This window comes from Desmodus rotundus, chromosome 2 (genome assembly GCF_022682495.2).
Source record: "Desmodus rotundus isolate HL8 chromosome 2, HLdesRot8A.1, whole genome shotgun sequence".
NCBI classification, from domain to species: Eukaryota; Metazoa; Chordata; class Mammalia; order Chiroptera; family Phyllostomidae; genus Desmodus; species Desmodus rotundus.
Genome location: NC_071388.1, coordinates 26097507 through 26169595, shown reverse-complemented (window position 1 = coordinate 26169595; position 72089 = coordinate 26097507). Strand labels below are relative to the sequence as shown.

At 39.3% G+C, this 72089-nt stretch overlaps 1 protein-coding gene across 1 annotated transcript; it reads left to right on the top strand.

Annotated features, from left to right (window-relative positions):
* Positions 1–33695: 33695 nt before the first annotated feature.
* On the top strand, positions 33696–67792 carry SPTSSB (serine palmitoyltransferase small subunit B). The gene is made up of 3 exons (XM_045197594.3): positions 33696–34234; positions 44973–45064; positions 66263–67792. The coding sequence occupies exon 3, from the start codon at positions 66295–66297 to the stop codon at positions 66523–66525; it is 231 nt and encodes a 76-aa protein (XP_045053529.1). The 5' UTR covers positions 33696–34234; positions 44973–45064; positions 66263–66294; the 3' UTR covers positions 66526–67792.
* Positions 67793–72089: the final 4297 nt, after the last annotated feature.

Sequence of the window (72089 nt, the reverse complement as noted above, 5' to 3'; positions counted from 1 at the left end):
TAGGGGCAGACCATTGGCACCCTGCTGCGGGAGTGTAGTATCTGAAGTAGCCCCCATTGCCTCCAGCTCCCCAGTGCTCAGAAACTGCGCCTCATACCAAGAGCCCCTATCAGCTGAGGAAAGAGTGAAGTGAAACGGAGTCACTGTCGGCATGCTGTTAGAATACTAAAATCAAGTATTCGCTGAGGCATGAGGAAGCAATTCTACTCTTGCTTTACCTTGTCTGGGAACTTAAACTTTTAAACTATCCAGTTGTGACTGCATCTGTATCTATACCTATATTTATATCTACATATCTCACGTATCTAGACCACCAGACAAAACACATCTGGAAGGTTATTATCTCACACCAACCACAAAGCTAAGAATGCAGGACTGATTCTTCTCAAGAGTGTACGTTTTGCTGTAAGAGCTCTTCGCTTTTCTTTCTTCTTCAGAACGCTCTGGATATTGCCTAGTTTTATGTCCAGTGTGCAAACCCTAAGGCCCCTGAGTAAACCTTGGTCATTCACTTGGTTGACATGACAAGTGAACTGAAACCCCTGCTCCGCTCAGGTGTGGTGGGGAGGGGAAAGCCCTCCAAGGTGGGAGAAGATGAAAACATTGCTCTCGGTGCTCCCTCCTTCCCTTTTCATCCTGCATCCACAGGACCGGAGAGGTCAGAACTTGAGGTGACCTTGAGCTCCTTTAGTACATCTCCTCAAGTCATAACTCAGGAGAGTAAGACCAGGGGTCACTACGCCCGCTACCATCACCACCTGCTACTTTTACCTCCACACACAGACTCTGCACCAGGAATTCTTTCAAATGCTTCACAAATGACACTATTCTCCCCCCATTTTTTTCCCCTCAGGAAGAAGACAGTTAGGCTCAAGAAAATTAACAGTCATGCCTGAGGTTACGCAGTTAGCTAGCAAGGGGCAGAGCCAGAATTCAAACCACTTAAAAAAAAATTAACCAAATTTCCAAACACTTCACAAATATGAAATTTAAAGGAAGCCATTGTGTTATCCCTCAAGTTCAGAAAAAATGAGACCACCATGCCATTTTGCTAGATATATTATGTAAAAATGTGTACAAAATGATCAGTTCCAAAGATGTAGGTGGAAAGGGCTGTGGCATATAGTGAGAAATTGTACAAAGTATTCTGTAGACTTACCCATAATCACCATTTCCCTTAAATTTGGCAAAATTTCAGTAACAGCTGATTTCTTATACAAAAAAATGGTAAGGTAACATGTTAATTGGTAAAGAATTGTGCAAATATTAAAAGCTCCATAAGGGGGCGACATGGGGCTGTCACATAGGGGAGTCATTTCCAAAAAAGCTTGATTCCTCTCTTTAACCTCTAACATTTCTAGAGCCCCAGCTTACTCCAAAAATAATATTCTATGAATTGATTTTAAGAATAATTGCCAGGAATGCCAAGGTCTGTGAAACCTTCACAGTGACAATGAGCTAAATATCAAGATCGAGGAGTGTAAGAAAGTTAGAACTTGGGCCAGTTTCTTGCCCTCTGTGGATCTCCATTGTACACAGGGCTAATGTTTTTGTACACAGGGCTAACGTCACATGCACTGCTTCCTACAGAAGGCAGTTGTGAGTTTCCAATGTAATGCTCTGCCTGCACATGTAAGATTTGATTTAAAATCATGGATTCAAATAGATTGTGTCACTACATGTTCGAATCCAAGATCCTCAAAACAACATGTGCCCAGAAGCAGAAAAGTGGAGATAACATCCTGCAACGTGAGGCCCCAGAACCCTGATGTGCCAGGAAATTGTGGCCTCGGGTAGCACCCTGCTTCAACTACAACTTCCCCTGGCAGGGATTAGGGGCCGCGGTGGAGACATCGCTCAGCACCACTGGAGCCTGGGTGGCCAAGCTCCATCAGGGACGGGGTAATTTCCAGGGGGTCTCAAGAAACTTGGTGGCCTATATCCACACTCAGGGCCAGCAATGACAGATACATCGTAGATTAAAACTACACACTTTAAAATGCCTCTGATGGAATGAATTTTTTGAAGATGACTTTACAGGCTTTTATGAAAATGATATGTCAAGGAGGTAGTCCAGTGATTTATTTGCCTGCTCTTCAGTGTAAAGATAGAAACTTGAGGTGCTATTAAGTCATTGCACTCCCTGGCACTACCACTTGACATAAATGGTTCAGCTATGAGTACCTTGCTCTGTTCTGTTTATTCTAAGAACAACTAACTTTGTATTCTGTCTTAGAGTTCATGATTTTATGACAGTATACTGCTTCACGGTTTAGGATTTTGTGTACATGTTTATGTCCAGAATTAATTCTGAGAGTGATTTGAAATTCCATCACTCAAGGTTCTTTACTTGTAAGAGGGCAGATTTTTTCACCAGTCTCAAAATGCAAATACTAAAAATCAACTCAGAGAGTCTCACCAAATCCCCTAGTGACCTGATGAGAGTCATCAACAGGGGTCACTAAAGAAGTGACGGGATGAGACCAGGTATTTAGCCTCAACCGTAAAATGAATTTTCAAAGGGGGACCCGGTGCAATAAAATCTTGTTAGCATTTTTCACAGATGTTAAATAATCTGGAGACAGGGGCAGGAAATGATCTCATTCTAGAAAATTCATCAGTTGAGGAGGAAAAATATATAACCCTTAGTCAGAGTCACCTTAGAATCGTAATAGGCCCAACCCTTGCGGAAAACAGAAGAAAACAGAGCTAGTTCAACCGGGGTTCATCCATCTACTGAGTCAATATTTGTACCTTCAAAACTTGCAGGTACCAAACGTACATATTTGCTTTGAAAAGAATGTGTGGCACTGGAACAGATCCTATCGTTAGCGACAACCATTTGACGTCTCCTGACTTGTACTCTACCACACACACGAAAATTTCTCAAGAGCATTTTAATTGTTATCACTTTAAGTGTTCTCACTATTGCAGTGAAAACCCCATAGCTAAAAACAAAAGAATCGGTATGCCTCTGGGTTCCACGCTCCTTCCCAAAGCTTTACTTTGAATTCGATTCTGAGGGCCGACCTGGCAAAGTGCAAGAGGAAGTTCTCGGGAAGCAATAGAGAAGGCAAAGTGGAAAAGGGAAAGTGAGAGAAGGTGAGGGGAAATGTTCTATTTGTATTTAAAGAAAATTCCATAACAGTGGTGTTTTGATAGGAAAGAGCTATGTTTGGGGCACCAGAAATAAAAGCATCAAGTATAATAAATATAAATGCTATTTGGGGAAGAGTTGAAAGAACATCATCAGAGCTGTCTCAGACCCAAGTTTTGGCTTTGGAGTTAACGGACCCTCACAAGGCTCCTTGGTGTGCGGCTACAGGAAGTCTTAACATCATCTATAGCCTTCTTTTCTTCCAATCCACATACACACACACAACACATACACACAAACAATGGCCAAATTTCCTCAAACACAGGAGTGTCTTAACTTAATGCCTATTAAAATTTTCAGACCAGGTTTTGCATGTAGATGAGGATTTAGCCGCCAGCAATCCCTGCTAAGCCAGTCTTTGCCCTAAAAGGGCATCAGTCTCCAAACTGAGAAAGCTGGTCATTGGCCTGGTTTATACCTCTCAGCTCTCAACCTACGGACCTGTGTGCTAGTTTTCATTAGGGTTTCCACCCACCTGCACCCTCTCCCTGACATTGGTCTGAACCCCTCTCAGTGTTTCTTCCTCGTCACATGCCAGTCTGTAAGCCTGCTGTACCACACCAGAGAACACCGGGATAGCCCACAGTGATCCAACACTTCCAGGAAGTGTGTCTTCACATAAAATGTGTCTTCGGCACCAGCTCTCCCCACCCGCCCATCACTTTCCATCCTTCCCCCCTCTCTCACATCCTCTGTCCCCATGTCTCAGCATCAGGGACAGCCCTCCACATCCACATCGCGCAGGCCGCACTCTCCTGCCTTAGGACCCCATGGGGAAGCTGACACTGGATTCACTGGTGGGCATCTCCACAGGGGTATTTGCTGTGTTGGAGAATAAATTCAAAGATGTGCAAGACACATCCCTTATCCTTGAGCTGATTACCATCAAGTGTCAAAGGTAATCTCACAACTTAACACACTGTTCTCATACCATTTCCTCAGGCATGAAGAAATGTTGTAAAACAACTAGATTCTCAAGAACAGGTTTTATGTCTGTGGCTTTGTAGATAAGCCCAAAGGTAGGTTAGAGGAGAGGAGGAAGTTATTCAATACCAAGGAAAGAAGTTCGACTGGATTCGATGGGTCACAACCATCAGTGAAGGTTGGGGGGCAGGGGTAACGCACGTGATGTGCGAGTTAGTAATACTACCCTGTAGACAGCCTACGGGAATACTGGAGTGAAAGTGCCTGAAAGCAGGAAGACCAAGTGGAAGTCAAGTATGTTCTCCAACAGGGAGACCACCAGAGTCTGAGCCAGAGAAGGGAGAAGAAATTAAGAAATATGAAAGACCGTGAAAAGAAATAAGCCCCAGGAACAGGACACAGAAAGGATAAATGTAGTAAAGGCAAGACTCCAACCCCTACTTCTAGGGACAGAGGCGGTACCTTGACCAGAAATCCTCTGTGAGTTCATGTAAATCTATCCCCAAGACACGGAAAACCTCGGATTCCCCCAAACAGAAATCACAGTGACCTGAGATGTAAACCCTCCTTTCCCCAGTTGTTCATTCGACAAGCATTTATTTAGTACTTCCTATGTGCTAGGACATTAAGCCAGAAATAAATAAGGTACAGATGCCCTAGGAGTTCATCAACCAGTCCCATGGCTTACAGGTAATTATTTGGGTTTCCTTATCTCTAAAATATAGAACTACCACTCAATTTTTGTTTATGATTTTCCCCATAGCCAATTATTGTGCAACTATCATTATTGAAATGCACGCTCTCCTCGAGCTATCACTAGACACCGCTAAAGTGTGAATAATTTATTATGCTCCCTTTTCTAGCCTGCACTGTCAAGGAGAACACACAGCTTTAAAGAACACCATTTCAAATGGCATTTCAGACCTCACAGAGGACCAGAGGCCAAGGTCCTTCCCAGGACTCAGCAAAAAAGCGTCCTTCTGTGATGTTCCTCATGTGGAACCGTGCCTGTGGGCGTAGTCTCTGCTGTACTTGGAGTCACGGGTCGCAGGGTGCAGTATTCGGGGACACCTATTTTACTTGAAGATTTGAGGTAATCTGGTGATTTGAATTAGCTTATATTAAAACACACTAAAACAGTGTGCAGTAGAATATAAGCTTTGAACGCATTTTTAAATTTAAACAGGGAACTAAAAATAAATTTAGTGCTGGGCTGATTGGGGGAGCATGTAAAAGAGACCAAGGGAGAAGGGAGAGGAAGGTAAGTACGTTGACTTTTAGACGCACTCCAGGAGCTTCAGCGAGTTAGTCCCCACACAGGGGCAGGTGAATCCAGTCTCGGCCAGGAGTCCCAGGCCCAGTGCCTGACTCCACCCTGCCGTTTCCCAGTAGACCCAGGCAGCCACACGGGCACTTAGTGGTCAAGGCTGGCCCCAGGGAGCATGAGACTCCTTCAGCTCCAAGAAGGGAGAATAGCCAGCTGACTGTGGGCATAGCTTAGTTAGTAACTTTAAAATAATGAGCTATGTGGTGTATGGCCTGCTTTCATGTTGGTGAATCAGATCAAGCGTTAATAATCAATTTCAGAGAAACATCAAGTCAGGAAAACATGTAAAAGCAAAGCCTAGTGATGCAACCTGCAAAAATCCAGAATGTAGAAACTCTACAAGCCAAATAACAAATTGGAAGGTGGGTGGAGGTGAGGAAGGGAGGCTATGGAAACTATAGATTACGAGAGGCCTTAGATATGATGCAAACATCTACTCCTTGCTTGGACGGAAGTAAGGGGACTGACTAGATATTTGAAAATCTAAGGAATTATTGTTAAGTTTTTAAACATGTGATAGTGGTATTGAAGTTACATTTTTAAAATAACCTTTACCTTTTGGCAGTATACAATGAAATACTAACGAATAACATGGTATGAAGTCTGGGATCTGCTTCAAAATAATCTTTGGCAAGGAAAGAAAAAGATTAGATAGAGATGAAACAAATTGGCCAGGAACTGACCCTCATTGAGGCGGAGCATGGGATATGAGGGCACATGATACTATTATCTCTAATTTTCCAAAGATTTTTCTCCCTTCCTCTTTCCTTCCGTCTTCCTTTCCTTCTTCCTTTCCTCCCTTACTTCCTCCCTTCCTTTCTTTCTTCCCTTTAGCTGTATCTATACACTAGACTATAAGAAAAATAGGAGTAATTTGTGGAAATAAATGCAATGCATTTAGATATTTGAGGAACTTAATTCTTTTAAGCCAAATGTTTTCCCCATGTTAAATAGGGGCATTATTTATATCAAAACATTTACTATATCAAGAGAGTATATTAGCAAAAGCAATTCTGAGTCCAGAATGAGCTTTAATTTCAATCTCACCTTGCCAGCTAGCAACCTTGAACAAATCATTCAACCTTACGGAACCTCACTGGAAGTTTTCTCACTTGTCAAACCATCCTGAAACCATTTTGTTTTGCTTTGTGGTGAAGATCAGTAAGAATGGTTGAAAAGTTCCAGAAATATGACAGGTTCTCAGTACATAGAAGTCACAACAATTCATTATAGACACTGGTATTCCTATTCTTTCTACAAAGATTTAAATTTTTTGAGAAAAAAACAGAAGACTAATTCTTGTCTTTAAAACTTTCACATTTTACCATTTTATTAAGATTTTATAGCATTTACTATTATGGAAAATACCTTCCTTTACTCTGAGATATTCTCATCTTATTCTTCCACCAGTTTGTGACTGAATATTTTCTTTTTTGTTTAATCTTCATTGTATTTTTTCCATTACCATTTAGTCCCCTTAGATCCCCCTCCTCTGGGCAATCACCACACTGTTGTCCATGTCCATGAGTCTTTTTTCTTTTTGCTCAATCCCTCCACCTCCTAACCTCCCCACCTGCTCACCCCAGCTAGCTGTCATCTACTCTCCATCCATGTGTCTGTCTCTGTTTTGCTTGTTAGTTCGGTTTGTTCATTAGATTCCACATATGAGTGAAATCACATGGAATTTGTCCTTCTCTGACAGGCTTATATCACTTAGCATAATATTTCATATCCATCCATACTGCTACAAAGGGTAAAATTTTCTTCTACTTTTATGGCTAAGCAGAATTCCAATGTGTAAATGTCCCATAGTTGTTTTATCCACTCATCTATTGATGGACACTTTGCCTGCTGCCATATCTTGGCAATTGTAAATAACACTGAAATGAACATAGGGGTGCTTATGTTCTTTTAAATTAGTATTTTGGTTTTCTTGGATATAATCCCAGAAGTGGGGACACTGGGTCAAAAGGCAGATCCATTTTTAATTTTTTGAGGTATCTCCATACTGCTTTCCACAGTGGCTGCACCAGTCTGCATTCCCACCAGCAATGCAAGACTTCCCCTTTCTCCACATCCTTGCCAGCACTTGTTGTTTGTTGACATATTGATTATATCCATTCTGATGAGTGTGAGATAGTTTCTCATTGTAGTTTTAATTTGCATTTCTCTGATGATTAGTGACATTGAGCATCTTTACATATGTCTATTGACCACTTGTATGTCCTCATTGGAGACGTGTCTATTCAGGTCTTTTGCCCATTTTTTAACTGGGTTGTTTGCTCTTTTGTGTTGAGTTTTGTAAGTACTTTATAAATTTTGAATATTAACCCCTTCTCAGATGGATTGGTCATTATGTTCTCCCATTTTGTGGGTTGTCTTTTTATCTTGTTGATGATTTCTTTGCTATACAAAAACTTTTTAGTTTGATGTAGTCTCATTTGTTTGTTTGTTTGTTTTTGTTTCCCTTGCTGGGGAGATATATCAGACAAAAAATTTCTATTTTATGTCCAAGTTTTTGCTGCCTATGTTTTCTTCTAGGATATTTATGGTTTCTTGTCTAACATTTAATCTTTGATCCATTTTGAAATTATTCTTCTGTGTGGTGTAAGAAAGTGGCCCAGTTTCAATTTTCTGCACATATCTGTCCAGTTTTCACAACACCATTTATTGAATAAACTATCTTTATCCCATCGTATGTGATTGCTTCCTCTGTAGAACATGAATTGACTACAAAGGTGTGGGTTTATCTGGGCTCTCTATTCTGTTCCATTGATCTTTGTGTCTGTTTTTATGCCACTACCAAGTTGTTTTGATTACTACGGCCTTGTAGCATAGTTTGATATTAAGTACCATGATTCCTTCAACTTTGTTCTTCCTTCTCAAGATTGATGTTGCTATGCAGGGCCTTTTGTGGTCCCATATAAACATTTTTTAAATATATTTTATTGATTATGCTATTACAGTTGTCCCATTTTTTCCTATCTATAATGTTTTTCTTTCTATCTCAGATGGGTCTCTTGGTGCCAGCATATATATATGGGTCTGGTATTTTTATCCATTCAGCTATCCTCTGTCTTTTGGTCGGAGGATTAAGCCATTTACATTTAAGGTGATTATTGACAGATATGTATGTAGTGCCATTTTATTGTTAGACTGTTTTCCTCTGTTTTTTTTTTTTTTCTTTCTATTCTTCTTCTTAAAGAAAACCCTTTAGCCCTGGCTGGTATAGCTCAGTGGATTGAATGTGGGCTGCGAACCAAAGGGTCACCAGTTCAATTCCCAGTCAGGGCATATGCCTGGGTTGCAGGCCAGCTCCCCAGTTGGGACCACGTGAGAGGCAACCACACATTGATGTTTCTCTCTCTCTCTTTCTCCCTCCCTTCCCCTCTCTCTAAAAATAAATAAATAAATAAACCTTAAAAAAAAAAAAGAAAAGAAAACCCTTTAACATTTGTTGCAGTATTGGTTTGGTGTTAACAAACTCCTTTAGCTCTTTCTTGTCTGGGAAGCTCCTTATTTCCCCTTCGATTTTAAATGATAGCCTTGCTGGGGAAATTATCCTTGGGAGTAGGTCCTTGCTTTTCATCACCTTGAATATTGCACACCACTCCCTTCTGGCCTGAAATGTTTTGATGAGTAACCAGATGACAGTCTAATTGGTGCTCCCTTGTAGGTAACTCCCTGCTTTTCTGTTGCGGGTTTTAGGATTCTGTCCTTATCTTTAAGCCTTGTCATTTCAATTATTATGTGTCTCAGTGTAGGCCTCTGTGAGTCCAACTTGTTTGGGACTCTCTGAGCTTCCCAGATTTGTGTGACTTTTTCCTTCACCAGATTAGGGAAGTTTTCAGTCATTGTTTCTTCAAATAGGTTCTCAATCCCCTGCTCGCTTTCTTCTCCTTCTGGTATTCCCATTATGCGGATTTTGTTATGCTTCATGTTGTCCAAAATGTTTCTTAAGCTCTCCTCATTTCTTTTCTTTTTTCTTTTGCTGCTCTGCTTGGGTGTTTTTTCCTACGTTGTTTTCCAAAACACCTATTCTATCCCCTGCTTCATCTAACCTATTGTTTATTCCTTCCAGGGTATTATTTATTCAAATATTGCATTCTTTATTTCTGACTTATCCTTTTTAACAGTTTCTACATCTTTTCTCATGCTGTTGAGTATCCTTATAATCATTGCTCTAAACTCTCTATCTGATAAATTATGTGCCTCCATGTCATTACTTCTTCTGGAAATTTCTCTTGTTCTTTTATTTGGAGTCTGTTTCTTTGTCCTCCCATTTTAGCTGCTTTGTATTTTCTGCCTTAGTTGTTAAACTAATCAGCTGGTAAACTGATCAGTTGTTAATCTATTCAAGCTGTCATCAGCAGCTTAGCTTAAGCACCACAGAGGGGGCAGAATAATTCCTGGGGTTGAGTGTATTGCTTTCCCTCGGGCTGATGCCATTCAGAGAGGAGTGCTGTGCCTGAGAGATGGCTCCTGTGGTATGAGGAATGACTCAGTGCAGGGATCCTCGCAGCTGTTCCTTCAGTTTTTTCCTTAGAGCCACCAACCCCAGACTCTCCTCAAGTGTCTTGAGAACACTCTACCCTCCCTTTGCCAGCGCGCAGGGTAAGTAGCTGCAAATGAAATTTTGTGCTTTGGCCGTTTAACAGGGTCTCTGTGTCTCCAACCATCTCTCCCTGGCAGACAGAAACCCTGCTGCTTTTCATAGCTGGATATTACCTGGGTTTCTTTCCATCTCTGGTGCTGTAGGCTGTGGACCCCAGCTTGGGGTTTAGACCCCATGCTTCTCATGGGAACCCCCCACCACTGAGACATTGCCCTGGCACTTCAGCTGCTGCCTTTGGGAACTCAGCCAGCCCTCTCATGTCTCCTCCACACTCCCTACCAGTCATGTTGTGATGAAGTGGTTTCTTCTGTCTGTCTATGGTTATAAGCTTCTCTCCAGGTAGTGTTCATTTGGTTATTCTGGTTAATTTCTCTACAATTTAGTTGTAATTCCAGATTGGTCCTGGGAGGAGGTTAGTGTAGCTCCCACTTACTCTTCCACCATCTTGGATCCTGATTGTCTGAATATTTTCTGTGTGTATATTTCTCCATAAGAATAAACATACCAGTTGGCATATGCAAAATCCATCAACTTTTAGAGTTTAACAATGTAATGTAAAGGTCCTCCACCACCAGCACCACCTCAGCTGCCTTCCCTCCTGAATCATGGAGAAGTGTCACCTCCCATGTAAGCCCCACTGTCCACTGGGGATCTATTTCCTGCCCCTCTGTCTCCTCAAGGAACTCACTCCAGCCAGTCTCCCTCCTCACACGCATCTTCAATTTCTCCCTCATTACTAGATTATTCCCCTGGGCACTAACTATACTGCAACATCACCTATTTATAAAATCTCTCCCTTGACCCTATGTTTCCATTCAGCTTCTGCCCCATCCCTTAACAATTCTTCATAGCAAAACTCTAAAGGAGCGACTGATCCTCACTCTCCACTCTACTTCCAACCACTCTAACCTTCTGTCATCCCACCATTTCCACAGAACAACTTCCATCAAGGACCTTTAGCCTTACCAAACACTGTAGTTAGTTCTTTGTCCACATGCAACCTCATCTCTCATTGTATTTCGACCCAGTTGTCCACACTCATCTTTCTGAACCATTTTATCTCTTAGCATCCATGGTTCCTCCTGGTGCTCCTATTCCAACTCACTTTTTTAAATTTATACTCAGCTGCTAATTACAGAAGCTCCAGAAGTCTTAGGCCCTATCTCTTCCAGACCTCCGCACCCACCACACATCCCATCCTCACCACACAGATCTCACGTAGGCCCATGATTTTAAATGCTATCTATCCATTCATACAACCATATTTTTATCTTTAGCATTGACTTCCCCCCTAAGCTTTGGCCCCATAAGTACAATTATTTAACCAACGTCCACACATGAGTGTCTAACTGGCATCTCAAAGCTAACATTTCCAGAGGGGATTCCAATTTTTCCTTTCAAAATCTCCACCTATTGATTATGTGCATGGTGGGGAAAAGGGATCTATCTCAGGACACCAGTAGTCTTGCAAAAGTTGCTTTAAAAATGTTCAGGCTATGTAAATCATTCAACAAACATTACTTTACAGGCACTGAGCTGAGTGCCAAGGCAACCAAGAGGGATGAAAGGAGACTTCTACCATGCAGAAGGTTGATACAGTAGAATGTCATAGCTAAATGCTCTGACTTTGACATCTGCAACTTACCAATTGTCTAAACATGACAACTTAACTCTTGCCTTCGGTTTCTTCATCTGTAATATGGGGATAATAATGAAAATAACAATTATACTTTCCTTATATGATCCTTATAAAAATCAAATAAAGTAATATATATAAAAGAGAAGATTTCAGTGCCTGGCATGTAAAAAAAATACTCAATTAATATTAACTTTTTAAAAAATAGCTAAAATAGCCCTGGCTGGTGTAGCTCACTGGATTGAGCACTGGCCTGTGAACCAAAGGGTCACTGGTTCAATCCCCGGTCAGGGCACATGCCTGGGTGGCAGGCAGGTCCTAAGATGGGGGCATGCAAATGGCAACCACACACTGATGTTTCTCTCCCTCTCTTTCTCTCTCCCTTTCTCTAAAAATAAATAAATAAAATCTTTTAAAAGTGGCTAAAATGATATCTTCTATTGTCACCTGAAATTCAAAGTGTCTTTTTCTTTATGTCTTGAAGGGAGGCAGACATAGAAATAAATACAAAAGTGATGAAATACATTTGGAAGTAATACATAAAACAATGTAAATTCTGAAAGAATGCATTCACCAACAAAAATTCCAAACCAAATAATTGCCATGTAAACATCCAGTGCAAGGGATGCCTTTTTCTCTATCCTATGTTTACTCCTTTTATCTTATTCATTTTTGTCCTATGATCATCTTTCCTTTCAAGTATTCTTCATTAAAAAAAGGACCCCACATTTAGGGGCATATTCATTCTTCCTCCTGTAATAGGGGTGTCTGCCCATATTTCTGGGAGGGTGGGGGAGACCCCAGTCCAAGGGAACCCAGATCTACTGTCACCTGTCCCCCAGAAAGGTAGATGAAAGAGCTGAGGTGTCAGATTGAAGCAGCCTCTCCCTTCTCTGAAGGGAGAGACTGCTGGAAAAGGGCAATTACCCCAGGGCAACTGTAAACAAAGGCAACTGTAAACAAACCGGTGTGCACAGCTCTGGCGACAGAGCAGTGCAACCAGCAAAAGGAGGGTAGAGAGGCAGCCCAGAATGAAACCAGGGGTGGGGCTTGGTAGCCATCCCATACCCTGGGGCTACTGTAACAATCAGTGTGGCCCATGACACAGGCTGCACAGCACCTGCATGAGCAGCAGGGGCTTGACACCCCATGCCAGGCCAAGATGCTTGTGTGCCTGTGCATGACTGGAGACTTTGCCCCCTTGTGAAACAGGATGCAGGAAGAGGGGCAAAGACAAACATGGCTGACATGGCCCTCATTGGTTGAAAAGCTGAACTGTCCTACTTACTTCCAGACAGTGGGATTCTGGGAGGGGACTTGAAAACAGAATGAGGGCAGAAGCCTCGCACTTTCATGCTTTGCCCCACATGGGCAGGAGCATTCGGTGCTTAGGCCTCACACAATTGGAAGCCAGCTCCAGGAGGCAGAGTCCCATGCTGGGATGTGTGCCTCGCTGGGTGCCAGCCCCTGTGCAACACACTGCATGGGTCTTGGACTACTCCCATTTTCTCCCCTGAGAGCAGTGTATGGAGGCTGGGAACAGCACACAGAGGTGTGAGCTAGGAACATTCCTTGGTCCCAGGGGTGTAGGCAGCCTCAGGAGCCCCAGCCCCACAGATGTAGCTTCCCCTGCACAACTGCCTGGAGTAATCTGGCAGCACACTTCAGACCGAGAAAGAGAGAGAGAGAGAGGGAGAGAGAGAGAGAGAGAGAGAGGCATGAGGTGATGGTCACTCTGGCAGCTAGAGATATGGAGACCCATTTGAGTAACAACCTTGGGCTACAGATATGCAAGAATGGGGAACTTCTGGGCATGGGTATGGACTTTAATCATTTTGGGAACAAGGGAATTTCTATACTTTACAAATGAGGCCACCATAGAACAGGGATGTTCCCAGCCCCCTCAAATTGGGAACCCTGTTAATAAAAACCTATTTCCTTCCCCCACAAATCTTTGTGTTATGCATGCACATGGCAGAAGCGGCCAGACCCCAGGCTGTCCAGCTACACTCCCACACACAAAGGATCTGTTACATTGAAAAGCTGAGCCAGCAGAATGACGGTGTTGAAAGTCTGATTATGAAAAGCCATAAATGAAGGCTTTCCTGCATAAATACTTCACAAGCACACTGATTTCCAGACTGCTAGGATTGTTTTTCCTCTCCAAGCACAAGCACTGATTCTTCAGATACATCTTCTTTCCTTGGAAATATTGAGGGAAAAATTACAGGTAGGTGCTATGAAGCGGAGGTGTTCTGCAAAGCAGCAAGTACTCACCTAATCACTTGAGATCAGCTTTTTTCAATCTTGGTTGAAAAAGCTGTCATGTCATGGATTCTTTAAAATTTCCATTAGGAGCTCTTACTAACCAAGCTAATCATCCAACCCTAGGTTATTCTATGACTCTTCCCAATTTTCTATGATCAGAGTTTAATGTATTTCAGCATTACATCATCCACACACAATCTTCTTATATATTGTAAGGTTGTCTTGGACGCATAGTTTTCCTCAAATTATGTAGTACACACATAAATACCACTCTTTTTTTAACCAGTTGCATTCATGTAAATTATTAGAAAACTAAGCTCATCTAATTTCACATCAAATCCTGAGGCATGTGATGAAGAGTGCTACTTAAGGGTTACAAGTAGAGAAACTGAGACCCAGAAACATGACCAAATCCGTAACAGGGCAGACATGGGGTGACGCAAACCTGACAGTAAAATCCTTTCTCCTTTTGCTTTTCCCACAGGTCTTTAGCCATGCAGCCTACTTAGCATCTTGAACAAGGGGTATCCTCTTGAAGATGTTTGCATTTTTCTTGGGAAGGGATGAGAAAACCAAGTGACTTCAAAGAACCCTAGCTGTATTCCTTTCCCAGCTCTCTTAGAGCAAACAAACCCCACGGTGTCCTTCCCCGTTGCTTCATATTTGTGAGGACTTTACTGACAAGTAAACTTTTTTGTCTATATTCAGAGTTTATAAATAATGAATTACTATCTTCAGTGATAAAGGGAGGATTAGTTCTTCCATACAATGGAAATCCCATAACAAGGTCAAGGGCACATAGTAATGTTCCCTTGATGAACGCAGGTGGGAAAAGTCTGAATTAGGAACTTCCTCTCCAGGACCTGGGAGGAAAGCATTTAACTACCTCTTCTACAGATGGAGAAACAGACTCAGAGCAGTTGAGTAGCCTGAGAGGTCCCACAGCTAATGCATGGCAGAGCTGGTGTTCAACAGAGGCCTGTCTGCCACACATCCACCCTATTTCCCCTTTGCACTATGGAAGACAAAGCTGCTTTCCTAACGCATCCTCAGAACATCTGAAGGTCTGTACTCTAACCCAGTGTCATCCAGACCTTCTGCTCTGCCTGTTTCAACTCTTGAGCCAGGTTCAGAAATTCATTCACTCCACCTGAGAAACTAAGGTTGCCAAGGGCTACCCCAGGGTGGGGCTGAATTCACAGATTTTGATGTCCTGAGTTTTTCTCAGTAAAAGATGAAGCAGAATCAGATTGAATTCTGGAGTCGGACAGACCTTGGGACTGAGAGTGAAGCAGAGGCCCTGGAACCAGAAGGCCTGATCCTCCTGCTGGATTCGTCACTTGCCAGTTGTGGAACCTTACGTTGCCTCGCTTTTCTCAGCTGCAGCTTCCTATTTTGGAAAATTAAAGTAGTAGAACCCTTTACCTATTCAACATCCTTATATTGTTGATCAAAAGAAGTAACGGAAACAGCTCAGGTGTCCCTCAACAGGAAAATGGGTAAACAAACTGTAGTTTATTCATACAATAAAATATTACTTAGCAACAAAAAGGCACAAATTACTGATACATGAAACAACACAGATGACTCTCAAAAGCATTATATTAAGAGAAAAAAGAGACACGAAGATTGCATGGTTCAATTTATATAAAGTTTTCTATCAAGAAAAGCTAACCCATGGTGATAGAAATCAGCGTAGTAGTTGGACGGGACTGAGGTGGGGGGATTGACTGAGAAGGGACATGAGGAAACTTTCTGGGTGATAAAAATGATCTATACCTTCATGGAAGTGTATGAATTTTTCAGGGCTAATTGAACACACACTATATAGCTATACCTGGCACCATCTGCAAGTTGACACAAGAAAAATTCTGGTTTGTCCTAAATTGAATTACAGTGGGCTACAGGGTGAGAGAGACAAGGAAAGGTAATCAATTAAGGGGTCCAGAACTGCTCACATTTATGAATGTACGTTCAAACTCTGAATCAACTTCCAGGCAGCTATGTCAGCTGTTTTCTAGAAAGAATAGCTAACCGCCAGTCACCACCGCAGCTTGCTTCTGCATGATCTTTCCAGACTGTTGCCCACAACCAACCCAGAACTATCAAACACTTCTTCCTCAGGGACTGTTCACCTATCCCAGAATTTATTATGCTTCACATTTTCCCACCCACCCCCCTTATCTATATCCAATGTAAATTCTTTAAAAATAACTTACATCTTTCCCCAAAAAACTCAGTACATAAAAGAGCCCATCAGCCCCAGGAGAGCAGACATGTTATCTTTTCCAACCGGACCTACTGCCAGTGGCCGACACGGTCTGGCCCAGGGGCTGGTCCTTCTTCTGGTTAGCATATGGCTCAATAAACCCTTTCTTTGGAGACAACTTTCAGTGTTGAAGGTTTTTGTTTAACAAAGTTGTACCTCAGTTGAAAGGATAATAAAATGTATAAGCCTTGGTAAGTAGGAGAGTTTTGTACGAACGTAAAATGCCGTGGTTGCTCACCAACAAGTTAAGTCCTCTTTACATCCCTGCTTGGGGGACTTGTGGTGGTTCCCAAAAATGCAGTTAATTGACGTTGCTTTCTTTTGTTATCCAACGTTTATAACTAGATCTGAACATAGGGATTTCTGAGAAAAGCAAATAGCATAAGAGTCAAGCAACATAAATTTAGAAATTATGAGTCATATTCTAATAGCAAATTGGCATATGGGCAATTCCACAGCAAATATACATTCCCTCTAAATCAGACTCCCTGGATTTCCATATGAAAGGGAAGTTGCTATTTAAAATTTAGTTAAGGAAGGCAAGCAGCAATAACAGGAATAATGGCCTTTGTACTGAGTATACCAGCCTCTTTCAAAATGGCCTTGTTTCTGCTCACAATAGCCCCACAGAGCAGACAGCATTATCTTCATTTCACAGATAAGAAGATCAAGGTCTATGAGCAGCTAAATTATTTGCCATAAGATACATACCAAAAAAATCAAACCTGTGGGTATCTGACTTAATAGCTTCTTTACTCTGTCTTGATAGACTATATGTATTTTCCATTATTACCTAGTGTTCTCACTAATTATCTTTACAGTTGTAGGTTATTTTCTCATTACACAACAGCCATAATAGTAATATCTAATAGTTATTGAGCATTTATAAAGTGTCAGGAATTTAGCATGCATTAACTCATTAAATGCTTAAAATTTGGTAAGAGGTAGACATTATTATCGGCCTGATTTTACACATAAAGAAACTGACCAAGAGGAGTAAAAGAACTTAACCCAAGGTTGCACATGTGGCAAATAGCGGAGCCAAGACTTGTGCCCCCACAGACACACCAGCCATTGCACTGTCCTTTGCTAATGCTAGTCGATGTGGGGGCAGGGAGGCTTACCTTTGAGAAACCTGAAGTGCAAGGCATTATACAATATGATTAAAATCTTTATTTCAGAAAAGAGTACAAACATTTTCAAGTTTCCTGGGAAAGGTCTGCAACTAGAGGCTAGACCAAGATTATAAAACAGGTGACATCTTCACCTATTTCCAGCTCACAAGAGCAGTTGGAGCTATCAGTGTATTGACAGCAGAGGCAAAGACAACAGAACTTTACACATCTTTATTAAACAGGTATTCTAAAAAGTGTAAGGTCAAGATATGACTCCATCATGATTGTCCCTTGGAAAATCTCATTCACCTAGTCCAGTGGTTCACCCCAATGCCTCCAAAGGATGTGTCAGAGTCTCAGAATCATGACTCATTCTGCAATAATGGGAGGAGGAGGGGCATAGGAAAGGAAGGAGAGTGTGTGAGCTTTGAAAAAGAAGAAACCCAAGTGTTTCTGATACTCTCCTTCCTCTCCCTCCTCCTAAAGAATGACTGATCTAAGACTCGTATTCCTATACAGGGCTCTCAAAGTTTAGCATGTATCAGAACCACCTGGAGCAGGGGGAGTTCTAACAAGTCCCCAGGTACAGCTAATGCTACTACTAGTCTAAAGACCACGCCTTGAGAACCACCGTCATATAATCTGAATCCCTGCAAAGCCTCTGCTTAAAGATCTCCAACCGCAATAGGCACTGAAGTGAAGCAAACACTGCCCACCCAACAAAGCAGGAAGTCAAGTTTTATTTATAGACAATGAGGAAATATTACCAAATGTTAAGTAGAAAAATACTTTGCAAGCATAAATGCTAAACTTATTTACTTCTGAAATGCAAGAAACAAAGGTTGCTATATTTCACAAAATAAAAGGGCACACTTTTACATATAAAACGACCAGCAAGCCCAGTTTGAACTGGGCATGTGCAATGTTTATGCCTGGCCAGAAGTAAACCACTGCAGACCCAGAAGCTAATATGCAGGTTCTGCATAAACATTGACAGCCAGAGTCTCAGCTGAGATCATTTAGCTTAACAAGTCTCTAGCTCCAGTCACAGTGAGAAGCAGAGATCAATAGAGCTCTACAATACCCTTCTGTTAGTCTCCAGATTGCACGACATGATAAAGGATGAGCAAGGGTCAATACTGTGATAGACATAGCCCATGCCTGCCAGCTCATCAGAGCTCACTGCAGCTACACAGAGTCACATGGCATTGTGTAAAGGGGTCTCTGTGTTTTCCTGGGGTCATTTTGGAAAGACACCCCCGTTGGTTTGTTACCAATTCACCAAATTGTAGATATGAATGGGGCCTTAGAAATCTTTACAGCTTAACTCCCTATCAGCCTATATTGCAAGAATCTTTCCTACAATATTCTTAGGAGACATGAATATGACAGTCTTCAAAAAGATACAGAGAGAGATCTTCAAGACTCCTGCCCTTCAGAGTGATTTTACCTGGCTCCCCAGCCTATTCTTCATGTGATATGGTTGTTGTTTAAAATAAATCTTTGAAAACGGCAATATCTAAAACAGCTTGGAAAGGAGTCAAGACTACTCAATGAATTTACCATCACAAACGTAAAAGCTCCATGAAGGGAGGAAGTCAGCCTGTGTTTGTCACCACTGTATGCCAGCGTGGGCACATCAGGGCATAGGCGCTCAATAAGTGTTCATTGGATAAATGAATGAATGAATGAGACCATCTTTGGTATTCATGGTTATTGAGACATTTTGAAACTTTCCAGAATAAACCTAAATGACTTGTTCTATTACTGAAATTCCCATGAAGTTGCAATGACACAAGTTTTGGCTTCAGGTTAGAAGGGACTGAATCTTATACCTAAAATACTTGCTAGTGATACCAAAAGGACATTTCAAAAAAGAGGAAACTAAAAAGGTATTAAGCTCTAGATGCAAATATGAAACCTTAAATTAAATGTTCGTGTTGTAAAAATAGAGCTGCCATATGACCCAGAAATCCCACTTCTGGGTATTTATCCCAAGTAAACAAAGACTAATTTGAAAAGCTATATGCACCTCTATGTTCATCGCAACATTACTTACAATAGACAAAATATGGAAGCAATCCAGGTGTCCACAAATAGACAAATGGATGAAGAAGATGTGGGACATATATACAACAGAATATTACTCAGCAATAAAAAGAGTGAAATCTTGCCATTTGCCACAACATGGATGGACCTAAAGGGTACTATGCTAAGTGAAATAAATCATACAGTAGATAAATCATACTGTATGATTTTACTTATATGTAGGATCTACAAAGACAAAAATGAACAAACAAAACAAAAGAGAAACAGACCCATAGGTATAAAGAACAAGCTTATGGTTGCCAAAGGGGAAGAGAGTGGGAAGAGATGGGCAGAAAAAGAATTTAAGTGAATAGAGAAGCAAGAAATCATTGGGGAAAAAACTGATGCTTGACTTAAGTGTCTTGCACGTGGCAGAATGTATGCAGAAAGTAAGCTCACTTTCTTTTTGTTCTTTTTTAAAGATTTTATTTATTTTTATTTTTAGAGAGAGGGGGAGGGAGGGAGAAAGAAAGGGATAGAAACATCAATGTATGGCTGCCTCTTGCATGCCCCCTACTGGGGACCTGGCCCACAACCCAGGCATGTGCCCTAGACTGGGAATCGAACTGGCAACCCTTTGGTTTGCAGGCCAGTGCTCAATCCACTGAGCCACACCAGCCAGGGTGCACAGATCACTTTCACTGTTCTGACCACAAGGGTAGGAGAATACATAGTGCTCAACCACCTCTAACTGTTGGTGTTTGCCATGTTTGGACACCTGAATAACTTACTTATCTGGCTGAACACACTGGCTTTGGTCAGCTCACAAACAGAGTAATTCAGAGAGGGAACAGGTCACTGGCATGTGCAGAGAGAAGCTGGGGGTGGGAGACAATCCCCACAGGGGCTCAGTTCCTGTGTGTTGCAATTCTCCTGGACTCTCAAGGCAGCCCCCTGACCTGCCTTTTCCTTGAGCTGTTTGAATGGGCTCCCTGATGGGAGTAGGCTGGGCTTGGCATACAAAGGTGGGATGAAGAATATCCTTGGCAAAGATGGCATTCCAGGTACCCAGCTCCCAGGGTCGGGGCAGGAGCTAGAAGGAAAGAAGGCAGGAGGCCTCTGAGCAAGTGATTCTAAAAAGTTATCTCTGACTTCAAGAGGAGAAAAATTATATATGTGTGTGTATGCGCGTGTGAACTTTTTGAAATTTTAATTTTAGTTGGATCTTAGCAAGGCTCTATTTATAAATGAACATAACATCTACTCAGAATGAACATTAGAGCCTTAGTTAACCCATTTAATCCTAGATTATAATTCTGCCACTTAAAAAAAACTTCCATTATCAATCCACCTTTAAGGAAGAAAACTATTGGGTTGGCTAAAATGTTCCTTTGGTTTTTTTTTCTGAAAGATGGCTCTAGTAGTGCTTAGTTGTCTTTATCTTCATTCAAAACAATTTTGTTAGATTGTATTGTGACAGCCATCATATCAGCATGTATTTAAAAAAATTATCAAAATTGGTGAATTTTTGTGTAGCTGTTTTAATATTGAAGATAAAAGAAAATACACAACATTTCCAGCATATTATGCTTTATTGTTTCAAGAAAGGTAAGAACACAACTGAAACTAAAAAAATAAAAGATTTGTGCAGTGTGTGGAGAAGGTGCTGTGATTGATCAAACACGTCAGAAGTGGTTTGCAAAGTTTCATGCTGGAGATTTCTCACTGGAGGATGCTCCAAGGTCGGGTGGACCAGTTGAAGTTGATAGCGATCAAATCAAGACATTAATTGAGAACAATCAATGTTATACCAGGCAGAAGATAGCTGACGTACTCAAAATATCCAAATCAATAAAGGTCTTGGTGAAAATGAAAAATGCGTCTCTTATTTTATGGAAAAAACTATTCAAACTATTTGGCCCACCCGATAATAACTGCTGAGCACTGCTAAGGTGCGCGGCCATGGGAAAGACTCCTTTACAAACATCACCTTATTTATCACATCGATAAGCATGAACTTTCCAATAGTCATGTAATCTAAACATCCAGATAGCTAAACCTACAGAAAACCATTTAGGCAACTTTTGTGTTAAATTTGCCTTGCACGTGTATTAAATAACTAGACTTGGAGAAAATAAGTATTGGCTTTAGTAGATAAGAGTAGAAAAGATATTTCCCAGTCAAGTCAGGAATACTATTTGATATAGCTGTAGAGGACAGGCATTGCAAAGAATGTTAATTATATCAAAAACAAACAAACAAACAAAAATTCAACTATAAGAGCTGCAAGTAATATTTTAAGGGGATACAGGGAGGGTAAGGATGGTCATTTCATCTTTCACTGGAGGTTCAGAAGGTCAAAAACCTCCCCTAATTACAGGAGGGCACAAATAAAACTGTATTGCTTACCAGGATGGTTAAAACACATGTCACCCGATTTGCATTTGCCACTAAATCTTCCCTCCCATCTCTCATTCTCTATCCTGTCTCTCTCCCTAGTTGAGCCTCTTTTAATTCCTCTTTTCATTCAGTTTTCATTCAGGGGAAAACTGCCTACTTACATCTCTTCCTAATTACCTTTCAACAACTCCATTGACATTTTCCCACTCTCTTCCTCCCTCTCTCTCCCATAGAAGCCATGATGCAGAATTGAAGCTTTCTTTCTTTTCCTTCTCTTTTCTTTCCTTTTTTCTTTTCTTTTCTTTTTTCTTTGAATTTGCAGGTGTTTATTAAATTGTCAAACCCACTAAATAAAAGAAGCCAGGTAATTCATAAACCAATGGTGACAGGATATCATAAAACAAGAAATATGATTAATAAAATAGTACACACCTGGATCCAAAAAAATAAAAAGGTAAAGGTAAATCAGTGACGTGGAATAAAGTCAAGCAACAGACATAGGTATAAGAAGAATATAACACCTAATAAAAATGTCATTTTAAATCATTAGGAAAGAATGAACTGTTTAACAAACAGTATTAGCATAATTGACTATCCATTATATATTACCTCACAACATGCAACCAAATGCATTCTAAATGGTTTTTTAATTGAATTTATTGGAGTGCCACTGGTTAATAAAATTATACAGGTTTCAGGTGTGCAATGCTACAACACATCATCTGTATACTGTATCATGTGGCCACCACCCCAAGTCCAGCCTCCTGCCGTCTCCATTTACCCCCCTTTACTCTCTCCTACTTCCCTCGACCCCTCCATCCCGCTGGTGCTCACCACACTGTTGTCTGTCTATGTGTTTTGAGCAAAAAGAAAAAAGAAAAGAAAGAGAAAAAATCTAAAGTTTTCAACTTTATAGTCCTTGATTGGAAAATGTTATAGCTCTCCCTTGAGATTCCCTCCACTTTACTTTTTTAATGAGCTCCAGTCGTGTTTAAAACTTCAAATTTTTATAATTACTACTAAAATTGTCTTGAAATCTGCTAAGACCAGAAAATCTTGTTCTGAGCCTCCATGAAAGGAAATGTTAAGATGGATTCATGAAAAGCGGGTTTCTGCAGACCTGGGAAAGGCGCACACACTGCGGGAGGGTGTGCATGGGAATGCGGGACCACGTGCAAAGCCAATCATTGAGTTAAAAAATTAATTAATTTAAAAAATAAGTAAAAGGCATGGTGAAAGTAAAATCTCAGTATAGAGGATTTGGCGCAAATAAAATGTAACATCACTGAAATATAGTGAACTCAAACTAGTACATTGTTTCAGTATAAAGAATAAAAACCTGAAGCAGAAAAGAAAAAACAATACTGTGTCTTAATATAAGACATTTTTCAAAAATAAAAGGAAATTCCAAATGCTCATTTTGTTTCAGTTATTGCTCTACTCTTAATTGTTCCTTCCTTTTTTATTACTGATTTCAAAGTAAAAAGGAGGGCTTAGCATTTATTCATTTGTTCATCCCTAAAATGTCTATGGGGAGGGCGGCTGATGGGGAAAGGATAGTAACTTCTTGCCTCTGCAGTTTCTAAACTTAGAGAGAGTCTCAGAGCCAAAAGCCTCAACAGGGAGGACACAAATGTTAACATATTGCTGACTGAGACGACTTGCCCCGCTTGTATAACTCAAAGAGCAAAAACTTGTGCTCCAAGACTCCTAGCAGCTTCAGAGCCACCATCAGGCCCTACCATGGGTCCAGATTCACAGTTCTGTTATTTGTTCCTCAAAATCAGATCCCTTATTGCTAAAAGCAATGAGTCCCACTCTGGCTCTGTTCTCCTGGGACCTGAAATATCCTGGGTCCTTAGAAGGACTTATGTTTGGATTTGCAGTTTCCAAAGACATCCAAAGAGACTTCTGAGTACACCCTTCACAGCAAGGTGTTGCACCCAAAAGCCACTGTAGTAAAAATAGTGTTTCCACCTTTACGATCTAGAACTGATCATTTATTGTTCACACAACAATCTGAGGGAAATATGTAGGTAACCCATTACTCAAAATTATATCTCTACTTTCCTTAGCAACAACAATAATCTGATTCTTTTCTTTCTAAGAAACTCTGAGCCTACTTGACACTAAGATGAATAAATGAAGTCTTCCCATTTTTATTTAATTTCCTCCTTAATTAGACCTGGATACTTACTATGGAAATGCAGCTTCATGACAAAAGTATCCTAATGTTTGTAAGCTCTAAAAAACTCCTAAAAAGAAATGTGAAACTGTTCTGTCTCCTCCATATAAACTCCATTATCTATGTTAATGAAAGATAAGGTTAACTTGAAGAAAAACCCAAATATTTCACATATGTTACTGTAAATATTCATACTATCTACTACCTATTTTTACCAGAGTTGCTGGCAAATTAAAAAACAAAACCAAAACAAACAAAAAATACAATGTTTTAAAGATCACCTCTTTTTCACTAGCTAGGTCATTTTCTAACTAAGCAATTTGCTCTTTCATTCCAATCTGAAATTCAGAAGTCAAGCTTGTGGCTCAGCAAAATTACAAATTACGTGGACCTCTAGAATGATTTGCAGATAGTGGAATGACAAATACACACTCACCTAGTCCAATGGTCTTATTTTAGGGCCTCCATTAAATATTGACCTCTCCTTTATATTCATTGGTGTGACTCTCAGACAACTGATAAAATAAAGAAGTGTGGTTGAGAGCAGCGCCACTCACAGCTTCATCTGCAGGTTCTTTTGTGTTTCACTCCCATTTCAGAAGCCCCCTTTCCCTCTATTTACATGGTCCTATAGGTAAAAAAGTACTCCATTATCACAGATGTTGACCTGGCTTCCTTGGGAAATACTTCCTGGACTATTATGTCATTTTTTAACAACTTTTAATGGAAAGTTTCTTCATCTCAGGCTCAGGCAGCCATCATCATTCTTCCATTTCAGACCTGAAAGGCATCAGTCAACCAAAGTGGTGTCTTCTGGGCCACCATGTCTGGTACCCTAAATAAAAGGCATTGTCTTAAAGCACTTGTTAAAGCACCTTAAGCTCCTGTTTTCATCATCAAGGAACTCTCAGTGGTCTTCCTTTCCAGTTTCTAATGAGAATTCTGTAATCAGAAATATCTACTACCCAGGTCTAGCACTCTCCTCTTGGTGCATCTGGTCTCCTGACCTTGACAATGTCTTCTGGTTGATAAGTGTTCTCAGTAAATGTTACACACCCATTTCCTTCTCCCCTTTCAATTACAGTGATTTCACACTGGTTTCATCCCATCACAAGCTTCTCTACCAGATGCTCAACCAAATGCTTTACTGGATGTTCAGTTCTAAGCCTGAAGTAGAGGCAACATTCTAGGAGGTATCGCCTTGTAGAAAAGATCCCTACCTTTGAAACATAAGTGGAAAATAGAGTCTAGAAGGTTTGATACATCTTTAACTCCATCTCTGGTAGTCAGACTTTAACTTTAGGCTGAGATTCTTGTACCTTCACATCAACGAGCCACTGAAATGTGGCATAGGGATAACCACAAATGGCTTTTCCAAACTCTTTGCTAACTTACGAGTTTATGAAAGAAACATATTTCCTGAGTGAAACCCTCCTTTTAGCCCTAAAGGAGGTAGATGATATGACAATATACATTTTTAATGTAATTCAATAAAAATCACTTAGTGCCATTCATTTTTGTCTTGATTTTCTCCATTTGCTTCTTGGCTTAAAAGCTTTTAGAATTAATACAATACTAGAATGAAATGTTTAATTGTGCTCTAATTTTACATTTGACATAGACTGAGCATCTTTGACCATGCTAATTTAACCTTCTTAGCCTCAATATGTTATCTGTCAATTAACTTTCTTATTATTAAATGGAGTTAGTACTTTTTCTATTTTCTTAATGAGATGCTATAGTAAAAAGAAAATAATATCATAAACTTTCCATAGATATAAAAGGTATTTTCTCAATTTGCTTTAATAAGCACAGGTGTTACCAACCAAAATTCAAGACACTAAGGAAGGAAGGAAGGAAGGATGAAAGGTTGATCAAGACATAGTCCCTAGACATTGCTGAGCTTTATTCATATTTGGGGTTTAGAAAAAGTGTTTAACCAAAGAAATGTAAGACTTGCACACTGAAAACTACAAAGCATTGTTGAAAAATTAAAGAGATAAATAAATAGAAATATAGCCTATGTTTATGAATCAGAAGACTTAAAACAATTAATACTACATATTTACCAAATTGATCTACAGACTCAATCTGTAGAAATGGATAAAAATCCCTATCAAAATTTCAGCTGCCTTTTTCACAGAAATTGACAAACTAATTCTAAAATGCATATGAAAATGCAAGGATCCTGAATAGTGAAAACAATCTTCAAAGAACAGAACAAAATTAGAAAAGCTGTAAAACTATAGTAATCAGAACAGTATGGTATGGCATATGGCTAGATTTACTGGAGAGTGGAATAGAAGTGAGTGTCCAGAAATAATCCCTTACATACGATAGTAATATTGGGCTGCTATAACAAAACACTATAAATTAGATGGCTTATAAAAACCAGAAATTTATTTCTCACAGTTCTTGAGGCTAAAAGTCCAAAATCAGGATGCCAATATGGTTGAGGTCTGGTGAGAGCCTTCTTCCAGGTTGCAGACTGTGGACTTGTTACATTCTCATCAGGTAGAAAGAGAGAAACCTAACTCTCTGGCCTCTTCTTACAAGGATATTAATCTCATTCATGAGGGTTCCATCCTCCTGACCTAATTACCCCCCAAAGGTCCCAATTCCAAATACCACTGGTAATCCATCACAATGGGGATTAGATTTCAGCATGTGAAGCTGGGGACACAAATATTCAGTCCATAAAAATGGCCAATTGATTTTGGCAAGGGTGCTAAGACAATTCAAAGGAAAAAGAACAGTCTTTCAACAAATGGTGCTGGGACAATATGATATCCATGTGCAAAAGAATGAATTTGGGCACCTACCTCATGCCATGAACAAAAATTAAGTCAAAATGAATCATACACCTAAATGTGAAATATAAAACTTTTAGAAGAAAATGTGAGAGTAAACCCTCATGACCTTTGTTTAGCAATGGTTTCTTACATATAACAAGAAAAGCACAAGAGACCAAAGAAAAAAGAGATGAATTAGACTTTGTTAAAATTTATTAAAAACTTTTGTTTCAAAGACCATAAAGAAAGTGAAGACACAAACCATAGGATTAGGAGAAAATGTTTGCAAATCAATATTCATATCTGACAAGGGATATAGAGAGAGAATACTTAAAGAACTCTTAGAACACAACAACAAATTATAACCCAATTAAAAAATGGGCAAAGAAATGGAGTAGACATTTCCTCAAAGATATAGAAGTAACAATGAACACATGAAAAGATGCCCATTGATTCACTAGAAATGAATCATACACCTAAATGTGAAATCTAAAACTTTTAGAAGAAAATGTAAGAGTAAAGCCTCAAGACCTTTGCTTAGCAATGGTTTCACTGAAAAACATAAATCAATGTTAACTCACTAGAAAAATGTAAATCAAAACCACTGTGAGATACCACTTCATATCCATTAGAATGACTAAAATCACAAAAACAAGGGTAGGCCAAGATACGAAGAAATTGGAATCCTCATCCATTACTGGTGGCAATGTAAAATAGTGCACCCACTTTGCAAAATAGTTTGGCTGTACTCCAAAAAGTTAAACATAGTTATCATATGACCTCGCCATTCACTCAAGAGAAATGCAAACATATGCCCACACAAAGAGGTGTACATAAATAACAGCACTGTTCTTAATAACCCCACAGTGGAAATGACCCAAATGTTCATCAAATGATAAAGGAATAAATAAAATGTGGTATAGCCCTGGCTGGTGTGGCTCAGTGGTGGAGTGCCAGCCTGCAAATCAAAGGGTCCCCAGTTTGATTCCCAGTCTAGAGCACATGCCTGGGCTGCAGGCCAGGTCCCCAGTACAGGGCACGTGAGAGGCAACCACACATTGATGTTTCTTTCCCTCTCTTTCTCCCTCCATTACCCTCTCTAAAAAATAATAAATTAAAAAGTCTTTAAAAATAAAAATATAAAATATTTTTAAAATGTGCTATAGCCACACAATAGAGTATTATTCAGCAATTAAAAGAAATGAATAACTGACACGCACTACATGAATAAATGTTGAAAATATTATGCTAAACAAAAGAAACTTGTCACGAAGATCATATGATTTCATTTATATGAAATGTCCAGAATAGGCAAATCTGTAGAGACAGAAAGTTAATAAGTGGTTGCCTAGGTCTGGAGGTGAGGGTAAGAGAATGGGAAGTGACTGCTTATAAAATTATGGGATTTTGGTGGGGCAGGGAGATCATGAAAATATTCTGGAATTACATAGCGATGATATTTATACAACCCTGTGAGTACAATGAAAATCACTGAACTGTAACTTATAAATGAATAAATTGCATGGTATGTGAGTTATATCTTAATAATGCTGTTTAAATAATGGAAAGTAGAAAAGTGTGACAGCCATTTAAAAAATAAAAAGATGGAGATCAATATAAACTTTTGGCCATTATTTGTGGTGAGTTCCTGTTTTAATTCACACAGACAAGACATTTTGTGATCTGCCTGATTTTTAAAAGTCAGTCCTACTAAGAAGGAGGTGAACAGTGAATATTACGTGCTTTGTGAGATGCTTCAAAGAGCCCTTCTGGCCTCCCATAAAGCTGTCTATCAATTTCAAATACAGGTCACCAGATCGGATGCTGAAGACTGGGGCACACTACACCAGGAGGACCGGGGCTGCATTTCTGGTTGCCATGTTTCCATAAGCTTCTTTTCCTGTTGTTTACTCCTGACATCTGAATTTTCTTCTTGCCTTATTTTCTTACTTCTGGTTTGTTCTTTTTATCCTTCATAGCAACCCTGACCCAAAAGTTTAATTTGACAATAATTAAAGTAATACCTCTACAATGAACGACAAATGTTCCACAGAAAAACGTCACAATGCTAGAGCAGCCGTGAATTTTCATAGTATATAAGAGCACAGAAAATTGTTTTGTGGAAGTTGGTGAAACCTTAGTGGACAACAGTCAATAATGGGATCAAAGTCCCTTTCTCATTACATAGCATTCATTATAGCTGAAGAGTTTTACTCCGACTAATTAAGGATAAGAATAGAAGTCTGAGAAGATTGTTGCTTATCAAAGGCCTGAAAAGAAGCAATGAATCCTGTAGCAAAGACAGACAAAGGAACTTTGGTCTGGGTGGATATGCAGTTACATATTAAAATCCAAAGTAAAACAGTTGGTTCATTCAAAATATTTGGCCACAGTGATAATCTCTTTTATATGACAATTTGACTGGGCCATGGGGAACACAGAAATTTGTCCGAACATTATTGTGTGTCTGTAAAGGCATTTCTGATGAGCTTGACATTGGCATCAGTAGACTGAGTAAGCAGATTACCCTCCCGGATGTGGGTGGGCCTCATCCAGTTAAAGACTCAGATAGAACAAAAACTCTGAATGAGAGGTAACTCTTCCTGCCTGAATATTGACCTGGATGTCAGTCTTTTCCTGTCTTTACTCTAGAACTGAAAAATCAATTCTTTTTGAGTCTCTGGCTTGCCAGCTTTTAGAATGGAATTTATACCAATGGTTCTCCTGGGTCACCAGCTTGCTAACTGCAGATCTTGGGACTTCTTGGCCTCCATAATCTAGTGAGCCAATCCCTTACATCTACCTCTGTATTTCTATCTCTATCTCTCCCCATAGAATATATGTATGTGTGTATATATATGTGTGTGTGTATACACACACACACACACACACACATATTCTGTTTCTCTGAAGAATGCTGACTAATACAGCCAGCCACTTTAAACCCATCTGTATTTCAAATATTTAGAGTTTTGTTGTTATCTTCAATTTACTAATCTATTAATCTGTCTCTCATTAAATAGGAAGTTTTTATCTCTAAGCTAATGTCTACTTGCATAACTCAAACATTTCTATTTTTTACTAACTACTATTTTAGCAAAAGTCTTTAAAGACATGGAGGAAGTAAAGAGTTCTGTCTCTGAATAAGTGATACTGAATAAAAGTATGTTTTATATTGCTCTGGAATATTATGGTAAACAATTATCTTCCTGAAAAAAAAAGTTTCATAGAAAATACAACTGAGTAAGCCATAGGTACTTGGCACAAAAAAAAAAAAAAAGGGAAGGAGAGGAGATAGGGAGGGAGACGATGAGAAAGAAAATGATGGGTAGAAGGAGGGAGGAAGGAGAAACTAATCATATTCCTAAAAGACTAGTTTAAAACTATATATGTTATAAAAATAAAACATTTTAAAAAGTAAAATAGATGTATTAAGCTGTTTCTAAGGGCCAGACACTGAGCTAACTGCTGTGAAAAGTTGAATAAAGAGAGCCTTTTCCAAACGGAGTTGGAGCCGCCCTTGCAGAGGAACTGCCTTGCACAGCCCACTCACTCCTTGATGCTTTAGAACGTTTAAACTGGGCAAAACAACCTTTACACCGGGCCAAAGCAACACCGTATTCCAAACAACTGTCCGTAGAGTTAATAGGAAAACAGACATCATGACTACAAGGACTCAAATTAAAGACATTCTTTAGAATCAGTAAACAGCCATGTATAGCTAGCAAATAATTTAGCTTATTACCACCAAGAGAAGTTCTTTTCTTCTATTTATAAAATTATTTCCCTTCCCTTTCTCATAAAACCCCCCTGCTTTCTCCCCATCGTTGGAACACAATTTAGGTTTCTGCCTAAATCAGTGCTGCCCAGAATTGCAATTCTTTGGCCATAAAAAAAATGCTTGATTTCCTCTCACTTTGGGTTGTTTTTTTTTTTTAATTTTAAGGTTAACACTTTACATGCATTATAATCTCACTGAACACTCACAACAAAAGTAGTTTACACTTATGGGATATTTTACTCTGGGCCATTAACTTAAATAATTCAACGTTTATTATCCATTATGGCAGATGAGGAAACTGAGGCTTTTAGGGAGGTTTAAGTAAGTTGTCCTCATTCACAACTTAAATTCACAGGTTAAGTGGTCAAGTTGAGATTTAAATACAGAAGTCTGACTCTACATCTGCTCTCTTAATCAGGACAACGTACCCACCTTCTCTCAGAAAAATGATTTATGAGAAGTCATGGAGAAGTTGTTTAAAGCAAGTCGACAGAGTACAGGGTTCTGGTTTTGCTGTCCAGTTCTCAGTTGTGTCACCTCAGAAAGAGTTACATTGTCTGTGATTCTTGGTCTACTGTCTATAAAACTAGATAAAAGTGTCCATCTTGCCAAAAACTCCTACTTGTATGGAGAAAAAGAGATGATTTAAGGAAACCTTGGTGGTAGTAGTTTGATAAAAAATAGTCATTATTATCATTGATATCTTTATTATTATTATTATTATTATTATTATTATTATTATTTTGAAGCTTGACAGAGTTCACAGATCCAAGTCATATAATTTTCTTGGTTTGTTTCGTTTTTACCCCAACAGTTCTAGGGAATGAAGAAAGTAAAATTCTACATCAATAGAGGGAAACCAAAAGAAAAGAACTGATACTAATGGAGGATACCAGTTTCATCTCTTTAACAATGTAACAGAAAGGGGAAAAGTGTTTTCCATTTCACATAAAAACAGAATTACCCACTTATTCTGAGAAAATAAGGTAAATATAAGATTACTAATGGGCTTTGCTTAAGCTAGGCAGAGGTAAATTGATATTGATTCCTTTCATTGACTAATGCATTCCAGGAATTTATCCAAGTACCTGACTTAACTATGATATACTTCTGGAGAGGTTAGCTGGTTTAGCCGAAGGTACATAGGTGACTGGTGACTCAGTGAAGACTACCTTATGTAAACTTCATTAATGTATGACAATCCCTTCAAATACTTTTGGAATTCTATTGAATTGTACAAAAAGTTCTAATCTGGGAAAGTAATAATATTTTGTGCCAGCATAAAAGTAAAGATTTGTAATTTTCCATTTGTGCTTCTCTTTAATCTAGATTTAAAGGATTTAAAAATTTCCAATTGTATATCAGAGGAAATTTTTGTTGTTAACTTTATCCTTATTGCGTTTTCATAGATGATATAGTCTTTATGATTTCTGCCTTTTAAAATGTGTTCATCTTTATTTGGTGATCTAGTTAAATTTTGAGGATGTTCTACATATGTATAGAAAAAGCATCTATTCTCCATTTGGGGGTACAAAGGTATACATAAAGGTGTATCTGTGTATGGTTGTATTACATATTCTCATTTAAGATTAGTTTGATCATTTGGATACTTCTGCCATCTGTACCAGTTTCTCCCAACCTCCAGTTGGAGTAATTGCAAGGTCTCATATCCATTTCACAAACCTTTGTCAGGAAGTTAGGCTTGTTTCTATACTTCCACAAGTGTACAATCACATGGGGGGTGGGGGGCGCATGTCCCAATCAAGTGAGAAACTCGATAGTGGATGAGACCTACAAATTAGTGTAAACAGTATTGGCCCTACTACAAAACGGGTTTTGTGACCCTGGACAAGTCACTTTCAGGTTTTCAGTTCCTCATCTCCCCAAGAGTGGGGGCGATCACCCTTGCCCTGCCAACATTACCAGGTTTGTCAGGAGAAGCCATGAGATAAGGAATGTGAACAACAAAAAGCGATAAAGAAATTTTTAAAATACTAGCATTGGTTGTTAATATTTAGATACAAGAGAAGGAAAAGATAAAGATGGAAAACTGCCAACACCAGCTCCAAGGTGCTCAGTTTCTATTGGTTCCCGTCCCTGGCCCCAACCACCTTCAGCATCCTTTGGAGACACCCTCCCTTGTGATGGAGAAACCCCAGCCCAATAACGTGAGTCTCCCTCTACTAGCACCAGCAGCTTGGAGCCTGCTTGAAGAATGTTGTGAAATTAGCAGAAATCTGCCAATAGCTAAAATTCACGCTTTACCCTCTTCAGCCATGGCCAAGCAAGTCCTGTGCCTCCTCCTTAGGCAGTGGGGGCTGTGGGATGTGGCCCAAAAGAGGATTTAGCCCCTGAGCACACCTGGATCTTGGGCAGGAATCTGGGCTAAGGAGATATTCAGGGTTGAGAGCCTGAAGGGCCTCTGCGCTCTCAGCAAGCAGCCAAGGCGTTAAATCTAAGCACTCTGCCTCCCTCGGTAGGGAAGGGATCGATGGTGCTCCGGTTGCGGATTTCAGGGATAGATGATCTTCGAGTCTGCACCTCCTCAGGAAGATAATTGAGCGCGAGTGCTGAGCACGCCCGCTGGGGAGCTGAGCCGGGGTAACCGGGTGCAGTGTCTGCATCACCGCGCCACCTCCCAGCACTCTTTTCCCAATTTGCCTTCTAGCTGCAGTCCGAGCCCAGATTAATTCTCTCCACTTCTGAGTGAGCACACACAAGTTCCCTGGGCACGATCCTTCCATCTGTCTACCGGGGGAGTCCAGCTTTTCAACGATTAAGCTCCCAGCCCTGGGCGGAAGAAAGGTGGCAGGATGGAGGGATGGGGCCGGGGTGTGGGGGCTAGCTACCAGCGCTACAAGGATTTGCTCTCTTCTGTTTTTAACCAAAAATGCAGTAGGATACCTGCTCAGCAGACTGCTGCCCGGCCTGGAGCCCTGGGCTCACTTCGCAGCCTGCTGCTGACTTTCACTCCACAGCCCTGCTCGGTATCCGCAGGGTTTCGCCCCCTTGCCCAAGTCTGCGGACAGATGCCCAGGCAGGTTAACGTCGGCTGATAGGCTAAAGCCCCAAAGCTTCCACCTTGCGCCTCCAGTTTATCTGCCCCACCCCCACCAAAGGACGTGCTCCTTTGGTAGTGTCGGGGCTCCCAGCCCGAAGCTGGGGGGTAGGGCGCCTCCCTACCCCCTCCTCCCCATCCCCGCCGCGCTCTGGGTTTTACTGCAGCAGCCGGAGGTGACAGCGACGCCTTAGCCTCCCCGTTTGCTGTCAGAGCCCCGGCTTCCCCAGCATTCGGAAAGCGCCCTCTCCTGAAAGGCTGATCGGGGAGAAGTGCTAACCAGCCGCAGAGAAACAGATTTAAAAATGTAGAAGTCGCTGGGCTGCATTCCTCCGAGGACAAGCCTGATCGTCCAGGACTGAGTGGTAGCGCGTGGGAAGTTGGGACCATAGAGCAAAGGGGGAGGGGAGTGGTGCAGTCGGCATTCTCTTCTGGAAGAAGTCACTGGAGCAGTGCAGTTGGACACAAGTTTGCGTGGGAGTGTTTTCCTTTTGTGAATAATTAATCGCCGTAATCAGTCTGGCAGAATTGGAGTTTTGGCAATAGTGCGGACGGACGGCCGAACACCCAACTCTGAGAAGCTCCGAAGCTGCCAGCGCAGCGGGAGCTCACAGCGTCTGGAGAGGCGCCAAAGCGTTGGTGCTCACCTAAGCCGCAGAGAGATACACCCAGCCAGGAGGTAAGCATCTCCTAAAGTACCTGCTTGAAACGTAGTTTTGGTAGGATACAATTTCTGCCTTTATAGGGGAAAATAATGTCGAGCTTTAATGTAATTTATCAGTCTATTATTTAACTGCATTAAAATTTTAAGAATTGAATGGGTTTTTCCATTTGCCTTTATGTTAGAAACTCATCGGAAACTAAACTTTATTATAGTAACTTTCCAAGCCAAAAAAAAATTACTTTGTAAATGACTTTCAAGACTTATCTTTTTGTAGTTCAGTAATAACTATTCAGAGAAATATCTTGGGGAGCTATTTGGTTTCATTCTTAATGTATTCCTCTTTATCTAATTTCATAGTCTTATATAGTATAATACTTTTTGCCCATAAGCTACTTCAGACAATAATGCACACAAGTCAACTGCCCCAAGAGTGACAAATTTTCAAGGAATACATTTTAACATTTTCTCATAATTAAGCAGTATATATTTTCTCAAAATTGTTTAAATGATCATTTGTAAGAAACCAAACCTCTAATCCCCAAAAGAGAGGTATAGTTAACTTTGCCATGGGGGAGAGAGGAATGGATAGGTAGGTATGAGCAGAGATTCTAGGTTGTTGCAGCTACAGTGGTATTCAACTGGTTGGCAATTAACATATGAGCTCAGCCCATGACCAGATAAAGATTTTGAATAACTGTTAAATGTAAATTTTTACCCTAACGCTACAAATAAATGCATCAGAGAAGTTGGGACAGTTGTTTTTCTAAAAGACTTCGTGGCTCAGTAGTTCTTTTGAATGAAACAAAAAATTAAGAAATACATGGTCAGTTTTGCTTGTGAACTTTTTAGGTTATTGCCTAAAACTAATGAGGTATTAATGACTTGATTTCCACATTGTAATTATTCCTACACTTTTTAAAATATCATCATCGTGAGCACTGTTTCAATGGTTGTGATGGCTTTGTACATTGATTACTAGAGTAACAACAAATTCTCATATGAAATGCAGTCACACTCATTATTCAAATATTTCTATACAACTATTTAATAACAATTACAAATGGTTTGTCAAACCAAATGCATGGGCAGTCTAGAATTTCATTGGATATGACCTTGAAAGTCAACCAGTCATCAACTTCAATGAGTTTTCTTAACCCACTGTTTGTGAATTTGCAAATACCTTTGTAACAATTGTTCTTTCTAACCCTATATCTAATGCGTCAGCATAAACTCTTTTACCACCAAGTATACAAGATGCAAAATCTTCATTAAAAATTATCCAAATGGGACTAAACCTCCAGAATGGTGGTATGAGGAGCTACATGAACCCACTGTTTAGCAACACAATAACTGGTGAAAATTACAGATAAACAATATTCAGTCTCTAGATACTGTCCTGAGAAAATGCAACAGATGAAGAAAATGTATTCAAGACAGTGTACTTCCTTGCCCTCCTCCAGGTGGGCATGATAGTACTCCACTTCTAGTAGGCACAGCTAAGAACAGGGGGGTCCCTCTCAAACTTAATCCCAGTGTAGGGCTGTGGCACACAAAACGTGATTCTGGGAAAAGCAGGCCACAAGCATCTCACCCACCCCAGCTTTGTGATGCAGAAACTCTATTCTAGTCAAGAGCAGGTGAGAGGGCTAAGGCTGTCTTCTTCCAACCATCCCTCATTCTTAAGGCAAATGAAGGAAAACTCAATAACTAATAGACAAATAACCCATTTAAAAATGAGCAAGGGATTTTAGACATTTCTCTAGAAATAGAGTTTCTTCAAAGGAGATGTACAGATGTCTAATCAACACATGCAAATGTGCCTACTATCATTACTTTTTAGGAAAATGAAGATCAAAACCACAAGATATCATTTCAAAACAACCAAATGGCTATAATAAAAAAATAACAATTGTTGGAGAGGAGGTGGAAGAATTTGAGCCATCATATATGGCTGATAGGAATATAAAATGTTGAGTTGCTATGGAAAATAGTTTGGTAGTTCCTCAAAAGCGTTGAATATAGAGGTCCCATAGGACACAGCCACTTCACTTCTAGATAGACATAGATATAGATATATAGATATATAGATATAGATACAGATATATAGATATAGATACAGATACAGATATGTAGATATAGATGTAGATATATAGATATAGACATAGATATAGATACAGATACAGATATATAGATATAGATGTAGATATAGATACCCAAGAGAACTGAAAACCTATGTCCACACAAGAACTCGTACACAAATGTTCACAGCAGCGTTACTCATAATAGCCAGAAAGTGAAAACACCTGAGTGTCCACTGACTGATGAGTGGACAGATAAAATGTGATGTGGAATGGAACAACGGAGTAGTATTCAACAGTAAAAAGGAATGAAGTGCTGATACATGCTGCATCATGGATAAAGATTGAAAAGATTATGCAAAGTGAAAGACCACATATTATATGACTCCATGCATGTAACATGTCCACAACAGGCAAACCCAGAGAGACAGAAAGTAAATCCATGTTTGCATGTGGATGGAATGGGGGTAGAGTGGGGAAGAATGGGGAGTGACCGCTAAAGAGTGTGAGGTGTCTTTTTCTGGTGATGAAAATGGTCTAAAATTGACTGGTGATGGCTGCATAACTGTGAGTATACTAAAAGCCACTAACTCATGTACTTAAAATGGGTGAATTCTGTGGTATATGAATTATATCTCAATAAAGCTGTGTTTTTATAAATTATACCAGGTATTTTCAAAAACAGTTGGGTTTATAACTTGAAGTTCATGAATCCCCATGTACCACTAGACCAACAGTTTATATAAGGCTTTTTGCCAAGGGTCACATTGAAATACATGAAATAATTAAGTGTAGCACAGAAGTTACACAGCTATGTGATTTGCATATATTTACATACCTGCTCAAGCTTTCTTCTGTGTGACTGGATGGAGAAGAGCAAAGGGGGAAAAGCTGGAACAACTGTAATAGAATAAAGAATAAAAAATCAAATAAAATACAACAAAATAAAATAAAAGTCAAATGTCACTAGTATAGTCCTATAGAGAATTTGCTTGCCATGCCTCATCTTTTTGGACTCACTCACTCATAATATTAATCTAAGCCCAGTGAGGCCAGTTGTTTCTTCCGCCTCTAAATTAAGTCTAGTCCTTTCTCAATTCTTCAGGACAGTTGTTGAGAGAGGTCACACTGGATGAGAGAGGGAGGTTATCTGACACTCAGATTAGCCCGATTTCACTTCCACTAGATTGGCCCTGGAGATAGGAGTCTTGGAAAAAGGAAGAACTGGAGCAGCCGCTAATGGTCCTCAGAGCATGCTGACATGTCATTGCTGGGAAGCATCTCCTGTGATTACAACAATGTCAAGTACAAGAAAAACTCTCAAATAATTAATATACTCCTCTATTTGTCTTTTATGTTTTGAGTTCTGATGAACTGTCTGATCCTGCACTAAGAATTTGGGAATGGGATGAGAATGCTTTGTCCAAAAATAGGAATATAAAATTAGTGACTGAGTTTCATGGGGGTGGTAAGCAACACCTGAACTTGTTGCCAGGACCAGTTGCAAGGACAATGAGCCAAACCTTACCCTTAGCTTTAGGGATTCAAGGAAGTCTATCTGCATCAGGGAGCCTCGAGCTTTTGCATTCCCACCAGCACAGGCTTTTCTTTCCACGACTATGTGTAAGAGAGGATACCATGCTGATGGACATGGGTTCTGGGTGGGTTTTGACCGGCAATTCCTGTTGATGGTCCTGTGACCATCATATTTTGTCCAATTAGAAGATTTCTATAAAATAATTTTAAGTGACTAACTGTTGTCTATAAATTAAACACATCTAGGAAAAACTTGATCATAGCTATTATTTATTAATATTGCTTTAATTAGGATTAATAATTCATTTATTCAACAGATACTTATTGTGCATCTACCCTTTACCACGATGATTCTAGGCCCTGGGTAAATAAACAAAACAGGCAAAAAGTCCTGCTCTTGTGGGAGCTTAAATTGTAGAGGGGAGGTCAAACATCTAAAACATAAAATATAATAATTATAAGTAAATCATATAGCATATGAGAAGGAGCTAAGACTCTGGGGAAAAACTAAGCAGGGAAGCAAATGAAGTACAGTTTTCAACTGTGGCATCAGGCTAGAAAGCCAAATTACGTGATTAGATCGTGTAAAGACGGCGCACAAACCTGGCCACTGGGACAGGCCGTAAGGATTACCAGCTCCAAGGTAACTCCTCCCCTTAGGAGCTTTGGTTCTCCCCACATCAACATTACTTTGCTATCTTGGATTTATTGTTTCTCACTAAGGAAAATTTACATTAGCCCCAACACATTTCAAGCTGGCACAAGGAAGATATAAATGTAATACCTGCTCTACAGCCAAGAGCTACAACCTAAATAAAACACCGCCTTATGATAACAAAATTTCTTGTTGAGGGAAATCATTAGCCTGGGCTTTTGGTTTCCTGTTGGCCTTTCTTGCTTTGCCTTGGATTCTTGTAGTCTGCCAGAGAATTGTGTAGTAAATAATTAAGAACCACTTGCCCAAAATTAACACCATTTGAAGAGTGAAAAAGTAGGGAAGAAAGAGGTTGAGGTGAAGAAAAACTTCCAAGCCATCCTGCAAAGGTGACGAGAAAAGGAATCTTTCATCACTACAGAATGGAACCCCACAGATTAACTGGCAAAGAAGAAGGGGAAAAGCAACCAGAGCCTCCACTCTCCCAGGCTGCCCCAGAATCCCTAGTCAGGGCACCTGTTTTAAAAGATCTTTGAGGACAGAGCAAACTAGGCAAACAACTAGAACATGAGGGTTGTCAATAAGGGAGTGGGAGGGGGAGAGGGGGGTAAAGGTACAGAGAATAAGTAGCATAGATGATAGGTGGAAAATAGACAGGGGGAGGGTAAAAATAGTGTAGGAAATGTAGAAGCCAAAGAACTTATAAGTATGAAGCATGGACATGAACTATGGGGGGGGAATGTGGGAGGGAGGGGGTTGGGCAGGATGGAGTGGAGTGGGGGGGGAATGGGACAACTGTAATAGCATAATCAATAAATATATTTAAAAAAAATGATAAAAAAAAAAAGAAAGAAATCTCTCTGTGTCCCACTTTTTCCCACCTGGTATGTGAATCATCCCTTTCTCCCATGCATCTACAGTGTATATGCTACCCACCCGTTAGTCACTTTGTAGCCATCTCTGTTATCAGATCAGTTTTCATGTGTTTTGAGAGAGAAAAAAGAGAGCACATTTATTAACATTTGTTACCGTATAGTTGTTCTATTTTATTATTAGTTATTATTGTTAATCTCTATGCCTAACTGATAGATTAGACTTTATCATAGTTATGTATGCATAGGAAAAATCAGTATACACAGGGGTATGTACTATCAGCAGTTTAAGGCATCCACTGGTGAACTTGGAACATATCCTTTATGGACAGGTGGGAACTACTTGTATGTCCATCAAATGATGAAGAAACAAAATATAGCATACCCATACAATCCAATATTCTTTGACAATAAAAGGGAATAAAGTCCTGATAGTTGTACTAATAAATCTTTAAAATATGCTAAAAAAAAAAAAAAAAAAAAAAAAAGATCTTTGAGGACACATTGTTCTAGTCAAATATAATGGGTGTGGCAGCTTTCCTGGAATAGAGCTTTTAGAAAATGGCTTAAAAGGGAGCACTGACTTGATTTTTTTAAGTCAAAAGGTAATATTTATTTCAGGCTTACAGAAGAAGCATTTAAGAATATCAGAGCCCTGGTGGGGTAGCTGTCCTGATACAGCAAAGTTGTAGGTTTGATCCCTGGTCAGGGCACATACAAGAAGCACCCAATGATTTCCCTAAACAAATGGAACAACGCATTGATCTCTCTCTCTCTCTTTCAAACCAATTTTTAAAAAAGAAGAAGAATGTTCTGAGTCATTAGAAATAAGTTAAAAGACACCCTGTAATAGTGGAGTTATTAAGGAGCATTAGAATTTTCATTTATTCAACACATTTTAATTGAGCAGCCATGATGTGGGAGTCCTTGAGGGGGCAACACAGAGGAGGACCTTGCTTCAAAGACCTGTCTTTCTAGAGGTTACATTGTATGCCTTTTGCTACAAAATAGTTGAAGCACACAGTGATGAGGATGAGAACTCTGACCTGCTGTCTTAACACCCCCTTCCAGACTGGGTTAGTCTCTTTCTTTTTTTTTATTATTTTTTAAATTAATTAATTTATTTTTATTCAGTTACAATTGTCTGCATTTTCTCCCCATCCCTCCACCCCACCCCAGCCAGTCCCACCTTCCTCCCCCACCTCTACCCTCCTGCTAGATTTTGTCCTTGTGTCCTTTATAGTAGCTCCTGTAAACCCCTCTCCCTACTATCCCCTCCCCACTCACCTCTGGCTATTGTTACAATGTTCTTAATTTCCATGTCTCTGGTTATATTTTGTTTGGTTTTTTCTTTTGTTGATTATGTTCCAGTTAAAGGTGAGATCATATGGTATTTGTCCCTCACCGCCTGGCTTATTTCACTTAGCATAATGCTCTCCAGTTCCATCCATGCCATTGCAAAGGGTATAAGAAGCTCCTTCTTTCTCTCTGCTGCATAGAATTCCATTGTGTAAATGTACCATAATTTTTTGATCCACTCATTTGCTGATGGGCACTTAGGTTGCTTCCAGTACTTGGCTATTGTAAATTGTGCTGCTATGAACAGTCTCTATGCCCCAGCGCACTAGGCTCCCCAGTCATATAAGTAAGTGCTAAGTAAGGGATGTTACAGCACTTACCACACTGTGTGCAGATGCTTGCATAACTGTCTCTCCTCCTCTCTAGAAAGTGGCCCGAGGAGAGTGCCTGTCAGTCTTATTCATAGTTTATGCTCCTAGTACATGCTTGTTGACTATTTGATTGGATGAGTGGACAGACTGATGGATGGATGCTTTGCCAGATTATGATCAGAGCTCTTTGCATAGAGCAGCAGTCTGGCAGAGAAATTAAGAGTGTGTGTTGTACATTAGCTGTCAGACTTTGGATCAGTTTTTAAATTTCCCAGTGCCTCAGTCTCCTCATTTGTAAAGTGGGCATAGAAATAGCGCCCCCATTACAGTGTTGTTACATAAACTCCATTAGGTAATACATATAAAGTGGCTGGCAAAGTTCTGAGAGTTGCTCAATAAATATCTATTATTACTGATGTAGAATAGCAGTTTCCTTGGTGACAGTAGGCTCTTCAAACATTGCATCCCTGCCCTTTCAGCTCTATTATAAGATCAAAGGTTGTCTATTAGGAATTTCAAGCTAAAGTTATCACTTTGAGTTCAAGATCCTTGAAAAGATTAAAAAGAGAATCTGGAAATGAATAAAATTAGGATATTGAACAATAAAATTAAAAAGACTAGAAGGAGAAAAGAGGGAAAAAGTTCAAGATGGCACATGCAGAGCACCTCTTCTGGAGCGGTGCAGCGCCTCCGCAGCTCTCACACCCACATCCCCACAGACAGTCGGAGTGCCAGCTCATCTCCGTCCCGTAAGTGTTCACGGATGCAGAAGGAGAAAGAAAGTGAAAATAAAACTTTATTTGAAGTCCAGTCTTATGTAAACCTAAGAGTGTTCCATTATCTTTGTTTCTTTTGACAATCTAGTAACCCTCTTTTTGTGTAAGACCTGGAGTCAGAACTATCATACCACTTCCTTATATGCAGTTAGTTACTTATTACCTACTAAATGGGACGGAATGCCAACCTGTGACCAGCCTATGCAAACCCAGTGGTGTTAACACTTCCTTCTACTTCTCTCAGAGGGAATTCACTTACCTCTCCCCCAACCATGGGGGAAATATCATGTTTTTTATCTTGTGAGGATAATAAACTGCTTCTCTTTTATTTACCCACTGAAAGGTAATTTTTAAGTAAAATTAGCTTATTGTCACTTTATTGATAGAAAAAAACAGACATAGAAAGAATATGCAACTGACCCTAATACTTCAGTTACCAACTCTTTTTATTCCTTAAGGCTTTATCTGCTCCACAGGGAGAGCTTGGCCCTTACATTTTCAATAGGATGTTCCATTGCCTAAAACTTTAAACAAGAAAAAATCAATCAGGTTGGCCTAGTTCTACTTTTGATGAACAGAAAAATTAGTTTATAATATAAGACAAAATTGTTTTTCTACCAGTTTCCTCCATTTAGCAGCAAACGAACACTGATGAAAACACAAAACAGGTAATATGGTACCCCATGGCCTTTGGGGCAAATTCTTTCTTCCAGACCAAAGGGAGTCGCCATTTTAGCTTCCTTCATCACACATCTCTGAAGGGCACAACAGAATCACCCAAAAGGCATCTCTTAGAAGGAGAGGAAATAAAATTCACGTAGTGATGAATAGAGTGAAGAAATAAAACGGAGTCTCTATGACCAAGCTGCTAAATTGTTAAAATCAAGTAGGTTAAGGCTTGAAAAACAATTTTATTCTTGCTTTAACTAGCCTGGGGACTTAAACCTTTGAACCTTCCAGTTGTGCCTGGAGCTGGAGCTGTGCATATATCAACCCTGTAAGATAACTCTGTAACAGCCCCTAGAGGATTTAGGGGAAAAATGTTTACATGACCTGCCCACCTGGTGTGTATCATCCTCTCCACCCGACCTTTGGCTGATAACCGCCCTGCACCAATACAAGGGCTGAGAATCAAGACTGACTACTCTCAAGGATGTGACTTTCACAGCAAGAACTTACAACTTTTCTTTTTCTTCAGAACAGTTCTAGGTTTACCTAGCCGTGTTTCTAGTTAGCAAACTCTTAAGACCCTTGAATAAATCTTCATCATTGTTTCTAGCTAAAGCCTCTTGATCCATTTATGCTCAGTCGACCCTAGCAAATAAGAGAACAAATAATAATTGTGATAAAAGCAACCCTCAGAAGGCATTGGCCAGTATCTGCTTTAACAGTTTCCCTAATGGAATTCTCACTACTTCAACCAGGCAACCTCTTTCCCTTTAGGTAGCTCTTATTATTTAAAGTTTTTCCTGAGGTCCCCACTGAAAACGAAACAATTCCAAACCTTCCCCTCTACAACAGCTTATAATACCGTTTAAAGCCTTTTCGGTTTTTCAAAACCTCCATGACACATTCCGCCCCCAAAATCTTCTGTCAACATTTCCCGTTGGAAACCTTCCAGACTTTCTCCATCTAGCTCCCTAGGGATGGGCTCAGCCTGATGGAGGCAGCCTTCAACAGCTAGAAGAAGGATGCTAATCAAAGCCAAGAGCTGTAGCCCCCTTCTCTCATCTATAGAACAGTACTTCTATAAACATATAATGTTGGTGCTGTGGTCTGAATATATCCCCCTAAAATTCATATGTTGAATCCTAACTCCAAAGGTGCTGGGAGGTGGAGCCTTCATAAACAGGACTAGTGATCTTCTGAAAGAGGCTCCAGGGATATCCCTTGCCCCTTCCACCATGTGAGGACACAGCAAGAAGGTGCTGGCTACCAACCAGGAAGAGGGCTCTCCCCAGAATGCCCATGCTGGCAATTTGATCTTGGACTGCCCAGTCTCCCGAAATGTGAAAAATAAATTTTTGTTGTTTGTAAGCTACCCAGTCTGTGGTATTTTGTTATAACAACCCAAATGAACTAAGATAACTGGATCGCTTATTTATTTATTTATTTATTTATTTGCCAACATATCACAACATTAATGACCCATAATGAACTTGCGGTCAAGTAAAATTCCTTTCTTAGTTGTTGTTTTTTTTTTTTTTTTTTTTTTACTTAAACTGCTCATAGGCCACATTTCCCCCTATCTTGACCTTGGATAATTGACTTGGTGAAGTAAAGAAGAAGACTTTGTATTTCCTCAGAAGTTCTACCCTTAGTCATTCTGTAATCTGGCGAGTCTTTTAGAACTCTCCTCCATAACTTGGGTGTATCTGCAGTTTGACTGCATACTTTCTGCGACTTAACTCAGGGGGACAAAACTGCCACAAGGGTCAGGAGAAAGTACGTAGCCCTTGGGCTCCCTACTAAAGACCCACTCACCATCTCTATAATGCTTCCCTAATCCGAAACACTTTCAAAAAGGTATTTCATTTAATTCTTACAACTCTCTTATAAGATACTATCATCATTCTATATCTGAGGACAGAAATTCAGAGACTATCTGACTTGCCTAATGTGACAAGCTAATAAATAACAAAGAAAAAAGCCCTAGGGTTTCTGACTGCTTCCAGTGCTTTTTTAAAGACAGATTTTTTAATTCAGTGATTAACATAATCTTTTTCTTGTTTTCTCCATGAATATCAACAGAGACTAATTAAATCAAGAAACATTTTCTACAAACAAAATATTACCCAGAAGCCCACTATATAAAACAAGACTGAAAGCAGGCTGCTCTGATAGAAGCAAGGGGCAGGGCACTTAGCCTCCTGTCTCTGTCCCACCTGGGGCACCCTCTCAACCTTGCCATAGATGGTAATATGACACCTTCTTACTGTACAATCGTCGTTACTGTACTTTGGGAAGTCACTAGCCATGTGTCCTCAAATTGTTACTTTTCTAAAAATAATTTTTAAAATAAAGCTAGGTTATCATGCCTTGTATTTATTATACATTCTAAAATTTTGTGGGAGAACACCCATTTAATATGTTTAATAATCTTTTACAAGGAACATGTTTTAAATTTGAAGGTATCTTTGGGTTTATTCAAATGTTTCTTTTACAGATGAAGAAACAGCAACTCAGAGAGGAGAAGTAACCCAGGATCATTCTGTGGAAAAGCAAAGACAAGAATTCAACCTGGACCCTCCTCGGCAGGTAAATTCTTCTGATTATTTCATGGAGTCTCGCTTTTAGAAATCTGACGCTTTTGATTACAACATCTTTAACAAGATGAAGCTTCTTGTTCTCACTTAAGCAACCAACCAACATTTATTATACACTTGATATTGTGATGGCATTTAAGATGACACAAAGGAGGAAAGTGTGGCAATTTTAGCTTTAGAAATGAGGCCTTGAAACATTGGTTTTTAGCTTATATTCATTATAGGTTCCTTTGCAGTATATGCAGAAAACGGTTTATGCAAAATTTGCAAACATTTCAAGGAGTTCATAGATGTCCCCCACCCCACCCCCCAAGTTTTGGCCTCCAGGTTCAGAACCTCTGGCCAATTCCAGTGCAAGTGCCAATGTCAGGATTGCATAGCACCAGCTACTGTCTTATTTATGGGTCTGTTAGTTAAAGGCTGCTTCTGTTTCGGAATCCTTCATCTTTTATTAAAATGGAGCAGCATCTTATTCTGGAAGACCTTTGATGCAAGAGAGGAGTGATGTGTTAATAAGTTATTAGTTAACCAGATGGGACAAATTAAGAGAGAAATATAATAAATGAAAACTTTTCTTTAAAAATGTTAACAATGAAAGTGAGAATGGTCAGTGTTCATATTAGGATGTTCATTTTCTTTCTGTTTCTTTTATTTTTAAGAAAGAAAAAAAAGAAATAGAATTTTTTTTAAAAAACTAGATTACCACTAGCTGCCTTCCCCTTTTTATTAAATCTACAGCAAGTGGAAAAAAGAGTAGTGGGCGTGAACAAAAAGAAATAGATTTATTTTCTGAATGATTGTTTCTTAATCTTTCCCTTTTGCTATAATTTTTTAAAGAGATTTATGGTTCTGAAATGGTTGACAATAATTTCTTCATTTCAAAATAGTTTGGGCAGCTCCAATATTACTTTAAAGTTATTGATAACAAGGCTTGATTTTACTAATTCAGAAAATACTTCTTGGATACTTAGCATTCAGAAAGCATTGCTATAGGAGGCAGTGTGGTGTGATGGATCAACTTGGAGTGAGAGAATCCAGGTCTGAATCCCAGTATTATTTCCTCCTTGACTTTGACAATAGCAAGGTACAAGAACTTAATGAGCCCCATCTTTGTAATGAGAAAAAATACATATTTTTATCTCCTTTATGACAGCCACACCAGAACCAAGTATTCAGAAGAACAATCTCTCTGAAAGTGACTTCTAATGTAATAACTAATAAAGTTCAGTTGTTCTGCCTTAAAAAAATCTCATTGTCTTTTTTTCTTGGCCTTAGCAATTGTGTATTAGCATAGTGTGTAGTAATCATAACAGTTAACATTCATTTAGCCCTTCTTTTGCATTACTCTAAATATACTTTTTAATCTTCCCAGAAGTTGTGTGAAATACTATTATCATTCCTATTTTCCAAATGAGGAAATTTAGTCCAAGCAGTTGAGTAACTTAGCTGGGGCAAACCCAGACCAAGCCCAGAGCCAGAGCTTAACTACTCTCCAAGTTGCCTCTTGCCAGGGTTCTCACCCAGCTCCCCATGTGCTCACCATGGGAGGGACTGAGTAAAGGGATTCAAACGTATGGTGACAGGTGGAAACTAAACTTTTTCCAGCGAGCATGCAATACAGTATACCAATATCAAATTATAATGCTGTATACCTGAAATTTATATGTTGCCATTAACCAATGTCACCTCAATAAATATAATTAATTTTTTAAAATTAGGAATCATTGAAGCTAAGCAGCTAGCCAGTGCCTGCCACAGTGGTTCTTAATAAATACTATATCTGTTCTCTGAACAGGAAGAGATCTAAAATTTGTTTCCTAGGGCTGCTGTAACAAAGTACCACAACTTTGGTGGCTTAAAAGGAGAAATTTACCCACTCACAGCCCTGGAGGCTAGAAGGCTAGAATAAAGATCCCACGGGGCTGCATTCCCTCTGAAGGCTCTAGGGGAAAATTTTCCCTTGCCTGTCCCAGCTTCTCTTGGCTCCAGCTGGTCCTTGGCTTACAGCTATATAATGCCAACCTCTGCCTCTGTCTTTGCACGACCTTTTCCTCCACGTCTGTCTTCTGAGGACACTTGCCATTGGATGTAGGACTGACCTGGTTAATCCAAGGATGATCTCTTGCTGAAGTCTGTAACTTAATTACATCTATGAAGACCTTTTCCCAAGTAAGATGCCATTCACTGGTCCCAGGATGTGGACATACCTTCTAGGGGCCGCCATTCAACCTACTACAATGCCTTAATCCAGATATTTTTATGTCTTGGGGCATTCCCTCTGTTATTCTTCACAAACAAGCCCACATTCACTTAAAGAAGGGAAAGAACATTCCATCTCTCCTAGGAGGCCTCTAGTTCTATTGGTTACAAAATCTGTTGGTTGAAAATATTTTTCTTACTATGCTCAATTGTCATGAGCCTTCTGCACATTTACATAAGAATCAATGTTTTTAGGGAACAAACAATTGTTGCCCATTTAAAAGAACAAGCCTGAAGTCCAGCACTTCTCCACTTCTCCCTGCAAGCACGCATGCAGCCAGCCACCTACTTGGGAGAAGGCAAAAGAGAATGAAGCCAGCAGCAAATAATATGTTCACACGGTTCTTCCCAGGAAAATGAGAAAGCTACTTGGCTAAATTGTCAGTAAACTTTTTTCTTTTAGTACAGTTCATCATTTAAGTAACTCACTTCTAAATACAAGATTACAAAATCTAATTACAGTACATAATTTAATTGCCTAAAAGCAAGTTTTGACATAGCCCTATAAACTCCTGCCTTGTGCTTATTTCCTCCCTTCTCTCCCCCCGCCCCCCCCACCACTCAGAAACCACTTGACTGGGAATGTTAATCAGCCAAGGAGGGAAATGTCTCTTGATCTGGGGGTTGGTAGAAAGAACACTTCATCACTGCTGACCCTTAGAGTAAGCCTAGCTCTCCACTCAGTTTCCTCAAAGCAGTAATAAGTAAGATACAGAAGCAGGTCAGTGAGGGCAGTGGAAAAGCAACAGCCCATGTTACTATTGTCACAAAAATCACACATATGAAAGATCAATGTTGCTAGCCACCAAAATGTGAAAAATACTGAACTGATTACCAGAAGCTTTCAGACAATGGCATAAGAAATAAAGAATAAGCCAGAAGAATGAGAAGGAGGAAAAAGAGGAGAAGGAAGATGAAGGACAGAAAAATAGACAAACAAACAAAAAGTTTGAGCAAATGCATTCAGTGTTACCAAAATAATTACAAAGAAAACAGAAAAGTAATATAAGAAAATACTATTGGAAGAGTCTTTGTTGGCCAGCTGCCTATGCAGCCAGGTCTCCTTTGACAGAACTCTGGAACCAGGGCCCAGCAGGTACGCTGTTGACAAGCCAGTACTGCAGTAACTCCCCTTCCTCACCCTCAAACTCCTCCTTGGAAAAAAGTCTTCCATTTCTAAAGACACTTCAAATATAATGACAATAGGTAGAGATGAGGTAAAGGCTTCATATTTCATGGTCTGGCTTCTAGCTCCTAAGAAAACCAAGTCCTTAGAAACAAACAGTAATCAAGTAAGTTCGTTTACCAAATCGTGGGTTTGATGGGCAAGAGCTGGAGATGAAAAGAAAAAGGCAGAACTTGTTACAATATGCGTAGAACACAGTTTTCAGAAAAGTGGTTTGTAAAGACAGAAAAGTAATTTCAACCAAACGATTTAGCCACTTTTTCACTCTTACTCCCTTTTAAGTGCAGTGGGTGTTGGAGTCTTATGAGCTCCTTATTTCACATCCTCATCAAAAACAGATAAGCCTATCATAGAATTTATAATTTCCACAAATACTATAGAAATTTAAGCTACTAGAATTTCACCGATGCCAAGAATAAACCTAAACATGTCAACCCTCCTCTCAGAAGAATGTTTATAGTTTGGCAGTTCCCAACTTTCCCAAGAAGAAAGAACCCCAATTGGGAATTCACGATTATTATTTGGACATCTTTGGGGTTATTTACTCAGCTTTGGACGATACATATATGAAATTTTGCTAGACTGGTAATGCCCCATTACGAACTAAGAATCTCAATGACTTTTTAAAATATTACTCAGACTATTTCTAAGTACATTTTTCAATTTCAGTCCTTCATAATTTTTATAATTATTTATTGACATTTAACTTTTTAATTCTGGTAAAATACATATAAAATAAAAGGTTATTATTCTCAACCATTTTCAAATGTAGTTCAGTAGTACTGGGCATATTTACATTGTTGGGCAACCAGAGTGTTTGCATCTTGCAAAACTGAAACTCCCTACCCATCAAACAACTCCCAACGTCCTATGCCCTCCAGCCTCTGGCGACCGGCATGCTACTTTGTTCCCATGAGTTTGCCTAGTCTAGATATCTCATGTAAGTGAAATCATACAGCATTTATCTTTGTTGTGACTTATTTCACTTAGCATAATGTCCTCAAGGTTTTCCACATTGTGACACATTATCATTTCCTTACTTTTTAAGGATGAATAATATTCCATTGTCTGTATATACTCCATTTTGTTTATCCATCCATCTGCTGATGGACTTTCAGATTGCTTCCACTTTTTGGCTACTGTGAATAATGATGCTTTAACATCATGTACAATTAATGACTTTGTAAAAATAGTTTTTAATGACTTTAAGGCCACTGTTAGTGTTGGAGCTGTTTTCTTTTTACTTCTAAAATCTTGGTAACCCTCAGAGAAAATATCTTCAGGAAGAAAAAGCTACCCAGAAGCTATACTCTTTCCTCTTTCCTTATTGGATAACAAGGTTTCTTTTCTTTTTTATTTTCAATAAAATAGTAATAAAGAGTTTATTCTGAGAAATGTCATTATAGTTTAAAAACTTAGTCCAGCAGCCCCACTCTGCCCCCCAGTATTGGCAGAAACAAACAGGGGTCACCGGCCTGTTTCCATCTAAGTGAATGAAAGATCGGTAGGAACTAGACAAGATATATCACACCCCCATTACACATTTCTCTTCCTATTTATAACATCTACGCAACAATAATGTACTCACTGCTCTTTTCATTGTCAAAATATGTATCTTCTTTCTGATAGCCACACATTGAGATTAATCTAATCTGAATTTAGTAGTTCTTAAATTATAATGAAATTTCTGTTAAAGTCAAATTTCAAATTTTTTTCCAAGCCAGATGTCCTTCATCCATAAAGCCCTCTGGAGTCTGTCAGGAAATGCAAAGCAATAACTACAGCTTTGAATATACAATTACTCAACACGTGCCGTGTTGCCCACTGGCCTCAGCTGGTAGCTGGACTGGAAATACACATTTCCCATCGTTCCGCTTTTCTCAGTGTTAACAGAAAGGACAGGCAGTAAGGGATCAGATGGCCATGAAAACACTCTGCTCTTTATGTAACTCAAACTGACACGGTACCAACAAATTGGATAAATTGTTGGTGAGGCTTTTTCTTTTTAGTACATTATTTCAGTGACTTACTTCTATGTACAAGATTATAAAACTTAGAGTAACTTAGCTGCCTAAAAGCAATAACATGCTTTGACTTACAATGATTTGGTTTTTCCTCTCTGAGGAGCCTGTAGAATTGTCCAAATATTTCATGAATGCATAAAGAAAGTTCCTTAATTGCTCTATGGCGGTTTGATTTTTCTTCTCTGGCTTTGTTTCATTATAAACTTTTTAAGTTGGCTTTCTTAGCTCCCTCTAAAGATTTGGATTCTGAAACCATCACTTCTGGTCTGACTTCTAATTTCACCCTGTATCTGCACGAGGGATTGCTTACTAAAGGATGGCTGGAGAGCATTCTAAGATGAAAAGAAAATTCCTAGGAAAATGTTAAACAAGGATGGAACTTTTTAGGGGCCCAGAAAATATTGTAGTCACTCACAGAAAACTTAGAGCAAGATATCTGGAAACTGTGAAGCCAGTAAACTTGTATTGTGCCTGGTTCTTACATAGATACAGGAGGTTGCCATTAATCATATGGACTGATTCGCACTAAAGAAGCAGCTTGTGATTAGTTCCCCAAGACAAGAACCATCACATAAGACTGTGCAGTACACAGCCCACAAGTGGTATCTGGTGACCCTGGCCAAGATGCATTTGAAAATTTGTTCAGAGATTGTAGGGCCTTTCAAGTAGTGTTTGTGGTAATGGCTGTATATATGCACTGGTTTTTGTTTTGTTTTTTTTTACTGTACTAGGCAATTCAATTAGCAAACATAGAAAAGGGCTAAGGTTTTTTTCCTTATAAAACATACAAAGCACTCCATTACTGAAGTAACCACTATAGAATAGTCCACAAAGACTTTTTTACTTTATCATTTAGTAAAGTCTTGCAAATAGTTTAAAGTTGTACCAATTCATGAGAAACAACAATAAACACTACTATTACTATTACTTCCGGAGAGCCCAAAACCTGTCCCTATACTTCTTACCACATCTCTGAGACAGACTTGGAGGCAATTATCAACTATCTTCATTTTACACAGGAAAGCTGCGACACAAAGGTTTTGGAACTTGCCCGAGGACGCAAAGTAAAATGAATGAATGAATGAACAGAAATAAAGAGAAAAGATAAAGTGAAGAGAAAAGTAAGGGGGCGGGGGGAGAAAGGAAGGAAAATGAAAGAATAATAAAAGAAAAAGCTTCGATAGAATTCAGGTCATTCCCATCCTGGAATTTTTTCCCATTGGAACCACTTTTCTATTCACCAGCCTTAAATTATTACTCACACAGAGTAAGCACTGGTAAAAGCCATTTTAATAGAATTTAAAACCACTATCCAAGTGTTTTATTTTCTTAATTCCCCACAGAGTCCACGAACTTTTCACAGAGTGAGAAAGTAGAAAAGCATTTGTTATATTAAAAAATGATTTAGTACCAGTTCCCTTTCATCCTACAAAAAGAAACATTTTAACTGGATGTGCAGAAAACAATCTAGAATGAATTGTGCAAAAGCAGAGAAAAGCAATTCATAAACACTTCTATGTGCCTCACACTGTACTATGGGAATATAAAATAAGTGCAAGTATGGTCCCTGTCCTCAACCACCTGAAAATTCAGCCCGCCCGCCGGCCAGCTCACCAGCCAGCGCACACGCCAGGCACTGGGGATAGAGAGATGACTGTGGCAGGTTCCCAATACTCAAAGGCCTCATAACTTAGAGGAGAAACAGATTGTGCATGGCTAACTGTAACACAATAGAAGTTCTGAAACAATGCTACAATGGTAACACATTAAAGAAAGCAACATATTTTCCTTAGGAAGGGTGGTCTCTTGAGCATGTTCCCCAAAAGGAAAATATAGGAGCTAGGTCTTAAAAATATTTTAAGGATTTTATCTGGAAGAGAAAAGAGAACAAAGACATTTCTAGAAAAGAAAAAAGAATGAAAACATGGAAGCTTAAGAGTGAAGGATATTTAGCAGGAGAGTTCAGAAATGATGCTGGAGAGATAGAGAAATCAGACTGTAAAGGGCCTTAAATGAATGTTTTATTTCATAGGAAATGGAAAGCCATTGAAGGGTTTCAAGCAGAGAAGTGTCTGTAACTTTAGAAAGTTAATTCCAGCAGCAGCATGAAAGATTGTAACGTAAAAAGGAGATAAGTTGGCAGGCTATTTCATTAGTCCAAGCAAGAGACAGAGTCCACGGCACTGCCCGACAACATTTTCTGCAAGATGGAAATATTCTACAACCACGCTGTCACATACGGCAGCCATAGCTACATGTGAGTAGAGGAGCCATATTGGGCAGTGCAGACACGTCATAGCGTGGCATTTCAGTTAAAGGCCTTAGAGTAAGGTTTTCCTAACTACAGATTGCAATTGGTAGAAAAAATTGATGTGGTAGCTCACAATTGAGGTATTTTTAATGAACAAAGAGAATAACATAGAATACGGTAGAAACAAATCAAACAGAACAGAGTAGAAAAGAAACTATCAGCATGCACCTCAGAGTATTATTTTGAGATGTTCATTTTAGTTATGTGTGAGTGTGTGTGTGTGTGTGTGTACCTTGCTTCACTATGTAAAATGTACTTTTGCTCTCTACTGTGTTTAAACATGTTTGAAAGCCAGTCCTTTATGGCAGGATATTATTAAACTCTGTTAAGAGTTTTTAAGAAAAGTTTTCCAGAAGGTCAGCACAGCATAAGCAAAGTTCACTAGAATTTGAAATGGGGATAACTCTGGACCTTTAAATTTTTCCTAATTTTTTGACTTCAAACAAATTTAATAGAGTTTATTGTTTAAAACAGTTTTAGATTTACAGAAAAGAAATTGAGAAAATAGTACAGAGAGCTCCCATATACCCTGTATCCTGCTCTTATATTAATATGACACGTGTTACAATTAATGAACCAATCTTGATACACCATCATTAAGTAAAGCCAGTGCTTTACTCAGATTTCCTTAGTTTTTACCTACTATTCATTTTCTGTTCCAGGATTCCATTCAGGATAACACATTACATTTAGTTATGCTTCCTTACGCTCATTTGGGCTGTGACAGTTTTTCACACTTTGCTTGTTTTTGATGACCCTGAGAATTTTAAGGAGCACTGCTTAGGATTTTTGTAGGATGCTCCTCTATTCGAATTTGCCTGATTTTTTCCCCTCATGATTAGACTGAGGTCATAGGCTATTGGGAGGAAGACCACCAAGGTAAAGTACCAATCACGGCATGATATCATGGACACATACTATCGATGTGATTTATCGGTGTTGATGTGGGCCTTGACCAGCTGGCTGAGCTATGATTATCAGTCTTCTCCACTGTAAATTTACTTTTTTAATCCCCCTTTCTATACTGTATGTACTCTTTGGAAGGAAATCCCTCTGCTTCTTTTAAAACTAAATAATATAATTTAAGGAAGGTTTGAACTTAAGTAAGTCATATTGAGTTCTTTCTAAACAATGCTAACTTCTGAATACACAGTCCCTTTTTAGATACAGCACCTCTTTCTGCAACAGTAGGACACTTTTTCTACTTCTCAGATTTTCAGGTTCCAAATATGAAGCACAAAAAAAGCTGAGTGATTGATGTAGAATTTCAAAATAAGTTCAGAAGTTAACCTAAAATCAATTGCAGGTCTCTCTGACTTTTCAGCCCTAGATTCTGAAATTTTAGAAATAAATTCTTGGTGTTTTTATTTTCCCCAGGAGGGAACATTCCTTTTTAGCTTGAGTTCAGAAAGGGAAGCCCCTTACTAAGAAAATCCAATTATTTGGAGTACTTTTTCAGGTGGAAGAGGGCTATAGGATCAACTCTTCTGAAATATTCCCCAGTTAAGTTCGACCCTACCAAAACACCTGCTACTCATCTTATGTTTCAGTTGCCTAACTTTCCACCAATCCTGTTCCCATGGACAGAAAACAACAACCAAGAACCTGCTGAGCACGCTCAGACTCTACTCTCATTACTTTCCTGCATGTTCCCTTTACGGTACTCTCATTTCGTGACTCACACATGGGTTCATGTGTACACATGGTTCTTTTATTGCTCTATTTATTTTAACTTTCTTCTCCATTCAGGCCAGAACAAAGCCCTCCCCCTTGAGTAATGTAGATCATAAGTCCCATGTCTTCTCCCTCTCATTCTGGGAAAGGAGGTGAAATTTTATATCCCTCCCTACTGTACACAAATCTAGTGAGAGAAAAAAAACCATCACCCATTGATAAATGAGCGGTGGCATTCAGAAATTTTTAAAAATAGCCTGTTACTCTCCGATCAATTGGCAGATAACTTCTTCATGGACTTCCAAGTTCTTCCTATGTTCTGCTGTCCCAGTGTCCTTATCCATTCACAGGTTCCCTTTAGGATTCAGTCTATCCCTCTGGCTCCCCAAACTCATAATCCTTCTCCTTCTTCTGCTTAATCTGGAAAAACTCTTACCATGCTAAGGTGAACATTACTAACAAGTTTTGCTGGTTCCCAGGAATATTTGCAGTAAATTAGCCTTCACAACTTCATTTAGCTAGAGGAGAATCTGAACTATGGAGTTGCAGAAAAGAGTCTTGAGTAAGGGAGGAGAAGAGTCTGGAGAAACTGCGAGAAGGTGGGACTGATGTCTTCCAGATATTCTACACACCTGATCCCATTGTCCTTGCTCGACTCTGAGTCTTAAAAGACCACAGAAAACCTCCATTGGAATTTCTACTTCTTCCATCCAGTGTCAGTTCACAAAAACAGGATGTATTCCACCTGGTCCAGTTGCTTCAGTTTGGTTTGAAAAACCAATTTAATTAATGTCAACCAATTTAATGTTAGCCCATAGGCTCAGTCATTTTTTAAATTTTTTTATTTAATCATTATTATATTTTTTCCATTACCATTTAGTCCTCTTATAGCTCCCTCCCTCCAGCAACCACCACACTGTTGTCCATGTCCATGAGTCCTTTTTCCTTTTTGCTCAATCCCTCCACCCCCTAACCTCCCCACCCACACTAGCTGTCATCTGTTCTCCATCTATGAATCTGTCTCTGTTTTGCATGTTAATTCAGTTTGTTCATTAGTTTCCACATATGAGTGAAATCATGTGGTATTTGTCTTTAACTGGCTTATTTCATCTAGCATAATGTTCTCCGGGTCCATCCATACTGTTGCAAAGAGTAAAATTTTCTTCTTTTTTACAGCTGAGTAGTATTCCATTGTGTAGATGTCCCATAGTTGTTTTATCCACTTATCCACTGATGGGCACTTGGGCTGCTTCCATATCCTGGTGATTGTAAACAACACTGCCATGAACGTAGGGGTGCTGAGGTTCTTTCGAAATAGTGTTTTGGGTTCCTTCAGATACAATCCCAGAAGTGGGGACTCTGGGTCAAAAGGCAGATCCATTTTTAATTTTTTGACGTATCTCCATACTACTTTCTATAGTGACTACACCAGTCTGCATTCCCACCAGTAGAGCAAAAGGGTCCCCTTTCTCTACATCCTCGCCAGCACTTGTTGTTTTTTAATTTATTGATTATAGACATTCTGACAGGTGTGAGATGGTATCTCATTGTGGTTTTTATTTGCATTTCTCTGATGATTACTGACAATGGCCATTTTTTCATATGTCTGTTGCCATCTGGATGTCCTCTTTGGCGAAGTGTCTTTTCAGGTCCTTTGACCATTTTTTAATTGGGTTGTTTGTTTGGTTGGTTTTTTGGTATTGAGTTTTATAAGTACTTTATAAATTTTGGATATTAACCCCTTATCAGATGTGTCACCAAATATGTTCTCCCATTATATGGGTTGTCTTTTTAATCTGTTGATGATTTCTTTACTATGCAAAAACCTTTTAGTCTGTTGAAGTCCCATTTGGTTATTATTTTTCTTTTGTTTCCCTTGCCTCAGGAGATATACCCGATAAAAAATTTCTACAAGCAATGTCCAAGATTTTGCCACCTGTTTTCTTCTATGATTTTTATGGTTTATGGTCTAACATTTAAGTCTTTGATCCATTCTGAATTTACTCTTGTGTGTGGTATAAGAGGGTGGTCTAGTTTCATTTTTCTGCATGTATCTGTCCAATTTTCCCAAAACCATTTATTGAATGAACTATTGTTAGCCCACTGCATGTGCTTGCTTCCTCTGTCAAAACTCATTGACTCTAAAGGTGTGGGTTTATTCTGGGCTCTCTACTCTGTTCCATTGATATATATGTCTGTTTTTATGCCAGTACCAGGCTGTTTTGATTACTATGGCCTTGTAGTATAGTTTGTTATTAGGTAGAGTGATTCCTCCAACTTTCTTCTTCTTTCTCAGGATCACTGTTGCTATGCAGGGCTATTTGTAGTTTCATATAAATTTTTGAAATATTTGTTCTAGTTCTATGAAACACATCATTGGAATCTTAATAGAAATTGCATTGAAACTATAAATTTCTTTGGGTAGTGTGGACATTTTAATGATGGTAATTTTTCCTATCTATGAACACGGTACGCACTTCCACTTATCTTCAATTTCTTTCTTCAGTGTCTTATAATTTTCCAAGTACATGTCTTTTACATCCTTGGTTAGGTTTATTCCTAGGTATTTTATTCTTTTTGTAGCAATTGTGAATGGCATTGTTTTCTTAATTTCCATTTCTGTTACTTCGTTATTGGCATATAAAAATACAACTGATTTTTTGATATTATTTTTGTATCTTGCTACTTTGTTGAATTCATTTATCAGATCTAGTAGTTTCTTGGTGCAACCTTTGGGGTTCTCTGTGTTCAGTATCATGTCATCTGCATATAAAGACAGCTTTACTTCTTCCTTTAGAATTTGGACGCCTTTTATTTCTTCTTCTTGTCTGATTGCTGTGGCTAGGACTTCCAGTACTATATTGAATAAGAGAGGTGAAAGTGGACATCACAGTCTTCTTCCCAATCTTAACGGGAATGCTTGTAGTTTTTGTTTGTTGAATTTGATGCTGGCAGGGGGTTTGTCACATATGGCCTTTATTATGTTTGATAGATATGTATGTAGTGCCATTTTATTGTTAAGACTGTTTTCTTCTGGGTTTTTTTTTCCCCTTTCTCTTTTCCTTCCTTTTCTTAAAGTAAGCCCTTTAACATTTGTTGCAGTACTGGTCTGCTGTTAACAAGCTCCTTTAGCTCTTTCTTGTCTGGGAAGCTCCTTATTTCTCCTTCGATTTTAAATGATAGCCTTGCTGGGGAAATTATCCTTGGGAGTAGGTCCTTGCTTTTCATCACCTTGAATATTTCACACCACTCCCTTCTGGCCTGAAATGTTTCTGATGAGTAATCAGATGACAGTCTAATTGGAGCTCCCTTGTAGGTAACTACCTGCTTTTCTTTTTTGGCTGTTAGGATTCTCTCCTTATCTTTAAGCCTCATCATTTTAATTATGATGTGTCTCAGTGTAGGCCTCTATGGGTTCAACTTGTTTGGTACTCTCTAAGCTTCCTGAAGTTGTGTGACTTTTCCCTTCACCAGATTAGGGAAGTTTTCAGTCATTGTTTCTTCAAATAGGTTCTCAATCCCTTGCTCACTCTCTTCTTCTTCTGGTATTCCCATGATGTGGATGTTGTTACACCTCACGTTTTCATGACGTTTTTAAGCTCCCCTCATTTTTTAAATTTCTTTTTGGTTTTTGTTGCTCTGCCTGATTGTTTGTTTTTTTTTTTTTACCTTGTCTTCCAAAACAGTGATTTTATCCTCTGCTTAATCTAACCTACTCTTTATTCCTTCCAGTGAATTATTTATTTCAGATATTGCATTCTTTACTTCTGACTGATTTTTTTATGGTTTCTATGTCTTTTCTCATGCTGTTGAGTATCCTTATAATTTACTCTCTGATAAATAGCGTATCTCCATTAATCTAGTTCTCCTGGAAAATTATTTTCCCATTTGGCTGCTTCTTTGTATTTTCTGCCTTAGATGTTAAACTAATCAACCGTTCAAACTGATCAGTTTATTAATCTAAGCAATCTGTAATCATCATGGCTTATGCACCACAGGGTGGGGCAGAGTAGTTCCTGTGGGTGGGGCTAATGCTTCCCCTTAGGCTGATGCCATTCAGAGAGGAGTGCTCTGCCTGAGAGAGATAGATCCTACAGTATGGGGAATGACTCAGCACATGGATCCTGGGGACTGTTCCCTCTACTCTCTTCCCAGAGTCCCTAACCCCAGACTCTCTTCAAGCATCTCTAGTCCACTCTGCCCTCCCTTTGCTGGCACCAAGGGCAAGTAACTGCAAACGAAATTTTGTGCTTTGGCCCTTTAAGAGGGTCTCTGTGTCTCCAACCATCTCTCACCAGCAGACAGAACCCCTTCTGCTCTTCACAGCTGGATGTTATCTGGGTTTCTTTCTAGCTCTGGTGCTATAGGCTGGGGATCCCAGTTTGGGGTTTAGATCCCACTCTTCTCAGGGTAACACCCTGGCTGCTGAAATATCCCTCCAGCACTTTAGCTGCCACCCGTGGGATCCCAGACAGCCGTCTCACATCTCCTCCATACTGCCTACCATTTTCCTTATAGGAAGTGTTTTCTTCTGTCTATCTGTGGTTATAAGGCTTCTCTCCAGCTAGTGTTTACTTGGTTATTCAAGATGATTTCTCTACAACTTAGTTGTAATTCCATATTGGTCCTGGGAGGAGGTTACTGTAGCTTCCACTTATTCTTTGGCCATCTTGGATCTCCCTCCAATTGTTTTTAAATAAGTGATTTGGTCTAGGGGATCTCTAGTCCATACAGCCACTACCATTCCTGGATTCCACTTTAGCTTCCTAATATAGGTGGGAAATATTGTCTAAAACATACATTGGTGGGATATATTCAGCTGAATTATAGTCCTTGAGGGCAATGGCCATGAGTGTCTCCATCACCAGACTCCAATTCTTGGTGCAATTACCAGTCTGTTAATAATTATTTTTGATAAATAAAGGGAAGAAGAGGAGAGAGGAATGTCTTTCTCCAGTTAGATGCTTTCTTTCTACCTATGTATTTCCTTCATATACAAATTCTTAAATCTATCCTTTGTTTACATTTCTGCTATCTCACAGCAACCCTAAAAAATAGGGATTATTATCTCCACTTTACAAGTGAGGAAATTGAGGCTCAGAACAATTCAGTAACTAGACCAAGGTCACAGAGCCAGTGAGTGATGGAGTCAGGACTTGAACCAATGTCTAGCTTTATTCCCAACCCCATATTCCGCATGATGCAAATGCAACAAAAGCACTTTCTAAACTACAATAATCCTAAGAAAATATATATTTTTTGGTTTTATTACTAGAGGAACTTTGATAAATCAAACTCATTAAGCATCTTAGAATGTGGTACTACACTGGGTCTCCTGAAGAAGGAGACTTGATTGCATTTTTAAAACAGTGGCTCAGAGAAAGCCTTTCCTCAGGCTTCACAGTCATTCCTCTGGGTACCAATGCTGACCTTTGCCCCAACCCCCACTTCCTACAGGAGCTTCAACTGCTCTGCCTCATGTGGTTTCTAACCCTCCCATCCACTTGAGGCTGTCATCACACAACTATAGTCACTGTATCCTGAAGATATACCACAGCCTGCTTAGGCAGCACTACCTTTGAAGGCACAACCTCAAACATCTAAAAGCATTTTTTAAATTGTCAAGTTTAGAGGGAAACTTTAAAAGAAACAAATAAAAAACATTTACATCTTTTCCATATGTGGAGAATCATGTCTTAAAAATCACAATTAAAAACAAGGAGATTCATGGTAAGCTTGAATAAATAAACATTTTCAGTCTTTAGTTTTGCTGGGATATGACATTACGTGTTTAAGGAAGTGGGAAAATTAATTTCACATTTCATTGTGAAAAATTAGGACTAAGATGTCTGCTGTCATCTAGATCTAGTTACCTATGGATAGTTGATTTTGTGGCATCTCATAATGATTTCTCCAAATTCAGCCTCATTCCTAGCTTCTTCCTTAGCATTTTTCCATGTCCTTTCCCCCATTTAGTGCTCATTCTTGGCCCCTCATTAACTGCACATCTATTATGAGGTGAAGCAGAGTTTGCCTTTTGATTATTGTAAGGTAGGTATTTTTAAGAAACAAAAGACTCAGAAGGGACCTTTGACCTTCCCCCTTACCAGCCTGAAGGAACTCAGAAAAATCTTCTTAGAGGAAGGGAACCGTCACCTTGGCATGATATAAATTAAGCGGCAGACAGGAAACCGGCAAAGTCTGTTTATGTTAGACTCCCCTTTGTGTCCCCTTGTGTCTGGTGGCCATGCAATAACTTGTTCACCAAATGTGTGCCCTTTCTCATCTACCTGGGAATTGCCTGCTGTCCCTTTGAAGTCCCAGACCCCTGCCTCCCTCTCCTTAGTCCGGAATAGCATACAAACAGGCAAGGCCTGATTTGTCCTCAGGTCCTACACTCTTGTGGAACCCCCATATGTACCTACATAATAAATTTGGGTATTTTCTCCTGTTAATCTGTCTCATGTCAATTTAACTATTAGACTAGACAGAAAAACTTAGAAAATTAAAGCAAAAATTATTTTCCCTCCTCTATATTTTCATGGTCCAGTTTGCTGCTGCCTAGAAGAGTATCATCTGTCTGCAATGAGAATGATTCCTTCTGAAGCCATTACTACTCAGAAGAAACCACACCGCATTTCAAAATCCATTTGTTTAATGAATTAATAAATTCTCCTACCCGCATTACTCATCTTAAATTGTCCAAAATTGGGATTTTTTTTAAACCAACCTTTCATGTAGTCCCATAGGGATTATATAGACTTAAAAAGCAGTAAAAATATATTACTTGAGCCTGTGATTTTCAACTGGTGTGTGCAAGAACTTTTAAAACATGCAATACCTAACTATTTAGTCAGGAGCACTGGCCTCTTTTTCCTTAGATTGTCAAATTAAAAAATGGCAACAGCTAACACAGTAATAGCCATCCAGTGTGAATGAATCAAAATTATACCTATTTTTTGTCAGATCAGCAAAAAAGTATATAATTATCGGTGTGCTGCAGAATTTTAATAATTAGTTTATGTGTGCCATGAGATGAACAAGGTTGAAAATCACTAGTTTAAGCAAACATAGAACCTAAATATAATGCATATTCTAACAATAGCATGTAGCAGATGGTTTACCAATAACCAAACTGGCTTCTTCGCACCTTTTCATAATAAGAAACAATGAATAAACAATCCTTACAATTGCCTGTCATCAAAAAGGGGAAAAAGGAATCAAAGAAAGGGGGAAATCAATGCTTTTTATTGACTGACTCTTAGATTTCATGAGTCTAAAGTGAGATGTGACTATCTAAAGCACTTTTCACATGACAGAACTGGCTACTGAAGTTAGAAAATGATACAGGGGACTATAGAAACTGGCAAGAAAAAATGTTTTTAATCTTAATTCTTTAAATTGCTAGTAGTATGTGTCTAAGGTCTTACAAGGTATCCGCCTCTGGCATAATGAATGTTTCTATGGCTCAGGCATCTGGGCACAACTTAGCTGAGTGCCCCTGTCTCAGGGTCTCTCTCTCACAAGGCTACAATCAAGGTGTCCATCAGAGGTGTTCAAGCAAGAAATTTAATTTTAGAACAGAAAGCAATGGCCAGGCAATTAATTTGTGCATTTTTCAAAGCTAAAATGTATGGAGAAAAAAGTCATTATTTCTAAATGACTAATCTATCTTTTTATAAAGTTGAAGAGTATTAAGACTATTTTAAACAGATTTTCAGTACACAGTTGATTCTGAGTAACATCCATAAGAGAGCAGAGGCATAGATTTTTCTAGACAATTGTTACTCAAAATCATTTCAACTTGGCTTTAGACTCATGTAGGGAGGCACCATGTCCACAGGCACTTAAAGCTCATCCCCTCAGCATTCCCGTTGAACATCTCTGGAGTTCCCCTCACTCATAGGATAAAAACCGAATCCTTATCCTATCCAATGAGGTTCTACATTGTTTGGCCTCGCTCTAACCATTCCCTCCTCTTCAGTTTTCTCACACTCCCAGCCTCCCTCGCTAGATCTCTGTGCTCCATTACCTGCTCCCCTCAACCACCTATCAAGCTCCTTCCCACCTCTACCCTTTGCATAAGCACAAGTTGATCCCTCTGTCTTGGCCATTCTCCTCACCTGACTACCTATTTACCTGTTTGATTCACAATCCTCCCTTGGATCTTGTCTCAAATACTCTTCCTCAGAGATATGCTCAGACTGGATCAGGTTTCCCACAGCCTCTTATGATTGCTTTTTTCTTTTAGGGCATAATGTAGTTGATAATTATATATTTGTATGATTATTTGATTGCTACCTGTCTCCCCAACTGGGCCGAGCTTCCTGAGTGGAGGCTCTCTCCCTGTCTGAGCCCTCACTCTCCCACGTTCATCCAGCACCACCCGGACCCTGACACCGATGAAGGCACTCTCGTGCTCCTGGTCACTTACCTGGCACCACCCCAAACCCTTCCTAGATAATGAAGAGGAAGCAAGTGTGGGTAGCCAAGAGTGAGATTTTTTTAATTAGGTTCAGTTTGACAACATACAGTTGCCTAGTGGGACAACCTAAAAGCTCAAGCAGTGATAACTTCTAATTTTCTGTGGAAAATCTCAGTTGCTTGTAGAATTTCTCTCACTGGAAAGGTCACTTTTGTCTTTCATTTCCTTCAAGACCTAACGCTATTGGTCATTGCTCTTTCTGTGGAACCAGAGCCAGGAATAAACAAACACACACTGAGTTCCACCTACCAGGACAAGGCATTTCAGTCCAATTACTTAGTTCCCACTCTGGCTTTGAGGAAAGGTGGGAGGCTGACTTTTCTTTTCATAAGAAAGTAAAACAACTTCAGTTGTATTATCTGCTTATTTGAATTATCTTGTCCATTATTACAGATAATTATGACCTGTTAACACAGACTTTCCATTTTAAGATTCTGTGGAAATTATCCTCAGCAGAAAGTGTTACTTGTCAAAGCCAAGCTATCCAAAGTCAACAACAGTGAACCATATCTTACTTAAGACTATGAGTGATCTATAATTACTTTTTCAAAGTTGGTTACTTGGCATTCATTGCTTTACTCATTCATTCAGCAAGTATTTATCAATGTTCGTGTTTGTGCTGGGCGTTAGAATCATGAGAGTATCCCCAAAGTCTAAGAGATCCACAGTCTAAGAGAGCAAAAATATCTTGCCTTACTCAAAGGAGAATCAAAGAAAATAAGTAACAGTTTCACGTCAGAAGATAGAAATGATCTCCAAAAATTTTATCTGTGATTTGAAAAGTAAAAGTTATCAAAATGGACTTAGATGATATGGCAACCATTATTCCTAGGGGTGAGCAAAGCGGCACAAAGGTCACTTTGTGTCCCCAAAGACACCTACCCATAGATACCAATAATGTCTACGACAGTTTCCAAAATCTCCCAAGGATCATTATAAGATATGATAGATGCTCTTCTTTCTAGGAAGATTTACACGTGATTATAAGTCTCCTATCTGAGGACCAAAAAAACCCATTTTTATATAACTTTCAAAATTTCTGTATCCAAAACACAAATGACTACCCAAAGGTACACTTTGGGCTTCCCATTTTTTCGGAGGTCCCCAAGACCACCCACATGCTCAGTGACTCACTAGAAAGACTCACAGGATTTTATATATATACATATATTTTTTTTAACTCACAGCTACAGTTTATTACAGTGAAAGGATATTCAACAGGATCAGCAAGGAAGAAAAACACAGGTGAAGTCTGAACAAATCTATTTACAGGCTTCCTATGCGCCCTCCCTCTCATGAGTGGACACAATGGGCATGCCCCTTTCCCTACCAGCAAAAAGTGATACATGTGCAATGTTTCTGCCCAAGGAGACTCAGCACCAAGCTTTCCACTGGGACAGGTTATGCAGCCACCCTCTGTATGGCAATTAGCAAAATTTCAGACTCCCAGAATAAAGCAGGTGTTCACCATCAATTACAGTGCTTGCACAATCTAGGCATAGTGAATCATTTTTATCAACTAGAGGATGGAGAGAACATTCCAGAACCCAAGATCCCAGATGCCAGCCAAGGGCCAAACTTGCAAGTAGACCCTTCTTAAAGACAGCAGTCTCAGACTTGTTATATTCTCTTTGTTACACAATTCTTTTTTGTTGTTGTTGTTGTTGTTGTTGTTCAGGTACAGTTGTCTGCATTGTCCCCCCACCACTCCACCCTCACCCCAGCCATCCCCACCTCTCTCCCCTGATCCCACCCCCTCTTGGTTTTGTCCATGTGTCCATTATAGTTGTTCCTAAAAACCCTTTCCCCCTTTACCCCCATTATCCCCTCCCACCTCTCCTCTGGTTACTGTCAGTATGTTCTTAATTTCAATGACTCTGGTTATATTTTCCTTGCTCGTTTGTTTCATTGATTAGGTTCCTGTTAAAGGTGAGATCATATGATATTTGTCCCTCACCGCCTGGCTTATTTCACTTAGCATAATGCTCTCCAGTTCCATCCATGCTGTTGCAAAGGGTAGGAGCTCCTTCTTTCTCTCTGCTGCATAGAATTCCATTGTGTAAATATACCATAGTTTTTTGATCCACTCATTTGCCAATGGGCACTGAGGTTGCTTCCAGCACTTGGCTATTGTACATTGTGCTGCTATGAACATAGGGGTACATAGGTTCTTTTGGATTGGTGATTCAGGGTTCTTAGGATATAATCCCAGCAGTGGAATTGCCAGGTCAAAAGGCAGTTCCACTTTTAGTTTTCTGAGGAAATTCCATAGTGTTTTCCACAGTGGCTGCACCAGTCTGTGTTCCCACCAACAGTGCACTAGGGTTCCCTTTTCCCCACACCCTCTCCAGCACTTGTTGTTTGTTGCTTTGTTTATGATGACCATTCTGACCAATGTGAAGCAGAATCTCACTGTGGTTTTAATTTGCATCTCTCTGATGGCTAGTGATACTGAGCATCTTTTCATATGTCTCTGGGCCCTCTGTATGTCCTCCCTAGAGAATTGTCTCTTCAGGTCTTTCGCCCATTTTTTAATTGGGTTTTTTGTCTTCCTGGAGTGGAGTTGTGTGAGTTCTTTATATATTTGGGAGATCAAACCCTGGTCTGAGGTATCATTGGTAAATATATTTTCCCATACAATTGGTTCTCTTCTCATTTTAATACTGTTTTCTTTAGCTGTGTGGAAGCTTTTTATTTTGATGAGATCCCAGTTGTTTATTCTTTCCTCTATGTCCCTTGCTCTAGGGGACATATCAGTGAAAATATTGCTGCGTGAAATATCTGAGATTTTCCTTCCTATGTTCTCCTCTAGGACTTTAATGGTGTCACGACTTATGTTTAAGACTTTTATCTACCTTGAATTTATTTTTGGTACACAATTCTTTAAATCTTCTTTCAGATTATATGTTGTAAGAAATAGAAAATTCATGTTTATCTCTCTCTGTATACATGGCTAAAGAAAATGTGGATAGCCTCAATTTTTTAGATATTATTATCACTAGAATTATTACTAGGAATTATCATTTTAGATAAATGTTACTATTAATATTGTTGCTGTCTAGTATTATTAGTAGCAATATTATTAATTCCTATGATACATTGTACATTTTTGATATAATATTGATATTAACCCATTCAATGATTGTTAACCTTCGAAAGGTTTTAATATGCTGAAATCACGAAAATCAAAGGAGATTCTGTTTTTGGTTCCTTATTTTAGTTTTCTCCTAATCTGTTGTCTTCTTTAACAGGACGGACTTTCTGCAGCTTGAAGGAGCCAACAATGGATTTCAAGCGTGTGAAGGACTATTTCTCCTGGCTTTACTATCAATACCAAATCATTAGCTGCTGTGCCGTCTTGGAGCCCTGGGAGCAATCCATGTTCAATACCATCTTACTAACCATTTTTGCTATGGTGGTGTATACTGCCTATGTTTTTATTCCAATCCACATCCGCCTGGCTTGGGAATTTTTCTCCAAAATGTGTGGTTATCACAGTTCACTTTCTAATTGATCTTTTTTGCATTCTATGAATTGGCATTCATGTGTTTATGTTGCTTACGATTTATTGTTTTAGGTGAACACTATGTCTTTTTTCACTATCTGACCTAAAAAGCTCCCACTTCTCTATGCACTCCTATGTCCCGCCTGCAATCTGAGATAGCTGTCCCTTTCAGTTCTTTCGTACACGTTACATTGTGCATCGGACCATAGATAATCCAATGGCCTTACCTCACTTACCATACTTTCTCAAATCTATGACTTTAGATTTTATTTGAATCAGGAAATTTCATATAAAATTTTTCTGGAAAGTAGGCTTATATGAGACCTACCAGAATCATGTTTAAAATGCTCCCTTGATACCTATTCTATACTAAAGGATATATTTTTTAAAATTTGTTCATAGGCTACTGTCAAAAGTATCATATCCTTGTTTATAATATAAAGATGTGAATAAATTATATGAGCCCCCTAAAGTATTGTTTTTTAATAAACTACTGATACCTAAAATTCTTTTACTTCAAGTGCAAAAGAATAGGCTGGAGGCAATTACCTCCTTTCAGACACGGTTTGTGAATTGTTTCAAATGCCTCTAAATGTCTGGCTTTATAACAACTTAAAATCAACAATGTTGATTTTAGATAATCCAGTAGGTATTATAATACAAAATAATTTTAAGTATAGGAAACAAAATATAATCAAAGTAAATTCAGATGTGGTAACTAGTGGTGTTGTCTTACCTTGCATGATGCTGGGAGGGAAAGAGAAAAGAAATTGCTTTTTTTCTCTACTTTCACTCAGCGAAGGGGTAGCAGATACTGGGCTACAGGAAGAAGAGCTAATAAATAGGCTGGAAGTAATATTCTAACAGCAGGAACTCAACAGCTCCAACTAAATGCTTTGATATAGTGGCTCCTTTGTAGAGCAAAAATGAGATTTATTAAATTTCCTTCAAAGTGTTTATCTTAAAAACATTATAAGTTTTTAATTATGCTGCTGAATCATATGTGAATGCCAAAGATCAAACATTGTAGTTTTTCTTTCTTCTCAATAAATATTAATGTTAATAATACTGGAGGGTAAATATGTAAATAGTTTTGGGACAATATTTGCACCTTCGTTTGTGTTATGAAAAAAAAATCTCCAAAAAGAGCTGGAGAGAAAGATGTTTGGCATGCCAAATTAACTCGCATGTTTGCCAAAACAAAAAACAAAAAAAAATACATGGTTTGAAGATGAATCAGATCTGAACATGTATTTATGGATTTTGCAAAATAAAATTAGGCTTAATTTTATACATAAAATATCCACTTCCAGATTTGCTTTATTCCTCATATTGCACTATCTAGGTGCTTATGTCCATATTTCTCCCCTAAATTATCATTTCTTACTAATCCAATGTGGCAACTAATCTTAAAATGGTAGGGTAAAACTAACACTTACCAAGGGTCTTCTCTGTGCTAAACACATTTTACATATTGAAGTAGGTATTAAGGTCTCCCAGTTCCAGGTAAGGAACCTGGACCTTGGAAAAGGTACATTTCTTGTTCAAGGTCTTTAGATCCTAGTGGCAAAGCAAGGAAGCAAATCCAGGTCAGGACCACCTGGGCCCTGAAATGTTTGCCATAGGAAAGCCCACGGGACGAAAATATGAGCAAATGAAAGTTGCTGGAATAGGAGTCACCAACATGTTAGAAAGTAGAATCCCATCAAATAAAAGGAGTAAAGAAAGGTAAGTATAAGGAGACAGCTGAGGTCAGAGAAACAGCCTTTGCTGCTTACCCATGTACTATGTTCACCATTTCTATGCTGTCCAGGCCCACATGCCTATTCTTAAAGATTGTTTTTGCTTTGAAATATTTAAAAAGGATTCTCAGTGAAAGCATGAATTTGGATGCATTCCCAGTTCACAGTGATTCAACACCCTTATTATTACCTGGACCCCTGCTAAGTATTCTGGGAATTCAATCACAAAGATAATGCACTGACCTTCTTAAAAACCTCCTTCTATAAATAAGAATTAAAATAAATGTGAATAGACATAGCAAGCCTAATAAATGATATTGCAAACCACTGCCCCAAAATGTTACCTTAAAGGTAAGCATTTCCTCTGAGCAATGAAAATAATAAATGCAGGGTATAAAAAATATATAATCAAATATAGTTTGTGGGGACGGGACAGTCTGCAGAAGAGAAAACAGCTCTGCCTGCCCTGCCTGCTCTGTCGATTTTCTAGACTAGGCAGAAATGCTCTTTACCTTGCCCATAGTTAGCCTAATTAGAAACACTGTTCACATGCTTTGCCTTGGCTTCTATTATCTGTATGTTTCAGTGGTTATACAAAACTTCAAAGAGAGAGAGAGAAAGAAAGGAAAGAAAGAAAAGAAAGAAAGGAGGGAGGAAGGGAGGAAGGGAGGAAGGGAGGAAGGGAGGAAGGGAGGAAGGAAGGAAGGAAGGCAGGCCAAGCCTAAGTTTCATGGTTTCAATAGGCTTGCACTAACCTTTGTCAGTCACTAAACCAAGTCAACAATTGCTTTTATCTACTTGTGCAACCAAACACACACACATACACACACACAAAATGCCAAGAAATTAGGCAGTTTTAACAACAAGATAACACTAGACAGTCTTTATTCAGTCATGTGTGCAAAAAAAATCACAAGTCCACATTTTCTACTTCTTTCTTCTTTCGTCACTAACTTCTGTCCTCCTCTCACTAGCAGAGCATGTGCTCCTGGAAGGCAGGAAATTCGACCTTGTCTCTGAATCCCCAGTGTCCACCCCGGTGCCTGGTACGGAGCTTAGCAGATATACATCCTCAGGAACATAACAGAATGGCCAGCCTCAGAATGGATAGTTTCCAGCTATTGACCAAAAGAGTAACATTCATTCATTTGTTAACTTATTCAACAAATGTATTAAAAGTCAACTGTGTATTAGTAGAGAGAGAAATGGAGAGATGAATAGATAAGTGATGAAGACGGCACAGTAGAAGCTAGGCGGTAGGTATTCAGGTATTCATTGTAAAATTCTCTCTACTGTATGTTTGAAATTTTTTATTTAAAAAATGCTGGGGAAAATGGCTACCATATGCCATTCATTGTTGAGCTTACCACTAGGAAACAAAGAGGAACAGGCAGAAACAAAAAACTCCCTGAATTTATGGGTCATACAATCCTGTAGGCAAGATTACCCAAGAAAAAACAAGCAAACAAAATATTCGTGAATTGTGCTAAGATCTTATGAAACAAACAGCAAGAGTGCTGGAGAGAAAGCAACAGGGCTGGGGACGGTGGTGCACTTCCGGGCCAGATTAGAGTAAAATGCAAACTTCTCTCAAGGCAGGACTTTAAGCAGGGTGTCGGTGTGAGAGGGAGGTGATGTCACACTGTAAGGTGATGCCACTGGCTATTATTGTGTGAGAGCAGATGGGGCAGGGACCTGAGCCTCAGCAGGGAGACTTGATGCAGATGAGAGCTGAATAAGGTGGCAGCACCAAGACAAGCATACATGGTCTGATCTGACGCACATTTTGGAGACAGAAAAGTCTTAATGGTTGGATCAAACTGGTAATTACATTAAATACACAAAATCTTTTTCTTTAAATATCTAACTTATTCAAAGGAAACATCTTCCTCGTTATAGGAGTTCTTTCTAGAGCTGATTAGCTGTCCGCAAGAAAGGATAGAACCTTTTTGAGAGGTTGAACTAAACAAACTTTATATATTTTGACTTTTTTCCAGCTTTTAAAGCTTATCCACGTATCTTATCAAGAGTCTTTATACTTCTCACTGGAAGGAAGGACTCCAATATTTCCCATGAAATAGAAGTTTATTCTCTAGGTACTTTCAATCATCAAAACTGACTAACCAAAATATCCGTAGGGATTACACTCTCCCAATATGCATTCACATCTCGGAAAGTCTTTGAGGACAAACTATAGAGTTTGGGTTCTTTTTGATTCATTCCTGCATTATTGTGCCAACAATAATGAAAGTAAGAGCACCGAGAAGATTTAATGGTGGATTAGCAACACAATGCTGAACAATTTTTAATTTTATTCTCTTAGAAATTATAAGGAAATAGGAGGCAGAAGAAGTTCCAAAATAAAATTATAGTGCCTTTTTTACTGTAATAACAAAACCTACTTCTATAGCTTTTCTGCAAGCAGCAATAACATATTCCATTGACAATATTCATACTTCTAAGCCATAGGAAATTCCGTATGAAATTTAAAATTCAAATTGCTCTTTTTTATTATGTATTTTTGTTTCTCTCTAACAGAGGCATCACTTGATCTATATGTTTGATTGTGGGGGAGAGGGGAGACTGTAAAATAGAGAAGAGGTCCCTATGCCTCACCCTCCCAGCCTCTGCCTGGCAAGCCACACCCACAGAGGGAAGGAAAATGCCCTGGATGGCATTTAGTCCTGACCACTAGGACCAGTGACTGAGGAGAGACCCATATAACTTAGCTTGGATTCCCACTCAATGACGAGACTGAAGAAAGGGGCAAGGAGGAAGGGGAGAGAGGGAAACTGGGAGAGAGGAGGGAAGAGGGAAAATAGAAAAAGAAACATTATCTTTTCATTTTCTAAGTTTATGCTGGAAAGGCCTCACTTCCAAGTAAATTGCAATACTTCTGTCCTTATCCTTCAGAGAACTTCCCTGATCTCACACATTTTTTCCTAGCATGAGCCATATCTAAATTACATCTTGTTCATATTAATTTTTCACTTTCTTTTGCTAAAATAACTCACTTTTGCCCAAAGTAAAAAAAAAATCTTCTGAATAACCAGGCAACTGATCTTCACTCCATCCCCCAGTGGCTTTAATGACTCCCCTCATGGCCTAGTTTATAAGGATCCCTCTGCCCCATACCATCCCCAACCCCACTCCATCATCATTTCTCGAGGCTCAGTAACCTCATTGGGAAATCAGGGAGTGAAGTCTCTCCAAAGATTCTTCCAATTAAAAAGTCTACGGTCTAGGAAATTCTAGTGACTCAGCATTTCAGCTTCCTGAAGCTGTTCTTGGTTATTGATAGGAACCTGGCATTTCATGGTCTTTGCAGCCCTAGCACTAACCACCATTGTGTGGGAGTAAGGGCACACAGTCCATAAATAAAAACGAACAAGCCAACGAATACGCCAAAGTCCCAAAAAGCAATCAACCGGTCCTTTGCCTGAGACTCGGGTGAGAAAAATATAGTTCATTAAGTGTGTTTAAGGGAAAGGCCCTCCTGGGGCATTCAGCTTATATTTCAGTGGCCATGGCTTATATTTCAGTGGCCATCCGGACTCATCCCTGCTCCAAACTCCCTCCTCTGATTCCCCCTCAGGCCCTGAGTGCCTTTAACCTTTGCATGGCCCTCACCCTGCCCCCTCTCACATGCAGAGCAGGAAAGATTTACTGTCATTTTCTGCAAATTCAATTTTCACCACTGGATGGGAAGAACAAGGGATTGAGGGTGAGGAGGGGCAGCTCTTAGAAGAATCAAAAACAAGGAAAGTGGTTCATGCCCTGGTCTAGCCAGTAGACAAAGTATCCAAAAAATCAGCTGTCCTAGGTAACCAT

Coding starts and splice junctions, on each gene's coding strand:
- SPTSSB (XM_045197594.3), top strand. CDS start 66,295: ATGGATTTCAAGCGTGTGAAGGACTATTTCTCCTGGCTTTACTATCAA.